The sequence below is a fragment of the Cavia porcellus genome, unplaced genomic scaffold (genome assembly GCF_034190915.1).
Source record: "Cavia porcellus strain 051 isolate PalLab524CR breed Dunkin Hartley unplaced genomic scaffold, mCavPor4.1 scaffold_4, whole genome shotgun sequence".
NCBI lineage: Eukaryota > Metazoa > Chordata > Mammalia > Rodentia > Caviidae > Cavia > Cavia porcellus.
The window spans coordinates 110,749,525-110,821,613 of NW_026947487.1; the positions used below are offsets into that span (position 1 = coordinate 110,749,525).

General features: G+C 39.4%; 1 pseudogene; it reads right to left on the bottom strand.

The window, feature by feature from the left end:
* Positions 1–17,404: 17,404 nt before the first annotated feature.
* On the bottom strand, positions 17,405–22,462 carry LOC134475554 (polyadenylate-binding protein 1-like; annotated as a pseudogene).
* Between the last annotated feature and the right edge of the window lie 49,627 nt (positions 22,463–72,089).

Sequence of the window (72,089 nt, forward strand, 5' to 3'; positions counted from 1 at the left end):
CTGCATGAAAACAATGTTTAAAAATTTTTGAACTCATGTTGTGAGTAATATTGCAGATTATTAAAAAGAAAGTGCAGTGGGTGAAGAAGATATTTTCAGATCTTTTTAAAAATTGTTTTTGAAAAGTTACATGTTTATGAGAGTCCTAATAGCTCATTTTATAGGTGAAGGGTTTCAAATAATGTTTTATTCCTACATTTTTAGAAAAAGACATATCACTTGTATCAAGTGGATCCTACAGCTTGCTGTATCTGTTAACATTTAAAAGTCATGAAGAGTTCATCAGCTGAAAAAGCATAGGTTTACTTGCCCTGCACAGAAATAAGTCAAAATACATAGAGTTGGTTCAATGTGTTAAAGACCATAGGGAATATTCAGTATTATGTTGAGATGCTAAAAGATAAATGATAATCATTCAGTTCTCAAGGAAACAGGTTTCCCCTTTAGGGGTCATAGCGACAAGTGGCATTCTTTAATAGAAATGCCGTGAAAATCATGGAACTAATTGCAGAATCTGACTCATTTTTTTCCATTGGTACTTGAGAAAAAATCAAAGGGCAGAAAGACCAAATAAACATCAAATGCGTTTTATAAATACTTATTACAAAGCAAAGAAAATCTGTGCAAGTTGAGATGACATGTCCACTTAAAAATAAAGACAAATGGGGCTGGGGATTTAGCTCAGCGGCATAAGCGCCTGCCTTGCAAGCAGGCAGTCGTGAGTTTGATCCCCGGTACCGATAAAAACAAAAAAGACCAAAAAAAAAAAAAAAAAAAAAAAAAAATAAAGACAAATCCTATTCTATTGTTATGGATCATTCATCAAATGTCACAAATATTAAACAGCTGGAGATTAATGTATGGTGCTGTTCAAAATGTAGAGCACTAGGATTTTTTAAGCTTTTTTTTTTTTTTTTTTTTTTTTTTGCAAACAAAACCATCTTTTACTTTATTCAGCAGAGTACAATAGCGTGGGCCATGGCATCCTCTGCTTGAAACATGACTGTTAGAAGGATACAGAAATGGGGCTACAAGGAGACTGGAAGTAACATTATGGTGAGGCCCAGTGTGACATCAGCAGGCACAGACGTGTGTTGAGCCCGTTTAAAAATCCTCATCGCAGTAAAATACTAAGAACAATGATAATAAATGACAAAATGAAGTTATATAGGGAACATTTATTCATGAAATCTACTGAACCTCAGCTTTTCTACATCCGAACATTCTCTACTCTCATCCTCCTCTCTTAAAATCCATGGTAGCTTTAGCATTAGCATAGCAACTGACTGCAAAACAGGATCCAGGAGCCAGAATACATTTAGAACTCCTCTAAAGCACCATTCTTGAAGAATTGTCGTCACTTGATGTGACAATTCTACAGAAACATACCAAGTAAGCTTTTTAATTTATTTTCATTAAACCTGATTATCCCACCTACTCAGAACATCTTCCAGAGAGAGACCATGTGTCGGTAGCAATGGTTTATGACTACAATAACGGCCAATGGTAATTGTTATGCCCATAAGTGGCTTTGAAAACCTCTCTCATATATTTGGGACTCTAAAATTCCACATATATGTCTAGGATTTTAAGTGTGTTTGAGAAAAACCTAAGAAGCATCAAGTTGCAACCTTGAAACTCTGCCCCAGCAGGAACTGAAGACTAAACCAGAGATCTCACCCTCCTGACAGTTGCAGGCATTACTTAATGGATAGTCTGTTCTCTCTCTCTCTCTCTCTCTCTCTCTCTCTCTACCCATCCTGCAGCCACAGATTTAACCAAGTCCAGATCAATGATTTTTGATAAAAATGGTCTGTGCCAAGAAGTACAGACTTTTTCCCTGTTGTTTGCCTACACAGTACAATATAACACTATTTGTATAGCACCTACATGTATTGGATATCACAATCAACCCAGAAGTGATGTAAATTCACGGGATAATGTGTACTGTCTATAAATGATGTGTCACTTCATATGAGTGACTTGAACCTCTGATGATCAAGGGATACTTCACAGGTACCAAGGGATGACTGTATCTGCGGAGCCACTCAACAAATGTGAGGGGACTTATTGTTTCCAAAATTCTATGTAATCATCTGACCACTAAGTTAATGCAACAGGAACTCCAGAGGCCATACATAGGAAATAATACAGACCATAGAGAATTAGTCAGGAAAGTCATTAAAAAAACAAATGGCAAAGCAATAACATCAACAAGTCATCTGGAAAGGAAAGACTCAGTTTCAGGACTGTCACATTATTCAAAATGTCCAGATTCTTGAAAATTATGAGACACCAAAGATATAAGAAAGCACCCATGACATATCAAAAGGAATAAAACTCCACTGTCTCTGAAGCTGTGCTGTTGATGAAGAGGAACTGTGCTGTTTATGAAGTGGAATCCAAGGAGCCACAGTCTCAGTCACTAGAGTGAGTGATGACTCTGTTATCCCGGGGCAAGGGGGGTGAGAAAGCCCTGGTCTGGGACCTGCACCTGTAAATCAGTTTGCTCCTCACGGCTCTTGTTGCTGATGGTGCTCAAATCATAACAAATATTCAGAAAAGTCCAGTTCTTCAGCATGAGTTTCAGTAAGTAAACACCCTTGTGTAATCAGAGTTCAGGTTAAGAACTATGTGTTGCCTTAATTTCAGAACCCCTCTTACAGTCCTTTCCAGTGTCCACCACCTGATCTGGAATTTTTTATAGTACAGGTTAACGTTTCATCCTTTAGTTTAAAGCAGTTGGATCATAAAGTCCACATACTTTCATGTCTACCTGTTTGCTCACACCTGTGTCTGAGAGATTCATCCACAATATGCGTTCACTGATAGCTCCTTAATTCTCACCATTGAACAGCACATATTATATATATATCATATATTCTTTCTATTCTTCGTACAAACTTTGAGTTTTTTCCACTTTTTAGCAATTTGAACAAACATACATCCTTCCCTGAACCAACACTGCAGTTTTAAAAAATTAAAGGTAGCTTTCGCATCAGAAACCTCACAGATGAAGGATACTGTCCTGATTCAGAGCTCTCTGTGACTGTGAGTACAGTTTTAGTCTGCATGTTTCTTGCAGGCCTAGGACTACAGAAACACAAACAACACTGACTAGCCATCTCCATTTAAGTCATGTAGATGTTCATTTCACAAAATCCCTGGACACCTAAATCAACTGCCCCTCCAGGCATTCTGAGCTGAGGCCAATTTGCCGTCCTATCCACATGGGTGAGCCACCTATTTGTAAAGCTTTTTTTAATCAGTCAAGTAAAACATATCCCCTAAAATCTATTGTCTAATGAGATGTCAGGGCACTAGAAGTTGTTTTTAGCACAGCACTTGGCAAAGTAACTGAAGAAATGACAGTTGCATGTGCCTTGTTTTGATATTGTATGTTAACAGTTATAAATGAAAGCACTTCCTTCCTGAGAGGGCCTGAGAGGGCAGGCTAGAGGTAAGGAGGTGGACAGGAAGAACTCCTGTACCAGGACTGCACTAAGACTCTTGTCCAAAAGGCCACCTCTATTCTGTCTTCTGCAGGTCCAAAGTGGGCAGTGAAGGGCAGAAAGGGAGGGGCAGGAGGGATCTCAGGGGATCTCTAGGAGCCTCAGAAGATGAGAGACCTTAGGCTCCCAGGAGAGAAGTGACCATGGTGGGCAAACCTTGCTCTCCATGGACCTCAGTGCACCTTCAGTGGAACCAGTGATGCAAAGACTCAGGTATTTGAGTGCTGTCTGGGGAGATCATGTTTCCGCCCAAAATAAAGTTGCCTGCTTGCACTCAGGGGGGTTCTCTCTTGTGTTGGTTACTTTTCCCTTATGGCTGAGAGAGAAAAAAAAACAAAAAAACAAAAACAAAAACAAAAAAAAAATAAACAATGCCCAAAATGAAGGAATATTTATTAGCTCTCAGCTTGTAGAGGATTCAGTCCATAATTAGCCGGCTCCAAGGCAGGTGGCACGGCACAGAGGCAGTTCTTCATGGCAGCAGCAAGTACCAAAGGGGATAAGAGCAAAAAGGGAAGAGCAAGCTTCCTTCCTCCCTTATATTGTATGCTGGTTGTGCAACCTGGGCAGGTGCAGCACTCATACCAGCAACCCCAGTGCTAGATAATGAACCAATTCCAAATTCTAGACTCAGCTGCCTTCCAAAGGTCCACCCACTCCATGATCACGTGAAGCTTTAAGGGGACATCCAAATGCAAACCATAACAGGGCCAGTGGTGATAACATATATCATGGCAGAAGCACATAGTAGAGGACTGTTCACTGCATAGAAGCTAGAAAGATAGAGATAAGAGGTGGGGGTCCAAGTATCCCCATCAAGAATACCCCCCAATCACTTAAACCCATCCCACAGGGTCACACCTCCTAAAGACTCTGCCACCTCCCAATAGCAGCATTGGCAAAGGACCAGACCTCTCAATAGCACATGAACCAGAGAGTAATATTTCAGATCCAAAATACCACCTGCCTAGAAATTTATACATTAATTTTGTTGATCATGTTTTTTTTAAATTAATTTTGTTGGTATATTTTTGATATGCATAATGATCACATTTGTCATAGGGAATTTGTATCTGAATAGAATATATCTTATTCCTGTTTGTTTTTCCCATTCTCCTCCCTCCCTTGAACCTTTCTTCCCCTCCTGGTTTATGAAAGCTTTGCTTCCATGTCTTCTTCTGTCTCTCTTTCTTCTCCTTTCCCTTCCCCCTCACTCTCTCTTACTCACCTTCCCATTTAAACATTTTCTTCCTGCTTCCCAATATCTATCATCCATTTTGGTCCTAATTCACCCTTGCAGTTTCTCACCCAAGAAAAACAGTGTGATATTTAAACGTGTGTCTGATTTTGCCCACCTTTTATTAATTTTCTCTACTGTCTTTAATATCATTGATTTTGGCTCAGATTTTTACATATTTTCTTCTTCTTTCTTTAAGCTTAACTTACTCTTCTTTTGATGGTGTCCTAAGGACACCAAAAATCAGAAAACCGATTGATTTCAAATCTTTACTTTTATTTGATATATGTATTTAAATCTATACATTTATCTTTAAGGTCTGATATTTCTGTATTCCAAAAACCGTGAGTTATATTTTCACTCTTACTAAAAGTTTAAAATAATTGTATTGTCATTTGAGACTTTTGACTCATGAGTTTTACAGAATTATGTTGTTACCTATAAATATTTGGGGATTTAAATTTTGTTTTTTAAAGAGATTAAGACAAAAGAGGACATAACAGCAGACCAGAACAGAACAATTTAAGCAACACAGTATTGCACCACAAGACAATTTCTATGCTGTTTTTTCTCTTTTAATCCCATTGTATCATAGAGTATACTTTGTAGGGCTCCTAAATTGTTGAATTGCTTATGGTGTGTTTCATGGTTTAGAATCTCAGTGAATCTACTTCTTTATCTTTATTTATTGCCCCCCCTTCTTTTTTTTCCCGGCACTGTACTTTGACTAAGTAAAGAAATACTATGTTCTTACAGGTAAATTTGTTAATTGTGAAAATGCTTTACATGTACTAGAGTTAAAAAAGAAATGTAAATGTGTGATGGATGGTGAAGGTGGACTTTTCAGTAGGTGAGTGAAATTACAGATCAATAATATGGAAAAGCTTGGACACCATGGTACCAGAATTGAACCAGAGACATCAGTATAGAAGTCATTCTATGTATGTGTTTATTTATATAATGTATGTGTATTCTATGTATGTATCTATTTATGTATAAGCAGATAGAAAGCTACAGAACTGAGTCCACATGTGCACGGGCTTGTGTTAGTATCCATGCATGTCTGCCTTTCTTTCATGGAATGACCTAGAGTCAATGGTGCTTAATGGCAATGAGCACACCTCTGATCCCAATGTCCCAATATTGACTTCAAAATGCCAGTATCCACTACCAAGAAAAAGTTCCTTGAAGAAGAAACTGATATTAGTAATGAGGCAGAGACACTGCAAAATGAACCCAGAAGACCTCATACTAAGAAGTGATGTTCAAAAAACAAAAGAATGGAAGCATATCAAAGCAATATAGGAGCTAATTTAAAAATGAAATAGTCTGTGCAGCCAAATAAATAACATGATATTGGAATATAACCCAAAACTATAAAATAAATGTATGTCATACAGATATACATCAACAATTACATAAATATGTATGCAAGTATATATGTTCTTATTGATATGTTCCAAAACTGTATGTAAATAAACACCCTTCCAGGAAGTGGAATTTATCTTTCTCATGCTCAACTCCACTAAATGTGCACAAGACTTAATCATTTGTTACCAAAAGACCGAGTAGGGAATGGCAGGAATGATCATGCTAGAGTACAGAAAGTGGCAAACTCTGCCTTTGCCAAGTGGTGGGCATTAAGATCATTAGTAGGCTCAGATGATATCATGTATCTCCTGATATAAAGAGTTCTTTCTGTGATTGTCCTCCTCAAAACTTGAGACCCCAGTTTAATCATTCAAAAGGTGCCACATCAGATTATCTCAGATGAGATGTTTAATAAAACACCTGGCAGTGGTGCTAGAGACTATGGAAGCCATGAAAAACAGAAAACAGAAATCCTCACAGATCAAAGGGGACTGGGGAGACCTATGATTTCCTAGATTAGATCCCAGAGAAGAAATGGGGGAAAAAACCTGGTGTAATCTGAATGCAATCAGAACTTTAGGTAACTGTAATGTTCCATTGTCAGTGACTTAGTTTTGACAAATGTCCCATGGTAACACAAGATTAATAATAATGAGGGAAGCTGAGTGCATAGGAGAACCGTCGGCAATATCTTTGGCACTTTCTATATATCTAATAGAATTTCAGTATTGAGAAGGTCCTTTTTAAAATAAATCCTGTATTTCTAAAATTAGTGGTCTTTTCAGTAGAATATGTATTCAGCATATGATAATCAAACAAATGTGGCTTAACCAGAATGACCCTGTACTTCTGTTCACGTGAACATGAGTAACCAAAAGGTTTCTGACCTTCAAGACTAAGGGAACCATAAAAGGATTCAAGATCTCATTATATTTATATGAACTGGTTTATCAAGCAGAAATTCCTTTATTTAGAGCAGATGATGTTTCATATTTCTTCCTTGAAATTCTTAATTTTGCAAGTAAGTGTGTTCTTCAATTTAATTACGGTAAAAAGCTTAATATGTACTAAGCTCATTAAATATTGGTGGTTTCCCCCTTCCCACTGAATGGAATTAGTGTGCTGTTTTTACCTTGGTAGCTGACTTACTCTGAAGACATTAGAGCTCACAATAAATACAGTCCAAAAGTGCTACATATGTTGATATTTTAGGGTTGATTTGGAGAGGAAGCAGCAAGTGTAAAAATTCATAAAACACCCAACCTCTACTTTGTACTTAAAGACATAAGGCAGTGTATTAATACTAGCAAATGATATTAGAAATGCCTATCTTATCAGTGTAGAAGCATGAATACAACAATACAGTACAGTGACATAAACAAAAGCATGATTTCTATTACAAGGAAAATGTTGATTAACTTCTTTGTATTTTTAGAATCTAAAAAATTAATAAATAATTCTAATGGATAGGTGACAAAGTGTTTAATTTTAATATACTTATACTGTTTAGTAAATCTGTGATGAAATTAGATTATAACATACATTTTTAAAATTGTATAAAAATAATCATTCTATTTGAAAACTAAAGTTTATATTGTAATTTTTTCTCTCTAATACCAATATTCTAGTAGTTAGTCTAGATTGCATTTCAATAACTTAAGTTTAAAATTGAAAGTGAAATCCTCAATAGCAGAAAATCGAAATATACACTTTAGTACTCAATGGAGTCTACTAAGTATTACAGAATCTAGATTTTGAACAGCATAAACTGTGTTTTGTCTTGTGTGCTGCTTAATGTTAAGAAAACATGGAGAAAGACCTGGGAAGGCCCCTCATTTTTTTCCTTTTTTCCTTAGATAAGATAGAACTAGAGAAAACACAGTTCATGATGAGTTTGTGAACAGATAAAACAAAACAAAACAAAACAAAAAAAAAAAAAAAAAAAAAAAAAAACGCAACTCTGCCCTCTTGTATCTAATCCATTCTTGTACTAAAGGGTAAATTTGACATTCTTCCAACTACCATTAAAACTGTCAGAAAATCCTTAAAAATTGCATTTAAAAAATCAATGGTGCCCCTTCACATCTTTTAAATTGGTCAATTTTGATTGCCTGGTGCCCTGAAACACTTTGGAATTCACTTGAGTACAGATGGCCTAAGCCAGTCATTATGAAGCTCATTAAAGACAGACACCAAATGCAGAGAGCAGGATATTGTAGGAACATATTAAAAACATATCTACAGGCACTGCTAATGAAGGGTAATGTGATTTCTTGTGTGGACCAACTCCAGGATCAGGGTCATTTGATGTATCTGAAAATTCACAAGAATGGGTTTTGTTTATATGCTGTTACGAAACAAACTGAGAAAAACAGATGCTACGTCCAGCCAAAGATGGTAGTAACCATATGCCTTTCCCCAGGTGAGGAGCTTTGCAAGGGCTGCTTCTCCTACATCATATGTTCCTGGCCTCCAGATTTAGGATGTCACAGGCCTAGCCAGGTGGTGAGGATTGTCATCCTTGTTTCTTTTGTTTCATAGATGATGAATATCCCCCAAAGGTAACCTGACTTAACAGGATGCTGTCTGTATGGAGTTGATATATGTCTCATTTCTATTACAAGCTAAACTTACTATGAGTTAAATTCTAATTAATTTACTCAAAGGATATTAATGAGCATGACATTTCTAGCATCCACTGCTGTGAAAAACAATTATTTTGTCACATACAGAGGATCATATGTAGGAAACAAACAGTGAGCACAGAAAGATTCTTTAGGAAACATTTTTTATCTTTAAGTGACTCTATATTCATATTTGTGTAAGGAAAAACTTAATAATAGATGTTAGCATAAATAATATATGATATGTATGTAGTCAAAAAGCTCAACTTTATCCTTGCTGTAGGGAATTACTGGCTGTGTGTGCTCTGTGTTCACCCATTACCAAGTTCAAGGAAGACCAAACACCATGTATTTACTGACCCTGTCTCATCCACAGGCTCTGCTGTGTGCTGTGAGCCAGCCTTGGCCAAGGTTGTTAGCCCAGGGTTTTAAATCTCACAGCAGATAGAGGGTGGAGGGTACTGTAGTTCTAGGGAATAAATGTTGCAATCCCCTTGCATGAGAACTTCAGAGATTATTTCCCCCATGAGTGATGTGCCCTGCACTTAAATATTCACCCAGGAAGTTGCACAAAAGCCGGATATCTGTAATGAAAGACAAGGTCTAGACTGCTGACTCTAGCTGGGATCCCCTAGACTCAATAACCTGCACCAATATCTTGGGGTCTAACAGTCTCCTCACTGAGTGCATGCAAGCATTTTTTGGAGAAGGTAGTGCCTGTCCCCTCAGAACTTGTGTACCCCTAGAAGGAGGAGGAAGCCAGAGACACCGCTCTCTTCATCCTATGTCTCTTCCGTGCACTGGGCCTGGAGCTCACCCCAGCATGCGTGCAGATGCCTTTGTTGGCCCAAGTCACCATGAAACAGACCCATGAGAGGGAAAAGAAGATGTTGGGTGTGACCACACCCCAAGGCTCAAATGCTGAAGGATTCATCCATGTAGGTCATCAACAACCTTCCCCCTAGCCATGGCTGGTGGTACGTGCTTGTAATTGGAACACTCAGGAAGTTGAGGTGGGAGGATGGATGTGAGCTCCAGGACAGCCTGGGTTTCACAGTAGGGTCAATGCCAACCTGAACTGCATAGCAAGATCCTGTCTCAAAAAAAAAAAAAAAAAAAAAAAAAAAAGTGTAGTTAGGGGTTTGCAAGGACAATGATTACATACAGGACACATAATTTATAGTATTATTTATAATGGTCACACAAGGAAGTACAGGAAATCTGCCCACATACTGAAGACCTAGGACCTTGAAAATCCAGCCAAGGGCCTGGATGGATGGCACTTAAATATCCTCCATAAGTCCAGCTGAAGACGTAGAGCCCATGAAAATGCAGTCCAAATGGAGGCCTGGAGCCCAATACAAGGACTCATGCACATCTGTCTCATGGATCTGTGCTCAGAAGGCCTAAAATTCATTGGTGGAAGCTAGAAATCTATGCCAGAGGGATGAAGTAGCCGTGACAGTAGGTTGAGAGTTTTGCCCTGGAGGCAAGAAGTGACCCTTAAAATAAGAACCAGGGCTCCCCCCAAATGTACCACAGCCATCCTCAGCGACAATAAGGTCCTGAGCTCCTCTGGTGATAAGAACAGCTGAGTTTGTATCAGAAAGCCGGGATGATGAGCTTCTCCTAGGGACTGAACAGTACACATCTTTCCCTCTGGAGCCAGGAAGTGGTGCTCAAAGTAGAGACTGGAGCTCCCCCAATATGCACCGCAGCCATTCTCAGTGATAACAAGGTCCCGAGCTCCTCTGACATTGAGAACAGCCAAGTTCATATCAAAAAAGAAGCTCAACGAGCTCCTCCAGGAGAACCAACAGCTCCAAACAACAACACTACTCTTTTCCTGTCCACTTCTCCCTTTCATGCTGGCCGCAGTCCTCAGCTGGACCATCCACACTCAGCACCCGCTGACTCAGTTCAGCTGGTGTTCAAGCAGACCTCCGGTTTGTGATCCACCACAGGCCCGAGGGCCAGAGATCGTGGAGTGGAACATCTGAACAGTGAACCCAAATGGTAGCTGTTCCTCATTTGTCGTTGATTATTCAGGCATTTTTGTCACATTAACAGAAAGCTAACACAATGGACTAAACAAAGGAGGGAAAAAAATAAACAGAAAATGGGTGGGAGGAAAGGATGAGAAAGGGAGAGAGAAAAAAGAACAAAAGAGAGATGAAAGATGAGAGGGGAGAGGGGAGATGAGGTAGAGAAGGGAGGGGAAGGGAAAAGAGAAAAGAAACAAAGACACGGACATAAGTTTCCAACACAAATAAAAAAGAGGTTACCACTACAAGTGGTGGACATTAAAAGTATAAAAAGGAACACTATGCACAATTCTATGCCACCAAGTCCATGAACCGATGAAATGAGCCAATTTCTTGAAAACAACAAACTATTAAAATTTATCAAACAGGAAATATAATCTTAATAGGCCTGTATCTATCACATAAGTTGAACCAATGATTAATTACACTGTGAATAGAAAAGTCCCAGATCCAGATGGCTTCACTCTGAATTCTTCCAACATTAAAGGAAAAAATTAAGCCAATTCTTCCATGATAGAAAAGAGAAGCAGAGTCATCACTTTCTTACTGATTCATTAAGGCCAGCATTACCTAAATAACAAAGTCAAGTAAAAATATTACATGAAAGGCAAACTACAGGTCAACATGCTTAATAAATACAGAAGCAACCATGCTCAAGAAAAAGGAACTCTACTCCAACAATATATAAAATGGATTACACAGCTAATCAAGTGAGGTATACGTGGTTTTTCCCAGGTATACGTGGTTTTTCACATTCAAAATCAATGTAATTGACAGCATCAGGAGGCTAAAGAAGGAAACTCCTATGATCCTATCAACTGATGAGCAGATGCTGTAAAATACAATTGCATTTATAGGTGGAGACTACATATTCCCGCAGAATAATTATTGAGCACCAATAATAATCACATTATTGTTATTAAATATTTCAACTAACTCTGACTGGAAGATTTTATTGTAGACATAACGTGAACAAGATGGTTGCTTCCCCAAAGCCAGGTTGGTTACAGATCATTCATTCTGACAGGCAGGATTAAATCTATGTCAGCACATGTAACTTCTGTGAAAAATGTAAGAAACATGACTCTTTCAAGGGGCTCATATTTTAAACATCTGTACAGGTGCAAAGGACTTCATTTTCATCACGTTTGCCACAGGAGCAGGCAGAATCTGGGGGCGCTCAGAGCCTCCTTGCTGTTACCCTGCCCTGCTCCTGAGCTTCCCTGACTCACACCGTCTCGTCTCACCAGAAGGGTCCTGCTCCCTCCAGAGGCCTCACCTCTACATCCTGGTATCTGCGGTGGTGCGGGCTGAGTACAGAGACCAGGGTCTGAGGAAGGCTGGAGGCACTGACATGGAGGGTGAATCTCTGGCAATGAGGATGTCACTGCAAAGGCCTTGGGGGTGGGGTCGACTGTGCCTAGAAATGACGTTTCTTCTTTACTCTGTCACCAACTAGCATCACCTGCCTTTTGTGCCCTCTTCTGGGCCTGGAAGCTTTCTCACTGCACCCCATTGTGTATTTGCATGCCCTAGAACCTGCACTTTTGTTTCTTTATCATCTCTTTCCTGTTTTCTTTCCAGTGGGCATAGTGGACATAGTTTCCTTTAGAGGCCTTCTGCCCCAGTCCACTTGCCTCGCCTAGTCATTTCCTATTAGTTGAACAATGACTATACTGCAAAAATTCCTGAATCTTGAGAATTTTCGTGGGTTTCTGGAGTAGAGACACAAGCTGTTTTGAGCAGGATGGAGGCTGGGGAGGAGATGGAGATCCAGGAGCCTAGAAGGTCCTTCTTCTTCCAGCGCTCTGTGCCCACACTGTTCATCTGGGGTTCAAAAGATGTTGGGCTCAATCCCTGGACTGAGGAAATGCTCAGAATCACTGATGATCCCAATTCCATGGGCTAGAAGGCAAGTGAGGGACAGAAGACCATTGTAGAGTGGCTGATCTCAGTGTGAGCAGGTTCAACCATCAAGGCATGATGGTAGGAGGAAGAGGTACAAGCTCAGGCTTCTTCATCCCACAGACCCAGGAGTCTCTTAGAATGTTCTCCAATTCCTGCTTACTCATCTTCTCTTGTTGAAGGGATGTGGGCAAACAGTAGCTGTTACGAAACAAAGAACATCCACTGACGTGCTGCAAAGAAAGGGCTCTCCTATGAATGATATTAAAGAAAAATTATCATGACTTTTATTAAAATGGTGTCTTAGTTATTTTCTCATTGCTGAGACAAAATACCCAATGCCCAAAATTATTAAGAAGGAGCAGTTTAGTAGCTCACAGATTGTGCAGGTTTTCAGCCCATAATTTCTGGCTCCAAGGCAGAGTGGCACATAACAGAGGAGCAACAGTTCATGAGGGCAAAAGACAGCAAAAGCAGTAAGAGGAGAGAGGCCAAGTCTACTTCTGTCCATTCTAGTGTATGCAGGCTCCCTGCCTTAGGGTGGGTGTGGTGCTCACACCCTTAGTCCTAGTGTTGCACTGTGAAATTAGCCACTTACTCTAGATTCAGCTACCTCCCCAAAAGGCCTGTCCCCATGACTGCATGAGACTTTGAGGGGACACCTAGGCACAAACCAAAACAAATGGTAACAAAAATGTTACTCTAGGCTAGTGAACAAGGGAGAGAAATTGTGTCTAACTGCAAAGACAAGAACTAGTGAGTACTGATAGTGAAGGAACAGAAGGAAGGGAGCAGTGGATACCAAAGTACTGAGAAACAGCAGAAGTGGAGAGATTCTTAACCATGTTCTGCTAAAGCTGACAGCTTCCACATAAAAGGTAGGATGAATAACTTGATCACATATCAAGGATGATCACATAATCCAGGATGATACAGTTTAGGTAAATCAAGGGCAAATTCTAGTCAAAAGAAGGGCTCAGAGTAATGTAAAGAGAGTTTAATCTTGGCAAGGATCCCTGTTGATCATGTTCTTGTGATATAGGGAAAAATAGAACGTCCAATCAGCTAGATGTCAGGTGTGCTGAGTTCCTGTCGCCTGAAATTGAAGAATGACTCCCAAAGGACAAAGGAGGTTAAGATTTATTGAAAGTTAGCTCCTGAGAGACAGGTGGGGTTTCAGAAGTGAGATCCTTTTCCAGGAATAGTTGATGCAGCAAAGTCACAATGTGGATACAACCTGGCCAGACTGACATCTACCTATAGCATTCCAAGTATAGCTGCTTGTCTAATATTGATCTAGTCGGGAAGATGGTCACATAGCAGGGGTACATGGGAAGAACAAAGGCATTCTGGGGAAGGGATGGGTCCAGGTGTTCTGCTCACCCACTTGATTGACTGCTGTTTATCTGGGCTTTACTGGACCAGGTGATGCTAGTTATAGTATAATTCCAAGTTAGCTAATCCCTTAGGGAGGCTTGTAGGTCTGCATTACATGTTTATCCTGAAACCTGGTCTTTAGATGTGCATCCAGTGACAATTTTGATGCCTTTATTTTTTTTCTTCATTTGACAGCCCAGTCCCTCTAACTGCATGTGAATTTCTAATGTGGCTGCCTATGATGCTTGAGCCATGATAGTTAGTTCTCTAATAGGCAGCTCTGTTAGGTTGAAATGTTGTCAGCAGTCAGACAGGGCTGGGCTCTCGAGGGAGTCAGTGGCATAGATGAGAACACATCACATTGTGGCTGGTGGTGCATCTTTTGAAGGCCAGCCGCTCAAGATAAAGATAGAATGACCAGGCCTACATGCTTAGCCAGGAAAAAGACAATAAATTGATGCCTATACTATAACTGAAATTTCCTAGTCCAGTGAAGTCTAGATAGACATCAGTCCCCAGGTGGGTGACCAGGACTTCCTGATCCATCCCTTCCTACAAAGGTCTTTGTTCTTCTTTGCCCTTGTTCTTGTTCTTGTTTTTGCTTTTGTGAGACAGGGTCTCACTACGTGGTACAGTCTGAACTTGAACTTGCGTTGTAGCCCAGGCTGGCCTTGAACTCATAGTGATCCCCTTGCCTTAGCCTCCAGAGTGCTGGGATTACAGGTGTGTGCCCCTAGGCCAGGCAGGGTCTTTGCTCTTTCCCTGCACACTTGCATCATGTCCTGCTTCCTCAGTGGATCAGTATTACCTATGCGACTCTACTTGTAATCTTATTGATTGATCATAGTTTTGACTCATGTGCCCACCTCATGATTTTGTAGCGACCTCATGATTTTTCTCTATAAAACGTCCTTTGAGAAGTGAGGTTTGTGATGATTCACTTTTGGGTCCCCTCTTGTCTCTAAGGAGCTATCTCCCATGAATTTTTCCTATTTTTAACCTCCACTGTTCCTTAGAATTCATTCTTCAATTTCAGAGAACATGAGAGGCTGGTGTATCTGGCATCAAATATTTCTGGAGTTATATTTTTCCCCTGTATCAGGTGTGTGGTCCACTGCACAAACTACTGTCCTTCTGAGGTCAGCTGTGGGCCTGGAGAGGATATCAGATGTGGACCAGCAAATGGGGTAGCCTGCAAAGCATTGTGAAAGGCAGCACAGGATCATGGAAGTGGCCTTGCACACAGCTCACTGAGCAGCTTCCTCATACCCTCACACCCCCTTTGTGTTCCCAAACCCAGAGTCTCCTGCCTCCTTCCAAGGCAGACTCAGGCTGACTGACCAGTGTCTCTAGCAGGTGACTGAGCTCCTCAGGGCTGCTTGGCTGCTGTTTGCCCAGATCTGGCTTCTGTTCAGCTCCCTTCTGTTCTGTAATCCAGGCTGCCAGGAGCCACAGACAATTACATTTTGATTTTGATGGCCCCATTTTATCATGTAAACCACTCTTCTGTTTATCACTTCCCGGGTAACCTAAATGTCAGCTGGTGCATCCCTGCCAGAAAAACACAAAAGCTTGTCTTTTTGAATGTCCAAAATGCTTTTCCAAATCTCTGTTATTTCCTGAGTAGAAATGACTATTGTGGTCACCTCTGGCTCGTCAGTGACACTGTATGTATTGTGATCATTTTAGTGTCCTGAACATACTGGTGTCTGTCCTTCCTGGGATCAGCTCAGAAATATATTTTCACCTTCTATATAATTGCTAAAACACAACAAAGCCTTGCTTACAGCAAGTGTGTGTCTACTAGGTTTGTGCAAAGTTTAGGATTTAGGAGAGAGCCAGTGAGGCACACACTTGAAATTAAACATCGGACACCCACCTTCTTTAAATATTTAGTGACTATCACCAGGGATGTTCCCAGACTATTTCACTATCTGGTTCTTCAGCCTGTAGCCATTTGGATGGTGTCTCTCCATTCATTCGTCTTCCTTTACTTCTTCTCACCTCCTAATTGCCCTTATCACTTTAAATTATTTGCTATGGTTAAATTATTTGCTGTTGCCTTTGTGTTCTCCAGGCAATACAGCAGATCTGTGAGGCAAACTTGTGTCCACATGCCCAGAACCTCTCTGGGGAAGAAAGCAGGACCCTCTGCCTTTGCAAAGAACACAGACGTCTTCTCCATCCTTTATGCTCTCAAACATCGTGTGAAGGAGTGTAGTTCTCAGGGCCCAAGCAAGAAGAAACACTGGAAAGCTTTGGCAATAATAGCTACATTTGTGCAATTGGAGGACAGGATGATTGCTGTGGTTCGGACCTTTTGGTGTCCTTACAAGGATTTTTAAAGTCTTTGAGACTCTAAAAATCTTTTATGTCTAACTCTCTTTGAATTTTTAGAAATGCATACTTATTAAAGATTTTTTAAATAGGCAGTTGAGATAAAAAAAAAAAATTGAGACCGCCTGGAGAAAAGAAATATGGTTATGTGTGTGCTGGGAAGAATTCAGTAAATATCAAGTGAAAGCATCTTTTTGATATATATATATATAAAATACACGCAGAAGCACGCACACGCACTCACACAATATCCATAGGATTTTGTCATCCCCCACAGTATCGCAATGGGGACCATTTTCTGGCCAAAGAAGTCTAAATACCGCATAAAAACACAGCCTTTCTGAAATTGAGGTAGAAGATACCGATGTGGGTAGAATGTGTTACAAATCATAAAAACCCAGGGCTGACCAGTCTGAGAAACATATTTCCTATAAGAGAATATGTAGACAGAACACAGGACCCCAAATACTTTCAGGCTTCCAGCCCCTCCGTGTTGCCCACAGGACCAACCAGAAAGCGATATTACTAATCCTTCATTTGATTCTGAGGCTGTTCTCATGACCAATCAGAAAATACTAGTCTTTTTTTTTTCACTGTTTAAGGAATTTTTATTAATGCAAAAGTTTTAAAATCTAAATTCTGTTTCTTTGCTCACTTACCAAGTTTGTTACTTAAACAGAACTGACATCCTCAACTTCTCTATAGTAAAGAATCACAAAATTAAAGACAGGAATTCTTTAAATTTTGCACTTTGCTGAAAAAGCATTAATTTGTTTTAAGTATTTTACTTTTTTTTGTATGTGTGTATGTGTGCTTTTAAATCAAGTAATCTAAGACTAGTGTTGTTTGCTAGACCTTGCCTTTGCTTGGTCCATAAGATTCAGTTTTCTTTCCTTTTTAAACTTATTTTATATTTTGTGAATTTGGGGTAGTATTTAAAGTTTTTCAGTGTTTAGATATTTTTCTTCAAGTTTCTTTTCATGGTCCCTGGTCAGTTTAAACAGTGGGAGCTCCAGTGGCCTTGCTTTCGGGGCAGCCTCTTCAGCTTGGTGGGCTTGCAGCACAGCTGCGGCTCCATCAGCATTAGAACACAGAGACTCTGGAGACTCGAGCATGTGAAGAAGCTCTGAATCATTGATCTCCAACAACATGCCAGTGATTTTACCAGCCAGAGTAGGGTGCATGGCTTGAATATGCAGAAACAGTCATCTGCCCAACATTTGTCTTTGCTCTTGGGGGAGAGGGGGAGATGCCCACATGGAAACCATCAAAGTTTCCTGACCTGACGCATGAACAGCAGGCTGCTGCATGGGAACCTGGGGCTCTGCACTGAGATGCTGCTGAGGACTGCTGACTCCCACAGTGTGTTATACTGGGGAGCAGCATGGACAGCAGGAGGAGCTGCAGTGGCAGCAGCTGCAGGACGTGGACCCCCTGTCTGTGCTGTATTCACAGCCTGCTGTGTCATCATGACTCATGGAGCCCATGAAGAAGATGGTCTCATGCTGGTCCAGGAGCGGCTGGGCGGATAGCACCAGGCATGTTCTGGAGTGGATGAGTTCTGGCACCCTGAGCAGTCCAGCAAGGACTTGGTTTTAGTTGAGCAGTTTGGCTAGGAGGATAGCACCCAGCATGGAGGGGAGACTGTGGGACAGCTGCTGAGAAGTGACCTGAAGGAGGGGCAGGCTGGTAGGGGTTGATTACAGGGCTGGGCACAGCTCAGACACTCGCCATTCCCTGCATATGCTGGTCAGTGAGGTGAGCTGGTTCTCCTCTTTGCGCTGAACTAAAGCTACATGTAGTGGCTTGGTGGCCACAGTTCTGCCATTCACTTCTGTAACTGCTTTAGTGGCTTGTTCTGGGGAGGAAAAGCATACAAAACCAAATCCTTTGCTGCCACCACCCTCCATCACACCCTTTTCACCAGTGATTGTACCAAAGGGAACAAAGGGTTTCCGGAGATGTTCACCATCAACACCATCAGCAAGATTTTTCACATAAAGTTTAGCACACTGGTTTCTGATGATCTTATTTTGCTTCATCTGGTCAAATGCACACTTAAATTCCATCTGGCATTTCACTTTTTTTTTTTCTGAGTTCAACCAACGTAAATTTGTTTCCCATTGAACTCCTTTCCATTTTTCTCATCCACAGCTTTCTGTGCATCATCAGGCAGCTGCAAACTTTCCAAAGAGATCTTCAAGGCATCCATTGTACTTGACTTCTCCTAAGTTCTTGATGTAAACTTTGGTGAACTCTTTTGTTCCATCTCCAATGTCTGCTTTTCATTCTTTACAAGACTTAAATCATCCAACAAATGCTTTATGATCATTTAGCAGCATCCCATTGTTCAGTAGCTCTTTCAGCAGCTTCCTGTGTCTCAAAATGTACAGATCCATAGCCCTTGGAACCATTTGCATCACAAACCACCCTACATGAAAGGATGTTACCAAGACCAGAAAATGTATCATGCAGTGTTTTATTATGAATAGATTTGTCCCAGGTTTTAATGAATATGTTGCCCGCTCCACTTTTGCAAATAATGAATCATGCTGAAATCACATTATGTGTACTGGCTTACCCTTATAACATCAAAATTCATGGTGTCCAAAGCAAGCTCCGTGTCAGCTGCTGCTGGAAGTTCACACACATGTAGCCCAGGGAGTGGCTGGTGATTGTGTCCCTGCAGGCCCGGATGGAGAAGATGGACCTGGCTGGGTTGACCTGTTCATAGAACATCACCTCTGTCACATGGGGGCTGAGGTCCCCTAGGTAGAGCAAGGCCAGGAGCTGATAATGCTAGTCTTCATTCTTCATTTACATATGGGAATGACAGTCCAAAAGACACTGTTCCTGCTCCTCCATTTACATCTGACAGGAGGCCAAGTGAGCTTTCTTGATTGAACAGATGTTCCAGTGCCGTACTTACACAGGCATCCAAATATTTTGGATATAAAGATGCTTTTCTCATTTTCCTTGCGATCTAGGGATGACTTAAGTCCTCAAAAAGATATAAATAACATAATCCTGCAGGGAAGTCGGTCACAGAGCGAGGGTTCATGGGAAGAACAAAGGCCTTTAGGGGAAGAGATGGGTCCCGGTGCTCTGCTCACCCACCTGAGTGACTGATGTTTCTCTGGGCTTTACTGGACCAGGTGATGCCACTTCCTTGCCGGATCAATACTAGACAAATAGCTGTACTCAGAGTACTGCAGGTTGGTGTCAGTGTGTTGGATTCACATTGTAACTCTGCCTGTATAACTACTTCTGAGAGAGGTTCTCAGTGACCACTTGCTTCTGGGCCCCAGCTGTGTCTCAAGAGCTTAGTCTCAGTAAATGTGAACCCCCTTTTTCCTTTGGATTCATTCTTCAATGTCAGGGGACAGGAACTCGGCACACCTGCCATGTAGCTCATTGCTGTAATATTTCTCCTTTATCGCTGTGACACACATGTGCTGTGGAAACTGTGCAAAAGCAAAGAGAAGGCATGGTTCACAGGAGAAGGGACAGAGTGAGGGCATTCAGTGAGCAGGAGGCCACAATGCTGTGCAAGACCTCACAGTTTCTGGGGTGGCTTAGAATGACTTTTAACAGTTTTAACAGTCCCAACTGACTGAGCTGATCCCACTGGATCTATTTCTTCTTCCACCTAAAAATGTGGAATTTACCAAGTAATAATTACTCCTCTTCAAGTTATAATATTTCACCAATTATTGGAGAAAAGTTCTGTTCATTTTTCTTCCTGTCATTCTCAGGGGATAATGTTCCCTTTAGCCTGAATACCCACTTGAATGTGACCTGGAACGAGTAAAAAAGAATGGCAAGGTTTGCAAAACTCTGTATCTTTAAGTATCTTCGGTGATGGTCTTTTGTTATGGTGCTTTATAATGACATGAAATTCTAAAACAGGGTGGGGGATGGTGAGGGGGTGAGGACTATAGACCCATTTACATAAATTGAATCATAATATTATTCTTTCTACTCATTCAAACAGAATTTGGAAAAATGAGGAGATGAAAGACAGTGGTCATGTACTAAGTCATAACTGGTTGTTAGAGAAAATTAGAATCAAAGAAACGATTACTGCATTTAAGATAAAATGTAAAAATACAAAACTCTATACTTCTTCTAAAAATCACCTAGACTTATAATTCAAGTTATAATATAATATACTTTATATCTCTATAATTTTCTGAAGTATATTATATGCAAATATTAGTAGTCTTCCAACTGCAAACTCAGTGAAAAAAATTAGTGACTAGTTAATCACTTTAAAAATGTTTTGCATTTTTCTAAGTCAACTGATTTGAGATATGATTTATTTTAGTTAATATCAATATTCTACATAAAACATGTTAGAACTCATGCTGTATCTTCAGCTAATAAAGAGCTAGCTTCTAATTTTTTTTTCTTATTTCCTGTCAGATGCTTCTAAATTGTAATATCAGATATATTGACAGTTTTAGGCCAAAATTCATTGGAATGGCTCTGATTTAAGACCAAATGAGATTTTTTGTGGTACAAAAATGTTTTTACTTCCTTTTTTCTGTTTCTAATTCACTATTTGCATTCCATATAATAGGCTGACCATCTTTATTGGACAGTCATAAAAATTCCTGTTTATACTAATTATGATGTAATTGTTGTAACCAGAAATATGACATGTAAGGGAAATCTCCACTGTACTGACAAGTGTTTGCCAATTTTACTACTGTAACTCCAGCTCTGTAAAGGAGCGACATTTTCAGTGTTGTGACTAAACCATTATGTAACTCAGTCAGGAACGTTAAAAGGCTATTTTGTATGAATTTTCATTCAAATTTTTTTTTAATTTTAATAACCATTGTCTCATACTTCTGTGTTTTAACTGTCTCATTCTTGTATTTTTCTCAGACCTTATTTTCTATCAATGCCGATTTAGAATCAAGTGTAAAATAAAGTTGAAGAGAACTCAATTTTGAATATGTTTATAAAAATTGGCAAGTTTAATGGGTAAATGTTATTTTAAAACATATAATAAAAAGTACTGCTTTCTTCTAGTTCTATATCTAAAAATATATGACCCATGCAGTAGCTTCTGATTGAGAGCCTTGAAAACCAGCTGGAGAGGCCAGGAGGCAGGGCAGGCTGTAAATCACCTGACTCAGGCAGAACTGTCGCTTCCTCCCAAAGCACAGCAGAGCTCTGGGCACATGTAGCAGAGATTATTAATAAAATAATGTAGCAGAGATTATTAATAAAATAATTCATTAACGAGAATATTTTAGTTTTCATTTCTCTGGCCAAGTTGTGGCTTTTTCCCTCTTTTGCATCTTCCTTTCCAACTCTGTGGCTTTATATAAAATGAAGGCTTTACTGAAGTCTTTATGAGAAAGGAAAATATAAGAGAGGGGACGTGGTCAAGCAGTTACAGCTAAAGGTGTGGCGTAGATATATGGCTCGTAATACACTTAAGAATGAGATAGTGGTTGAAATATAAAATGGGCAAGATATGGAACTGATATTAGGCATCTAGTAATAAAAGAAATGTTTTAAATGTGAATAGCCAAACACTACAATTTTTAGCATTACTCAGCTGGTCATGAACACTGTATCTGTGATCACAAGATCACGGATGAGCACCCCAGAATGCCCTCAGTAAAATTTACATTTACCCTGACCCAGTGCCTTGGGATGCCTCAGGGGAGGCTCATGCAGGCTGGGTTGTGCCCAGAAAATTCACTGGGATGCCAGTTGTGTGTTCTGACTTGAAAGGTTTTGGACAATTTTTTCTTCCCACTCTGGAAACCCCAACGGACTATCTGAAAATTTCCCCTTTTAAAATCACGATGCAGGGCCTTAGACCTTCAGACGTCATTAGAACTGACACACAAATACTGACTGAATAGATGACGGAGAGGAAGCAGCTTTAGATGAGAAGGAGATGCGATCGAAGTGGATGCCATGGTCTGCGATGGATCCCTGGCCTGTGGAAGAACACAGTGTGTTCATACAGGAGGGCAGCCAGGGGGGACAGGGAGACTGGACCCCGGGCAGGAAACCGCTCCTGTCCATCGTGTCAGGAGGCTTCCAGAAGTACAGACTGGGAATTTCACCATGTCTCACCTAGGTGAAAACAAGTGTTTCCTCTGTGCTGTTTTAAGATGGAATTTTTAAAAAGGAAAAAAAGAAAAAAACCTATGAGATGAGGGGTGTAACTCTAAAAAGTTCTACACCGTTGGGTTGTTAAATGAGTGACCAATCCCTGGGTTTTTAATAAGCGCCTCATGTTGTGTATGATATGTGCTTCTAATTTGGGCGGTTGATGGTAGGCTTAATTAGGAAACACATTTCTTTGCTGTACTAGTAATTGTCAATATCTGTTCTGCAAATATTGATTTTAAATACTGTTAAATGGAGATTTTAGAAATACCTTCAAGGCCAAATTTTACTCAGCAAATACCGAGTATAAACTCTAAAAAAATGCTCAGAGCTTTAAACGCACAGTCATGACCAGTACCTGAGTTACAATGCAGTTTGTGTGACCTCTGCTCCCCACCTACTCCACACCTAGGAAACCTGGGGGTTTCAGGCGGTGTAATGGTGTCATTGTCACTACAGGTAATGCTACAATAATAATAAATCCTTTGTGATTCCCGTTAGCCTATTATATTTCTTTTTATGTATTTTCCATTGAAGTAAAATCTTAATCTTGCAGAACACAAAATGAGCTCTCTTTATTTGCTTGGGCAAAAGAGAGTAACTAGATAATTTTATTTTGGAATGTTTTTCTAGCTGAGGTTTTGGACCTAGATATTGAGAGCCCATAACCTGGCCAAAGGCCAGTTAGGAATGGAAAGAGGAAAATCTCCAACCACTGTTAGAAGCGCTTCTGTGAACTCAGGTCATCTTAATTAATTTGGGATTGAGCAGTCCAGTATTTAGTTGAACTATATTATATGTCATCTTAACTAGGCCTTATTTCGAAGAACCAATTATTGTCTAAAATAATCACAATCCTTGTAACTACAAAAGAAAAAGTATATAGTACACTTCTATAGTTCTGAAATATATGTGTACCTTTAAAATATTTTTATTTTAAAATTGTAACTCTCTTAGGAAGCTACATATATACTTTCCAAGTCTCTGTCACCCAATTACCCTCCATGGCAATGTGTAACCATAATGTACCGTTAAAGCCAAGTGTCTGAGGATGCTGTACTTACTCAAGTAAAAACTTTACAGTAATCATTTTTCATGCAAGCATTCAATTTCAGTTGCCAAAATAGTTTTGGCCCCAAAATATTAAGTGGAAAATTCCAGAAATAATTCCCCCTTTTTGAATTTCATGTTATTCTCAGTAGAGTAGTGAAATTTAACTACTGTTCTGCACAAGACATGAATCATTCCTTAGTCCAGTGGATTCACAGTGTATGTACTACCAGCCCGTTAGTTAATTAGTAGCCTCCAGTTATCAGATCAGCTATTGTCAGTGTTTGTGTTCAAGTAACCCTTATTTTAGTTATTATACAAGGGTCTCAAATGCGAGAATAGTGATGTCAGCAATTTGTGCCAGAAAAGGAGTAAAATGCTTTATTTAGATGAAAATATCAAAGTCCTCAACCCAAATATAGTGTTCTGTAGTATCTATAGTTTTAAGGCTCCACTAGTGGTCTTGGAAGTATCCTCTATGAATAAATGAAACTACTGTAATTAGATTTCACCAGCTTTCATGTGCTCCTTTTCTGTGTATGGTGGTGGGATAACTTTTAAGGAAGGAGTTTATTGAGGAAGTTTTCAAAGAAGACAGCAGCTGTATGCAAGCTAATTAGACATCCACCACTAACAATCTTGACCTCAATTAGGTGAGGGATTCCTAATTAAATCCTTACAGGCTTTTGTGTTAAATGGTAATTGGATGCCTAAAAGTTCTTCACAATTATGTCATATTAACAAGAATGTATTTATATTTTTAATGCTTTATTGATTTCCAATTCATTATGGGGCTGCTGATGTTATTTTACCATGTCACCTAAAGCTTTACAAATTGTTCTTTAGGTTCACAGGTTTGGGGAACAGGTTAAAAAAGCAACAGCGTTTGTGACCCACTCTGGGGTTTTACAGCCTGGTGTATTCTAGGTACTTCTTTCCATGGCTGTCCCCATTTCTATAAATATTTATAGACAGGTGAGAAGACAGAGGAGTTGATGAAGCAGGAGACAGAATCTAGCCCACTCTCCTTTCCTTTTTCTGAAGTTGTTACCACTGTAGAGTGTATTTTCTTTGAGTTCAAGCCTGTTTTTCAGGGACCTCGGTTAGTTACTTTGGCTAATTAGGTTGCACATTCAAAATCTGTAGGTTTGATATAATTCAAATTTATTTGCACAAATATGTAGTCAATAAAAATCTGTGCCCACTAAGGGATATATAAGGTATGTCCTTGAATGTCATCGATCCCTTAGTTTTCTGTGAACAATCCTTGTTTTTTACCTGGAATTCATCTCGTATACCAGTGTTTCTCAACACACTTAAAAACAAAAACAAAACAAAAAATGTGGCAAAAATGTGGTACAAGTTAAATGTTTCTTGTACTCACGCTCATTTATTTTAAAGTCAAGCAAGAGCCTAAATTAATCCTTGGAACTTTAATTTTAATTAGTAATTATAAATGATGAAATTAATTTTAGGTTCAGGTATGGTGCCACATGTTTTAATCCCAGCATTTGGGAAGCTGAGGCACGAGGATTGTCATAAGTTCGAGGCCAGCCGAGGCTACCTAGTTAAAAACAGCCTGAATTAAAAAGTGAGACACTGTCTCAAAAAAGTAAAATAAAAATAAAGAAAGAAAGAAAAAATTAATTTTAGACTGTCTAGATGGATTGCTGCAACCCATGCAGCTCTTGAGGTTCTGGGTTGAAGAATCGCGAGAGGACGGGAAAATAAAGAGACAAAGCTGGGGTCAGGGGAGCCCGGACTCTTCTGATGGTAGAAACGGAACTGCTCAACGGCTGTAGCACATTTATTTATGTACTCAGAAGGATGGAATCAATTTCATCCTGCTGCCTAGCAACCCATTGCTTGGATTGTCTAGGGGCATAACATTTTTCCAGGCTGAAGCAACTTCTTTACGTGGTTTGCCTCTGGTGCTCTTTGTTCTTGGGGCGGCAGTGACCTGGCCACGCCACAGCCCTGCACCTGTGGTCAATTTCCAGCTTCAAAAGCTCCCAGCAGTGAATGTGGATAAATTGGGAGGAAGATATGTGTTATGGTTTGTGTTTAGATGCCACCACAGAGTCTCATGTGGTCGTAGGGCTTTCTCAGAGTTGGCTGAACCTAAAGAATGTGATTTGGGGATGTAATTAGTAGAGCCATCCACTGATAGGCTTGGCTGGGATGGAGAGTGTGAGGGCTACAGCTGCCCGGGTGGGTATTCTGCATACATCATGAGGGACAGAGAGAGCATGATCTCCCTTTGTTGCTTTTTCTGTCTTCCCCAGCCATGAAGGTTCCTTCTCTGACAGGTACAATCCTACCTTAGAGCCAGCTGGTTATACGCGAAACCTCTACAAACTGTAAGCTAAATAAAACTCTCCTCCTTTAATTTTGGTAATTGGGTATTTTGAACACTGAGAAAAGTAGGGATGGCTAAGCATACTAAGAATGTGTACCAGTCACTGTCTTGGTTGATTTTGTGAAACAGTTATCAGTAGCAAGTTTTCAGTTTCTAAATATGAAAAATAAACGGGAAAAAATATCTTCCAAATGTATGTCCTCTGAAAGCAAACCAAAAATCAAAACAACAACAAACAATCTGCTATTCCACATCATGACCCTTCTTTCATGCTTGGTTACACATCTCTTCTAGATTCAAGGTCATTTTACCTCAACTTTTAAGAAAAGTTTTTTGTGGATTATTCATTTTAGAGCTGTCCTGACTATTACTTGATGTGCATCATTCACCCATGTATCAGGCTCATAATCTATTATAAGTCTGTAAGTCAGAGTTCAATCATATACCCATATACCAGAATTCAAATATAAATAATACGTAAATAAAAGAGTATTCTTAATCTTTTTCCATTAATGTCGCCTACCAATATTCCAGATGATGAAGGCCACAATAAGACAACCAAATATCCTTTTGAAAAATAATATTCTTACAAATATGTCATGGAGAAGACATATTTACTTGAAATCACCAATTGTTATTGACACAATTAACTTGCCTCAACACACACCTTAAGAATCAGAACTTTTTTTGTTTTTGGGTATTTTGGGGGAGGGTACCGGAGATCAAACTCAGGACCTCGTGCTTGCCAGGCAAACACTTATGCCACTGAGCTAAATCCCTGGCCCTACCTTAAGAATCAAATATAAAGATAATGCTAGATTTTCTACAGTCAACCATACACTATTAGGGTAAAAATGATGTAATACCTAATTCAAGGTTTGCCCCAAATTACGTATTTTTGGATTCTGGTATACTTCTAGGTAACATGGAAATTTTTCCAAGTATTCTTATGTAAATAGATATGCACAATTACTTAGATATAATTATAACTGCACAGTAATTAAAGCATTCTATGGCAAATGGTGCACAGCAGCCAGCGCAGGCACAGGTCAATCTTCCTTGTTTTTTCCTATGCAAAAAAGACTGTCAACTATTTCGAGGAGAGCAGGAGACATTGTGGTAGCCACTGTTAATTTCCTGTTGTCTTTTTTTGAAGTCCTGTGTGCTTGCATGGTTCAGGTCTGCTTTGCTTTCCTTTGTTTTATTCTCTTAAAAGAGAAAGAAAACAGACTGATTTGGAAAATTTTTGTTGAAAATATCACACATTTTGTTTCATTTTTTCATAGTACCAGTCACTCTAACATTGCTAATACAATCCACCTACTTAAAAATACTTTAATATTGAAAGTAAATACATGTTCAGTCTGTTGCCTTCTTGGATTATTTTGGCCCTTTTTTTAATGTTATAACAAAACATACATAAAAAGGAAGTTTGATTACTTGCACAGATTAACTATATGATATGTTTTATATGCAGCCCAAGACAACTTTTCTTTGCAGAAAGAAAAGAAAGCAAACAGTGAACGTGTTCCCTGATCTAGTCCTTGTGACACTTAGTAAATCTTCATGGAATTCGTACTGTGCTGTGCGCAGTCTAGATATTTAGGAGTCCTCTGTTTCGGCCATCTGTTTCCTGATCACAGGATGGGAGGACTGAATTGCTTTAGATGTATACAGTTGAATCCACAGTGACACCAAACTACAAGTGCTAATTATTTTACCATAATGACATGGAGTTATATGTGTATTCTACTCAGGATCCTTTCACTGAATACATGATCATACATGAATGCCTGTAAGTTTCACATGAGGATTTCCAGCTGACTAATTTTATCTCTGGTCTTCCTGGACCTTTCCTCACCACAGTGGACCAGGCTCTGCTCATCAGCCTCCTCAGATCTTTCCAACTGAAGCAGCTGTGTCCTTTTTTCCTTGTTTTATAAGGCACAAGGGCCCCAGGAACTACTTGTTCTGTTCTTGTAGTCTAAGATAGCAGCACAACCTAAACCACAGGTTGTGTTTATCTTCCCCAGAGGCAAAGTCTGGAATCTTCCACAGTCTTTGCCTGTTTGATGTCTCTTTTATGTTTTCCAGGTCCCCAAATTTCTATGCTGCAGCTGCAAATTATTTCAGATTTGTTATCACAGTATTTAAATTTTTCACCTAGGCATGGTCTTTTCATTTTTTCCCCACTCATCTATTTAGGTTTTTATGTGCAGTGATACATTTTTCCATGTTTTTTTATTTCCTAAAAGTTTTTTTTTTCAAACATGCTTTATTTTAAAAAGTTTTTTTTTACAGTTGTTGCCCTAAAGGTGGTTGCCCTTGTTTGTAATATACACATACCACTAACCTAAGCACCCTCCTGACCCTGTACTGCTTTCTAGGTAAAGTAGATGCCTTACAAAATTATTCTCAATTCCTTTCCCTCGTTCCCCTACACCATTATTGTCAATTAGCTACTTATCTACATGGATCTATTACATTGTTTAGGAATAAGACAGAACCTCATTTAACCATTATTTATTCTTTTCTCCAGTGTTCTTCTTTGAATGTAGGCTTCTCCTTGGTGTCAGGTGGATCTGTTAGCAACAGGCCTTACTTTCAGGTAAGTATTTATTTCCTTTTTTGATCCTGAGTAATCTCACTGGATACAGGATTTTAGGGTGAGGGGTTTTGCAGTTGCTTTTCTTTTAATATCCAACATACCGCACTTCTTGCTTGTGGAGTTTCTGATGAAGAGCCCGCTGTAATTCTGTCTGTATTCCTCCCAAGTTAAGAAAATAAGATGAATTTCTTCCAGTTCCCAACATCTTTTAAAAATTTGTCTTTGGTTTCTGTGGTTTCAATGTGTTATACTCGGGTTTAGATTATTGTATTGTCAGCTTTTAAAAAACCACATAACTATTTTGTTGTCGTAAATACATTAGGGACAATATGTAATTTATTTTCATATAAAATCCATAATCATAAAACCCAAATCCACGCCAGCCTATCTTTTATAATACTTTATTTCTTTCTCATGTTTTGATCTATTTTCAATTTTTTAAAATAATTACAAATATTTTGCCTCCAACAATTCCATAGCCTTGACTCCTTATTTTCTCTGGAAAAGCTTGCTAGTATTTTTCCCTTCCCTTCTCTCCTATCTTGCAGTTCTACATGATGAGATCAGTTTGTGTGGCTCTATCTGGAAAAAAAAAATCAATCTCTTGCATTGATGGGCTGCTTTTGTTTGGTAAATATATTATTAACTTCTGCATGATAGCAGGTGCAATATCAACAGTGGGTAGTTTTAAATTTATTTCTCAATTACAGAGATATTCTAAATTCAAAGCCCTAAACCATATGAAGTTACCCTTGTGCTTATAAATATTTAGGGGGTTGTTTTCCTCTCTGTAGTCCCAGCTGGAACAGGCAAAGTCCCTTGGTTACTCCTACATTAAAAGGATAATAACTAGACATTTCTGCTAGGATATTTCCAAGCATTTCAGATTCAACATATCTAAATACAAACATTTTTGTCTTTCCCTCAGGCCAGCTTGTACTGTACATTTGTCATTGATTATTAATGTTATACGATTTCAGAAGAGAAAGACAAAATATTTGGAGAAAATTTTATTGAGGCTATGGGGCCGAAGTTTGAAGGTAAGGGAACAGATCCAGGGATCCAAATGGGAAAAGATTAGTTAGAGAGTGGATTGGTGGTTGATGCTACAGAAACCTGCAAGGTGAAATCACGTGGGGTATTGAGGCCAGGGAAGCTCAACTCTAACAGACAGTGGTAAAAGAAGATAGGTGGAAGCTATTTTAGCAGAGGGAAGCCCACTGTCTGAACATATATGATCAGAGTCGTGGGATTTAAAAGTAAACCTGTCAATGGAGTCACTGAAAAGGTAGGGATTAAAGAAATACAGACAATTTAATTAAATTTACTCAAAATAGCAACTACGTGGAGGATAGAGGAGAGGCCAGTGTGCACTCACCATAATAACTGAGAAGGATCAATGTAGTGAGACGCTCAGCGAGCACCAGGTGAGTACAGCAAACCCACACAGTACACTGACATCATGTTAGACACATTCATTTAAAACCATCTAACTGGATTTTTCTCTGGCCCTGTTCTGGCTTTCTAAGCCAACTCTAAAATAAGACTTGAAATTAATTACCAGAAAATATCATTTCCAAAGTGTTTCAGCACAGTATAACTCAAGATCTCAACCTAGAATCTTCTGAGCATAATTTGTGGCTCATGAGTTTCTGAGCAATGTAAGTTTGTTTTATATTGTTTTGTTTTGCCATGTTGAAATAGTTTCGGCCTTGATGTAAAATGACTTTTCCACAGTAGGTCTTGGTTTCTCTAAAGTAACCATTCTCTCTTGATGTCCTCCCTGTGCAGACCTGCTCATCCAAGCCTGCCCTTCCTCCTGGCTCTCCTCTCTCAAGAACAGCAGCTCACCTCTCAGGGGAACCCAGACTGACCCCTGAGAGTCCACCTTCCCTCCCACCTCTTGGACAGATCCCATCTTTCCTCTGGCAAATCCTGAAATCTCTGCCTTCAAAATATACTTGGTGGTGGGCATGGTGACGTAAACCTGTCCTCCTAGCACTCTGGGAGGCTGAGGGAGAGGGATGGTAAATTCAAACCCAGCCTGGGCAGTCTAGCATTTTAGCAAGTCCCTGTCTCAAGATAAAAAGAAGGGTGGGGGGATATAGTTTAGTTGCAAAAAGCAAAACAAACACACACCCAGAACCCAAAGTCCTGGTTCCTGCTGCTTTGCAGTAGACTTCTGATGAGCCACACACTCTCACCCTTTGTCTAACAAAGTCTCTGCTCCAGAAACAGGCAGACCGAGCCTTTCCTACTTATTCTTTTTTTTTTTTTTTAAATTTTATTTAAAAGGAAAAAGAGAAAAACACAAAACAAAACAAAGCGGTGTAAGGGTACACGTAATACAGAACTACAAAAAAAAAAAAAAAAAAAAAAAAAAAAAACCAGTAAGAAATCACCTGTTAATAGATTACATATTATCATCTTAGAAATAGTTGCTCAAATCACAGTATCAAAGAATACAAAGTGGACATTCAAACAGAGAGACTGCAAACAGCTGTGTTCAATGATCCAAAAACATTAATATAGTCAGCTATTTAACACCCCTAAACACACTTGCTGTTATATCCGTTAGAGCTCTTTTTTTTTCCCCCTCTCTTTTTTACAACAAAATTTACACATTTTGGATTTTATTACTCCTTAGTTCTTATTACTTTTTTTGGGGGTGGGGGAGAATAAAGTCAAATATGGCAAAACAAAGCTGTCAGTCAAAACCAAGGAGAGACATAGCACATGATGTAAAACAGAGTACAAGGTTATCAACAATGGTTATCAACGATGTCTCGTTTCCTTAAAAAGAATTGTCTATCTCATTAGATATTATAAAGTTGGACAAAACAGTAGAGAACAAGACCAATAAAACTTAGGCATTGTAAACATTACAGGACTTCCAAAGGAGACAATAGTCAAACCAGACACTGCTCACGTCAAGACTACTTTTGTGTGTGTGTGTGACGATGTCTTAACTGTGACACCCTGCAGGACTGTCCTAGTGAAAAACTTTGTGTCCTCTAGGAGCTTTATTTTCCCTTAGTTATGCTGCTAAGGAGTGATTTACTCCTGACTGTCTGCTACACAATGTAAGAGAAACTTTTCTAAAGAATGTTTTTAATAGTGATTCTTGATGGCAAATAATTTAAAGTTTAAAATATGCAATAAATAATAGGTAAATAATAAAGTCATAGATCTTCTTGAGGTAGCTCTGTATAAGAAGCCCTACAGATTGTTTTTGTTACCAATAACCAGAATTTTAAATTAGGAATACAATATTAACCACTGAAATATTACAGTTAATAAGAAATTAAAGATGGCTCCACATTTAATTTTAATTGATGCTACCTGAGTGTTACCTCTATGTATCAAGGAGAAAAAAATTTCAGTGGAACACTGTATGTTATTAAGTATTGTTAGCAGTAGGTTTGACTATAATATTTGACTCAGCAATATCCTCAAATATAAAAATATTTATCCATCAGGTAACAATTGGGTTTGAAATATGAAATGTTAAATTATTACTTAGTCGCTTTGATTTAACAAAACCCAAATGAATAATTACGCATATTTTCAGTTTTTATATTAATGACTGCTACTCAAGAAAAACAATCACATTTGCAAATAATATGTCATTACCAGAAACTAAATGCAGTATGCTAATTTGGTATTTGCATTCAGAGAAAACAACATTTGATCTAATTAAGGAGGAAATAGAACCCAGAACTGTGCAGCTAACCCTTCTCCATCAGTATAAGGAATTTCTGTCTTATCAAGTGATTCCGATGGCTCGCATGAAAGAAAAGTTCCAAGAAACTCCCTTCGATGTGGATTTAACCTGAACTACTTAAAGTTGGAAAAGCACAAAAGAAGCTCTCTTTGGGGGATTTCGAGGAAGTCACCTACTGTCCCAGCATGATTGCATAATCAGAATTGAAATGGAAATCAATTAGAAGAAATTATCTAAAAATAGATTTGTTATTCTTGAATAGATACACTAAAAAGATAATAAGCCTAAATGAAATGAGATTATAATCTTTGTGCTCAGATAAGATTTATCTTGATTTTCTACATAAAACAGCCATCCTACAATTACTAGGAAACATGGAATAACCATTTCACTAGTATACACAACTTGTTTATGAGAAAAACTCTTCAGAGATTTTTTTAGTTCTGCAGCCAGACATGGTGGTTCACTCCTGTAATCCCAGCACTCTGGCAGGCTGAGGCAGAAGGATCTCAAGTTTGAAGCCAGTGTGGGTCTATAGTAAGTTTGATACCAATCTGGAACATAGCAAGAACCTTTTTTTTTTAAAAAAAAGAATTCCAGTGGGCTGTCCTATATACACAAATTACTGCAGACATCCATGTACATATGTTTGTATAAACATCTTTTTCCGCTTTCCTTGAATAATGATCACAGCGCTGAATTGCTAGATCAAAGGAAAAGTAATGTTTACCATTTAAGAAACTCTAGAACCATTTTCCCAAATAACTGAACAGTTTTACAGCTCATTTAGCAGCACAGAAGAAGGAGTTCCACTTATGACATAAACTTCCCATCCTTTGACATTGTCGGGAGCACTGGTATTTCTTTTATTTTTCATCTTATTAAAAAAAAAAAAAGAACAGAAAAAGTCAGGAAGCAAACAAACAATTTAAAAAACAATAAGAGCAAAATAACAATACAACAACAACAACAATGGTGATACAGGGTTTCAAAACAAGATGGTAGCAATTTAACAATGGTTGTTCTGTTACATATTGTTATCCTCAAAGTAACTGCTCAGGCTTCCAGATAGGGGTATGTAAGATTGATCAACTAATAAAAATTCCCTTCGAGCAGTGTCTTTCCCTTTTACTACATCTATTGTAACTTTTGGATCTTATCTACTGCAAGTTCATTGTGGCATTAATTTACATATCCCGGATGACCAGTGGGGTCGCACATCTTTTCATGAGCTTAATTACCACCTATACGTTTTGTTTTATAAACTTAAAATATTTGGTTAATTTCTTTTTAAAGCAAATACTTTAGAAAGACTTAGATTTATAGAAAAGATGTGAGTACCGTAGAGTTCCCCCAATCCTGAATCGTTTCCCCATTAGCATCTTACATTAATGTAGTGCACTAGTTAATACGCTTATTGAACCAGTAGTGATAGATGTGTCACTGTTGAGTCCATTCTATTTAGATTTCTTTGCTTTTCTATCATAGGTACCTTTTCCTGTTCCAGGATCCCATCACTCGGTGCTGCCTTTTATTTAGTGGTCCTGAGTCCTGAGGCTACTTTGACTGTGACAGTTTCTCAGACTTTCCTTGGTTTTGATCACCTTGACAGTCTAGATTAATATCAACAAGGGATTTTTTTTTTTTTTTTTTTTAGAATGTCACTAGTTTTGGATTTTCCTAATGTGTTTCTAATGATTAGTCTGGGATTATGAGTTTGGGGGAGGAAGAACACAAGGTTAAAATGTCTTTTTTGTCAAATCCTATCAGTGGGGCTCATCTCTGTTGGTGTAAACCGTGATTACCTGGCAGAGGCAGCATTCATTAGGTAAAACTGTTTACTGTAAAGCTGTTTTATGTTCTGCCCCATGTCCACACCCTGTACTGTGGAAGGAACTCACCATGTGCAGCCCCCAGACCGTGAGTGAATGTCTCCTTTCCACGGGGGTAGAGTGTTTAGAAGTCTTCTCCAGAGTAGATTTATCTCCTTCCCCCATACACCTACTCGGTTACTTATTAACATCAGTATAGAAAACGGACATTTATTTTATATGTTGTGTTAAAATCTAGTGCTATTTAATTTTATTCTACACATTGGGAGACTTTCAGTTGACTCCTGTGTCTCACTGGCTCACTCACTAAACATAGGTGGATTTTTTCTTGTAGTGTTTTTCTTTTTTTCAAATTCTTTAATGAAATTTATATTTTTTTGCTTGTTTGTTTTGTACTGGGGATCGAACTCATGACCTTGCAATTGCTAGGTAGACACTTGTGCCACTGAGCCATATCCCCAGGCCTTCTTCTAGCATTTTCTACACCTCAAGGTATATGAGGCTGGAGAATATATATGTATTCTCAATCCTACATTCAGCATTTCTCCAAAGATTCTGGGATTCTTGAATGGAAGAATAGTGTTATATATCAAGGTCTGGATTCTAGACACAGAGGAACTCGGGTTTTTCCTTCCTTTTTTGCTTTCAGACCTTCAGAGCAGACAGAACAAGAGCACAAGTGTATGCACATTAAACCATTCACATGTTCACATCTGTGTGTATTTCCTTATGTATTCGTCTGTGTTGACATTGACTGAAATATTTGTTACTGGTATCTCCAACTCGAGTTACTACACAGGTCATTCCAGCCTTTCTCCCTTGATTTCCAAAATCTCTCACTCATACAGTGAGGAATCTGCTAATAATTACCATTGCTGAGCCATTTCCAGAGCTTGGACACTTCTCACAGAAAGGAATCAAATGTCTCCTTCCGAACTTGGAAATTAACCAGGCAGACTTTGAATCAGACTATGTTCCTTCAGAGAACAACCCACCCAGATGGAATAGAAAATAAAATCCTTGCTTCAGGCATTGGAGAGCAGATGGCCCGCGTCTGTGTGGCTGAGAGGTGGAGGGAAAGAGCGCACCTTCGCTGTTTTCTAATTGTTAGGCCCAGCGGAAATCTGTGACCCGGCCCTGGTTACACTGTCACTCGGCTTAGAGACACAAGGCCTAGAGATGAGGACCGGTGCTCATCTGATGTGGGCGCGACTTCTCCTGGAAGAGTGAAGCTGATGGAAATGACACAAGTATCGCCTAAAACATCAAGAAAAAACCCTAAAACACCGCAGCCAAGGCTCTAGGTACTTTCTACATGCAAAACAGTCTACATCTATTTTACTTTTAGTTAGGGAAGGTTCCAATCTGCAATGTGTATTTAATGAGATTAACAAAGTTAACAAGAGATTTTAAATACATGGCAACATGATTTCTGGGTTACTTCACTGCGAGGGCAACTACATGAAATAGAGACGCTTTGGGGAAAGAGTTCTCCTTGCAAAGCTGCAAGAGAACAAAGTTTTTCATGATAATTTTGTAAAGTGGAGCAATCTAAATAATTCCTCGGTGTGAAATATATGTATATATTAAATGTTTAAGTGCTACATAAAAATTGCGTGTATTTAGGGGTAGAATATGTATTCAGTGTTTAGTGCTCAAGTTAGGGCAATTAACATGTCCGTCTCCTCCAACATTTATTGTTTCTTTGGGGTGAGAACACTCAGTCTTCTCCTTCAGCTGTGCTGAAATCAGTGGCAAATACCTGGTAGCCCGTGTGCCCTGCTCTGTGTAGAGCGTCAGCCCTCGCCCATCCCCTGTAACTGTCCTCTTATCCCCATGGACCGGCCTTTGTGTGCTTCAGGCCCCTTCCCAGCTTCTGGCTTCCATGAGATCAACTTTCTTTCTGAGACAAACTTTCACCTCTCACTCATACATGGAAATCACTGCTTTATATTTCAAGGTAGATTTTGAAAGTTAGGTAATGACCTTCGTCAAACTGTACAGAAAGGATTGTAACTTATAGATGGCTTAAATATTTTAAGAAGTCTGTCAGAAGAAGAATTTATGACAGAGGTAAAAATGTAATGAAGTGGCTTTTTTCTAGCTGTTGCTTCTGACTATTGGGAGCAAACGACATATTGGGGACATGCTGTATGGGTGCTTTACTTCCATCAGATATCCAGGGACACTGCAGTCTGGCTGGGGAGACAACAGTGCTACATTTTAAAGGACGGTGGGTTTGGGGGTTCACCATCACTAAGCTTGGAGTAGAACAGAAAGAATGGTGTGAGCTGAGGCCCCTGGGAGGGAATGATGAAGGGATGTGAGCAAGGAATCCAGGTGACACAGAATATTTAGTGGCTGGACTTAGTAGCAAAGCCAAGCTGTTATCTGTATCCTAACTGGTGACTCTGTATCTTTTATGTCACATGACAGCAATGAGGACAATCTGAGCACTTCCCATTAAATTGATAAATTATTTTTTTAAAGAGCTGACAGCTGATAATTGGGGTGGAGTACAATAAAAATGTCAAGATGGGCATTGTCTCATTTAGGGTAAAACCCAGAGGCAATTTTAAGTCCAAATTACTTTCAGGGGTAAAATTCCTCATAGGTTAGCAGTCTTCTTACTAATGACCTGTATCTAGGGGTGATCCGGGACTGCTGGCTGGAGACTAGGATGGCTTTTAGATGTTCCCAGCTGTAAAGAGCTCTGGTTAGGTATTCCGTTTGAGTTACTATTGCTGGTCCCAGCAGTTGTGTGAAATCTCCACTGCAATCAGAGAGCAGCATGTAGAAGGATCTACCCAGCGTGGCAAACAACATTCACTACCAACCACTGTTCATCACTTTCGTTGACAAATTCAGCTCATGATTAGAGACTGAAATAACATTCCCCATCATGTTGAGATATGAATCCACAAAAATAGCTGCCATTGATAAACATTTTAAGTAGGAAGCAGCCAGCCACCTACTTCCAGGCCAAAGGAAAACATGCAGAGTAAAAGAGTGTTAATACAAGATTATCACTTTATGAAATTAGATTTTATATCGAGACAGCAAAGACAGATTCATATGGTAGAAAGGAGGAGATGTGAAAAAATTGATTTTATCCTTGTTCTTTTCTATGAAAATAATACCAAATTAATAATTTAGAAATGTAGCTTGACTGTGCTAACGACCATTAGAGCTTAAATGCTAAAACTTTTCTTGCTCAGTGAGAATCTTGTCTTGATGAATGTTGCATTATTTGTCAAAATAATTTTTCACCTTTCATAACCATGTCATGCTCCCCACATGGATTTTTTTTTTTTAATTCTTTCTGCTAGGCTGGTAATTGCTGATTGGAGGATATGATAGCTGGCCATGTACTGAAAAATAAAGCAAATATTAGGGAAAAGTACCTTAAAGGCAATTAAAATTCTAACAGATGATTTGCTAGGCTGGTGAGGAGGGACAGAAAGAACTCTTTTCAGCAGGTCATAAAGCCAGGATCACAGGCTTTCCCCCTAACGCAGTGCAGGAACTGGAACAGCTCCTGTTATCTGTCAGAGTTTCAGACCTCATGTAAAGTGGGTAGATGGAAAGGCTCATCTGTCAGATTTCTTCCAGACACAATAACTGATACTTATTTTAACAGGAACACTGTTGCCAGGGGAAATCCTTCAGACAGCAACAGACTGTCTGCTGGTAAAGGAAGTAAACAGAAAGAGGAAACAAACAAAATAGCCCAGAATGCTAGACTTCAACACAGAATTCTTAAGTCTTGTGTTTTTAAATCAATCTATAATAAACATAGGATGTTTGTGCCTTAAAGCTTTACTTTTATAATACAAATGAGGTAACAGAGGCTCAGGTGCATAAAATGCCCAGTCTAAATTCATTGAGTAGAAACACTGTAGGACTGAAAAAAATCTCGGGCCTCCTCTCCCGCTAGGGAAGATGTTTCCAGGCTGCCAGATGCCCAGACTCCCAGGCACGGTTCTTTATGGTGGTCACAGTTTTGATGACACGGCACACTCTTGCTCTTCCTTTCTCTTGCTGTGGGAGATTAGATGTTGTGATCTAGTCATCTTTTTGGCATATATGTATTTTTTGAGCACATACGAGGCACTATCCTGGGCAAGAAACACTTTTCTGGAGGATGAGGTTGTGTTTTGCCATGAAAAGCACCTACAGCACGCATTGTACGGAAATAGTGCAGCCACCGGTAACATCCAGGCTTCTCCAGGGCTTCTGTACTGTGAGAAAATAAGGTCCAGCAGCTCTGGCTGTCTGCTTCGTACCTGCAAACAAAATCCGAATGTGGACATTAATACTTCCATGATTTAAACATTGTCTTTCAAATAGCTAAGTTTGAAGCAGAATCAGCAAGGCAAATTCTTCTCTGTCTCTTAAAAATATTCAGAATATTTATGAATCTTAAAATTGTCATAAGTGCTTACAAGGTAAAACTAATTTGCTGGGACATCAATTCATCATTTGCACAAACATAGATTTAGTGTCAAGGGAAACCAAAGACACGTGTATTTTTGGAAAGTGTTGCAAATATTCTCAAGTCACTTGCTTAAACATTTTACTAGGATCATATTCATTTACATTTTTTAAAGTTTAAGGTTGCTAATCTGGGAGTAAAGATTCCCCATGCAAATCACTTCTCTACTATGGTGTTGCATAACCTATGGAAAGAACATCTAGAAGTAGCTAGATGGGTACAAATAGTTAAAACACTAACAGAGCGGTGTTGGAACTTTATATCCAGGGTTATTTCTTCCCCTCAGTTAGACTAACTAGACTGATAGTCTTATACTTTTGGAGGAGTGTCAGTCTACCTTTTGTATATTTAATGGCTCTAATTATACATGAATTAAGTTTGCATTTTCTTTAAAATTCCTCTAGCAGCTGGGGATGGTGGCTAACACCTGTAATCTCAGGACTCTGATCGCCTGAGGCAGGAGGACTGCAAATTCAAGTTCAGTCTGGGCATATTTTTGAATTAGGTAGATCTTGTCTCATAATAAAATATAATTTAAAAAATGAGCCTAGGCTATAGCTCAGTGTACAGGCCCAGGGTTTGATCCCCAGCACTGCAAAACAAATGAACAAAGAAACAAACAAGCAAACAACATTCCTCTAGAACCAGATAAGGATAACGGGTAGTTGGGGGTAGTTAGAATAATCTTACACCAAATCAAATGAAGAACTGCTGGGGAAAATATATTTAAATGTCCAATTCATGGCACTTAGTAAATAAACAAAATACCAACAAACAAACAACCAAAAATACTATGTAATCAAACTTATTAAACAATAAGTAAACTTCACATTGAGTAAACTGATAGAACCTGTTAAAATGTGTTTCAAAGTTACAGTAGAAAGAATGACAAATGTACATGAAGTGAAACAGCATGTAAAATAAATATGGCTGTTTTATGGATGATTATCAGAGAATTCAAGTGTAAAATGCAATGACTTCTTAGATATCTTGGTTGGCAAGTGGAGGATGAAATGCTGACATGAAGCCAGAGGCAGCCGAGAGGATCATTAGAGGTCCCTCGCAAAGCCTCTCAGCAGTGCGGAACCCTGAGAATCCACCCCTGTGATCTGGTTTTCACTGAGAAGTGATTCATGCACCCCAACTCCTCCCCATCCTGCTCTTCCTTACCATACTCACCACAGACATGGGAAGGGACATCTTTATTCTCCAACTGGAAAATGTGTCTCCACTCACCCACTGGTAATCATCTGGCAATTGTTATTAACAGTTAACAGCCAGGATCATTAAAGCTAATAAGCTCAGCACAGAGGTAAGAGCAGAGCAGTGCAGTGGGGTGTGCGGCAGAGGAGGCTGCCTCACAGGGTCGCCTCTGCACTGAGAGCTGAAAGGAGGGGAAGTGAGCAGGTCCTGACCGCTTCCCTGCATGGTCAGAGCTGCCATGGTCATGGTCATGGTCATGGTCATGGTCATGGTCATGGTCATGGTCATGGTCATGTAGGAGGCCACTGGGCTGGACCCTGGGGAAGAAATCAGGTCAAACCATCATTTCTCCCCTCAGTCAACAACTTTCTGTGTTAATTAACTAAACATAGGAGTAAATATTCTACAGAAAGTCAATATTGACCACAAAAAGTCCCTCCTCTTGAATGATCAAATCAACGCATTCTATGTTCATAAGTAATTTTTACAGTCCCTAGGGGTAAATACACCTAGACCATAAAGTGTGGTGATACAGAATGATTGTAATGATTCCTTTTTACGCTTTCCATGAGATAATTGGGATGGAAAAACTACCACAGCTGTCAATTTATATGCCAAATACAGAAATGATCAGCTTTTGTTATTACTCATGTTTTTAGCATTACATACAGTACATTAAGTACGCCTCTTATTTAAATTGTCCCAAATAATCCAAAGTGATAAAATTAAACCATTATCCCAGGGCTGCATGTGTGCCTACACTTTACTGTAATGAAGTGGTAAAAATAGCAAACCTTCTAGTATTTTAGGAACACAAGGAAGCAAAGCACCACCTAGGTCCCGTCAGTCAGAGCGGCTGCTTGTTAAATCTGTGGTTTCCTCTACAGACTGCAGTCTCAGTGCTCCAGCTTCTCACCCTCTGCTTTCCGAGTTGAAATCACATCAATGATAGAATAGTGTATCATACTCTGAACTTTTTACAGAATAACAGTAGACAGTTTCTCCTAAAAAACTGTGGTATCCAGCAATATCAAGCCAGAGGCTTCTGTTTGTCTTAAAAAAAACTTGGAATGTAGAGACCAAAGGATTATCAGAAAATGCTCTATTTCTAGCAGTTGCTTGAAAATTTAAAAAAGTCATTCTTTTTAGGACAAAAGCTTTAAGCCTAAAGTTGACACAAACATAATCATGCCAGTTTCCACACCTAACCCCGCAGGTTTAAGTTCCTTTACTACAGAAACTAGGTCATATTATATACACTGGTATCTTTTTACCAGATTCTGAAAATGCCATGCCTGCTAACTTAGCTTATTAGTTCTCATCCTGGATGTATAGATTGGAATTTCTTGGACAGATTTTTAGAACTATCACCATGATGCTCTCTCAGATATTTTGGTCTAATTCATGCGAGGTGAGACCATCGATGTGTGTTACATGATTTCTGGTAAATCTCTTACTCGGCTCAACTGGAGACCTAATGCTAACTACGCATTGATTATTACTTTGATTAAATTTCAATTAATGTTTAAACAACATTAATTTGTTTCTGGGTGTACTGACACGTTTTTGAATCCATATTTCGCTCACTTATTGTCTTGTGGATATGGATCATCTGTAATTATGATGGTTATTAGGTTACATGAGCTCAGCTATCACATGACAAGGACGTAAGGCATGTATCATAAGATCTGCTTTGCATACAAATCACTTCAACTGACCATATTTTAAGAGCATAACTGGCAGCCTGGGAAAAGTCAGCTAAGCAGTACCAATACAGTGTCTTCATGTCATACTTCCTCTCTGGTTTGGAAAATCTGAATAAATGTGTCGGCCTTTGGGATTGTCCAAATTGGATAATGACATATATTATTATTCAGCACTTTGCTGAGTTACCATATTAATTAAATGTCACCATTAAAGGACATCTTATGCAAATTAACATAACCTTATGATGTGAATTTTAACTTTCCATCTGGAGAAGTGGTGGCAAACCTATGACATGCATGCTGTATCAGGAGGTTTGTATCATTGGATGCACTAAAAGGTCATTACACTGATCTAGGTCAGACCCAAGAAATGATCTTTGTTGATTTCCATACATGTCACTAATATTATATTTTCCATCAAATAGAAGGTGAGTCCATAATTGCACACAGGTACACTGATGATTAGTTCAACACTTATATTGAGCTGCATTATTGTGGGACACTGTGAATATGTATTTGTGATTCACTGGTTGAAAGATGAACAATACTTATATGTGACACCAAGAGAGAGAAAAATTTGACTATAGTGCTGTTACCATTGCTAAAAAATGGTGAAAAGTAGGTTGGAGCAGAGTAAATTGTATTAAATTCTTACACTGCAGTGTAAGTTGTGCCAAACCCTAAACCTTACAATGATCACACATATCATTGTAATTCCCAGTCTACAGAGAGGGGAAATTAAGTTCAGAGAAGTTACTTCATTCCCCTTAGGTCACATAACAGGAAGTTCCTAGGATTCAGGATGCATCTTTTTAGCACAGTGCTCTGCTACGTAGAGTCTATTGGAGGAAGAACAAATCTTATTTTCAAAATAACCAATACTTCAAGTTTTCTATAGGGCTCCATGGTGCCTAAAAGGAAGGTCACTTTGCTTAAACTGTATTTATTGAACACCTTCTGGACCTGGTGGATATGAGTTTTAAACTTAAAAAAACAAGTTTAGCCTAAACACAGCGCTAAACACAGAAAAACACTCCTGGTAATTTGCATAGGTAGCTAAATTATATAAAGAATCTAAGATTTTAGGATGAGAAGAATATCACAAATCATTTAGCCTCACTTCTGACATCAGGAACTTGAAACCCAAGGAGGTCAATGTACTTATTGAAGGTCAGATAGCAATTCCTGGCAGCAATAGTATACTGCTGATATTTCAGGACATGTATTCTATGGTGTTGTTATGCACAGTGCAAGTTATAAATTCTTTGGACATAGGAAATTGAAAGGTATTTAAACCAGATAGAGACACCACTAGGATTTTTATTCAGGAAAGATTTTGTCATGGGCACTGTGACAGATACTGGGAAGAGGAAGATAAATATCAGATTATTATTTCAGCCTACTGATTCTCAGAGGAGCAGTTGTGACACCCAGGACACTTGGCAAAGTCTTGAGACATTTCTGACTATCAAGATTGTGGGGAAGATAATAATAGTATCTAGTGGTTAGAATCCAGGGACATTGTTAAATATCCTGTAGTGAATGAAATGACCCCTTAACACACATGCACACCCACACATGTGCACACACAAAGCAAATAATTGTCTGGCCTGATTCTCAGCAGTTTTAGGTTGGAAACTCCTTCTGCACTCCAATACAACATCGTTAAGATAGGAACTAGTACGTTTGAAGGGGGCTTGATTAAGTTTCATTCATTCATTAAATATCCATTGTGGATCTAGTCTTGCATCAATGACTGTATGATCCACCCAGATAAAAGGAGGATGCTCCAGAGACTGCAGCCCTGCCTCTGCACAGCTCATAGCCTGGTGGAGGTTACTGATGTCTACTGCACAAACTAAAAGACGATTTTGGTGACAGAAACACATGCGGTGGTGGGAGTCCACGGAGAGTGAGCTTCCGTTCTGTCTGTGGCAGAGGCAAGGAACTTTGCGTTATTTAATGCAAGTAGAGATACCTGAGAGAGGAGATGCCTCCTGCATGCTCAGTGCTACAAGGGCAGGCAGTGACCTGCACATAACTCATTGTCTTGTCTAATACTTTATCGGGGGAGTAGCATTTACTCTATAATTTTAAGACAAATACAGAACAGGAAAAAGGAGTCTAATTTGATGGAAGACCCTGAAGCAAAATATTGAGTCAGAGTCTAGAGAAGTTGTGGACGGGCAAGAGGAGGATGGAGAAGGCCATGAGAACAAGGTCATCCCAGAATACCAGACCAAGCACAGTTTTTAATCCAGCAAAAAGAATAAACCCCCTAAAAGTATGGATGAATAGAACAACACCAAGTGATTCTAATGGAAATGGCTGTTTACATCAACACCCAATGCTTTCTGAATGGTTTGTGAACCATACAGAGATATGTCATACCATCACAAACAATAAAATCATACAACCCAGAATAAAACCATTCCAGTTAATGAATGAAAACATTATAAGGCTTCAAACAATATAATGGGGAATCATGATTACCACATACTTTTTTGTATTCTTACCATTTCTTACACTAGGAAAACTATTCGGTAATTATACATCTGAGTTTGATTTATTTCACTCCTCTTTGTAGGTAAGGACTTCGCTTACGAGTATGGTCTCAAGCTGCATCCATTTATTTATAAACATCTCAATGTGATCATTCTTTATAGTTGAGTAGTACTACATTGTATAAAAATACCACAACTTTTTTATCCATTCATCAGTTGATGGACACTTAGGTTGTTTCTGAGATCTGGCTGCTATAAACATGGGTGCACATATATCACTGTGGTATGATGTTTCCAGTTCTTCTGGGGATATGCCTAGAAGTGAAATACCTGGGTCAAATGGAACTTCCAATCCCAGCTTTTTGAGGAATATCTAGACTGACCTCCATAATGGTTGCATCAGTCTACACTCCCCCCAACAGTGCATGAGAGTTCCTTTTTCCCCACAGCCTCTCCAGCATTTGTTGTTGGTAGTTTTCTTGATCCTGACAATTCTTTCTGGAGTGAGATGGAATCTCAGTGTGGTTTTAATTTGCATTTCTTTAATGAGTAATTATGATGAACATTTTCTCATGTATTTATTTGCCATTTGTATTTCTTCATCTGAGAATTGTATATTCATCTCAGATGTTCTTTTTTGGATTGGATTCTTAAATTATGGGGGTCTGATTTTTTTTTAATTCCTTATATGCTTTAGACAGAAGTCCTTTGTCTGAGGGACAGTTCACTAAGATTGTTTCCCAGTTTGTAAGTTTACTTTTCACTATGCTGGAGATTTCTTTTGATGTGCAGAAACTTTTTAATAAGACATGATCCCAGTTGTTGATTCTGGGAAGTATTTCCCATGCGGTTTGATTTCTGTTCATGAACTCTTCACATACATGTCACCAAGGGTTTTACCAACTTGTCTTCCAATAGATTTAGTGTTTCTCTTTTAATATTCAGATCTTTGATCCATTTAGATTTAATTTATTACATGGCATTTAATCCAGCAATCAGAATATATCCCCTGAACGTATGGATAAATAGAACAATATTGACTTATTCTAGTGGAAATGGCTGATTATGTAAACACTCAATGGTTTCTGAACGATACAGAGATGTGTAAGAGTTTTGTGTCTATTTATCTCTTCCAGGACATGACTCCCCATTTACATATTCAAGTATATGATTTATTTATGTCTAATACATGTTTAGAGAAACTATTGCAGTGGCTATAAATCAGCTTATTAAAAGTCACCAGAATAAAGAAATAAAACATCTCCAAATGTGCCATTTTAGTGAAACGTTGCCTTTTGGAAGGACATTTTAAATTGCAAATGATGCTTTGTAGCTGTATAAAGTTGTTTTTTTAAAAAATGATTACACCAACTGAAAACAGGAGGTGAAGTTTTTGGGCCATCATGTTTTGTTCTAAGTGAAAATTTGTTTGAGCGAGCAATGGCACCCCTTGAGGTTTTGTGGCCTTTATATGAAACATTATGGCTTTCCCAGGGGTGGTCATTAAATGACTGGAGAAAGATTAGGATGCTAGGGAGTTGGTGATACGGAAAGGAGGTACTTTTTCCCTCTCAAATGCATTTGTGAAGTTTGATGTGGCCACTGTGGAAAACAGTGAGGCTCTGCGGTGTGTAAACTCCTGACTGTGCAGCTTCCTGTGACGGGACTACGCTGAACAAGGAATGAACAGTGCGCACACACAGGTGAGAGGGCAAAGAGAAAGCAGGGAGAGGACGGACTCAGCAACCTGGTTTACACCTTGGTCTGGTCTCTCACCTGCCCTACGGCCATTAGGGTTAGAGGAGAGTTAGATTTAATAGCTGTCAGGTCCAGTACCAGTACTTGAAAATTGAATATTACTATAGAAATAACCTAGCAAAATGTAGAAATCCAGACCCTACATAACACTTGTGTCCAAAAGATACTGCCAGAAGAGGGTATTGCCTTCTCCCAGGTGATGTTCTTATTGGGGTTTTCTGTTATCAAAATAATGGTAATGCCACTCAAGGTGACTGTGAGTCAGAACCGTTTCTTAATTTCCCTTTGTCTCCAGGTGCTTGTTGGGCTCATGACCATCCAGCTTCCCTGTGGTACCTTCTCTTCGTGGCTAAGGGAGGTGTCCTAAAGCTTTTAGATTCTCAAAGAAACTTAGGGACATTCTAGTTTCATATGACATAGAAACTGAGGCTCAGGTAGGTGAAGTAGCTTGCAGGGGACCGCAAGTCGTTATTTACTGCTGTTATTATTTACTGTCATCATTTATTATTAAATGGTGCAGCCGAGCCTGCTGGCTGCAACCCAGAGCCCCAGAACACACTGGCGCTCCTTATTGGAGAGGGCCCACAATTGGATTTGGTCGTCCTTGCACTCAGAAAATGCAGCTCTCCCTGGTCACAGTCTCCTGTCTGTAGGGGCTGACAGGTGTGCTCCACAGCTGCAGGTAATTACTCTTGCTTGAGTGTCTATAAATGGGGTGCAGCACCCCAGTCCGGGACTTGTGCTCCGTAAGTTACCGAGAGCAGAGAGGAGGATACTCACTTTGTGAGTTTGGAGGAAGGGAAGGAAAAGAATCTAGTTTCTGTTGTGTTCTAGAGGGTTAAAGGTGATTTGATTTATATTTTCAAAGAAGCAAACTTTACTGCAGAGGGAGAAGTGCTTCCAGTAGAAAACTCCCTGGTTTTATTGGAGTTTGGTGGAAGTAGATGCTGTTGAGGTAGGAGGTTAATGTCTGTCACAGTCTGGATGTTCCACAATGACTTCCTTTGCAGCGTGTTCATTTTAAGAATAAAAAGATTTTTATGTTTAGTGGAAATTTAATGAGAATCACAATGGCCCAGATGCTTACAGCAGCCATTTAAATAACACAGAACCTCTGTGTTTGCCATGAGGGGGAACCCGCCAACTTTTAGGTATTTTAAACATTCTTTTGAAAAACTTTACAGTTTTCACAAGCTTTTTCCATATGTTTTCCATTTATGGTATGCAATTTATAATACTTTTTGGTGTTTTTGAGACACAGTCTTGCTATATAGTGCAGGCTTGAACTGACTTTTGTAACCCATGCAGGCCATGAATTCACAGGGGTCCTCCTGCTTCAGCCTCCTGCATGCTGAGATTACAGGCATGCACCCCCACTGTTGGCTGCGATTTTTAAATTACAGAGTATGTGTTGGGGTGGAAACAACCCCCGGTGTGTGTGTTACTCAATCATATGAAAGATAAGCCTTGGGAACACACCTTTCCACCACAGAACTCGCTGTGCTGTTGTTTCTCAAATATTCTCTTTTTCTATCATCCCCTAAGCTCTAAGAAACCTCAAATAGGTGCTGGTAAGAAGCAAAGGAGAAGTTAAGTAAAAGCTCCAGCCTTTCTGCAAAGTAAATCCAGAGAGCCTAAAACACAGCATGTGAAGGAAATATAAGTGATACCCTTGCAGCTAATATGTCATTAGACTACATTGTTCTGTACAATCAGTAATCACTTTCCTGTATCTCACACATTTAGCTATATAGTTATTTTACTTTTTTTCTGCCTTTAGTGTTGTTTTTCTGCTAAGAACAAGTTTTAGTGTATGTTTTAGTGAAAGACTGAAGTGAGAGAGGGTCTCATACTTTGTTTTATTTCAATATATTTTTGCTTCCGTTGTTTTTGAAGGATACATTTATTGGGTACTGAGCTCTGTGCTGACTATAATTTTCTTTTAGTACATTTGAATAATGAGAGATAGTTGCAGTCTGGCTTTCGTTACTTCATTTTCAGAAGCTAGCTAGCATTCTCACTGTGTTTTCTGTGAAGGTAATATAGATATTTTTTTCTGGCTCAGTTTTGAGGTTTTTCTGTAGCAGTATTTATGTGTGATCTAGTAATCATCCTGTTTGGGGTTCATAGCACTTCTTAAATTTGCAGTTTAAAACTTGTGATTAAATTGGAAACTTATCTATGTTTTTTTTTTCTAATGTTTCTTGTCCTTGTCATTTACTAATATCTTTAATAATAATTATGTTTCTCTTATTGTCTAGGAATGTAGTTAACATAAGTCAAAATTATGCCCATGATTTGTATCTATTTAAAATTCTTTCTAACCTTTAACATACTTGTTTATACCCTCTTCTTGTTCTTTGTATTTTATTCTTTTGTGGCGGGATATTGTAAATTGAATTCAGGGCCTAACACTTGCCAGGCACACACTGCACAGTTGAGCTATATCCCTGGCCTTTGCATTTTTTTCTTGTATATACTGGTAGATGGTTTCTCCACCTATGTGTAAATTGCCTTTATACTTACCCATACAGCCACTGGTTTCAGTTTTGAATACTTTTATTTGTTAAACTTTTACATTTTGTAAACACTTTTAAGTTTTTTGTCAAATTCTGCCTTGTCTTTTAACACTTTGAACATTTCATTATTACGATTTCTAGATGCATATCTGACATTTTCATTCCTTCTCTTTTGTGTCTGTTTTTATTAGATGGTTTTCTCCTTGTGTCTTAGTTTTTTCTTTTATGTCAAGTTATATTTTGTTGACTCTAGACATTTTACTAAAGTGTAACTTAAGAATTTATTTCTGTTTTGGGCAGACAACTACATGTAATTAGAAGGACTAGATCAGTTTAATTCAATTGAGAACCAGGGTGATTTTAAGTGAATTGCTTCAGAACTGGTGAATGCACAGTTGCATGGAGAGGTCATGGTCCCCATGTAAAGCTGGATGGTGTGCAGGGCACTTCCTCCTGAGTAAACATGCACTCCATTTTTGTTTTTTCCTCCATCCCTTGCTCTTCTCTGTCTCTCAGAAACTACTTTCAAGAAAGGCCATGACCTTGAGTGGAGAATGGGACCCAATGCCAGAACCCTGTGTCTCCTGATTTTTCTCTTTTTCCAGATTTTAGCTCCATAAAGACTCACTGCCTGGAAGAGAGCTCCCCAGTGCCTTCAAACAGCTTTTCTTTCTTTTCTTTATGTGTGTGCATTTAGTTTAGTAGTTCCTTAAATGGAAGTTGACTTGACGCAAACTTGTTGGGGTCTGTACTTAGACCCCCCACCCCCCAAACTGGTGCACTGTGAAGGGGCAAAGGAATGAGCCCAACTGTCTGGGCTTAAGGTTGCAGGAGGAGTGAGATCCTCAGCAGAGCTCACAACTCTGCTGGCTGACTGATGCTAGGCAGAACAAGCAAGGGGTTGAGTGGACAATGGAAGAAACCTGAGCAGGATCTTGGGAGGGGCTCAAGGATCCCTCAGAGCAACAGACAATGCTAACTAAGAAAAACCACCCAGAAAGTCTCTAGGTGGCCTCAGCTGTGGCCTATCTTGTCCCCTGAGGTGTCTCCTGGCTTTCAGTTCAACCAAGCCTGGACCACACCACAGCCCTGCATGTGTATTCAGCTTCAATGCTCTCCAACACAAGCTGGTCTGCTGTTACCCAGAGTTAACTCCTGTCCTCAGGTATGAAGGCTAAAAGAGATCTACCAGGGAAGAGCCCCCTTGCTGCTCTCACCAGTTTCTGAATCTCACTCCCTTTCCCTAGGCAGAGCTGGAGCTGCAGAACTCATCTGACCCTCGCGTTCTGCCTAAAATGCACCCGGATATTAACCCACAGAGCAGCATGGTGATAATATCTTTCATTTTGCTGGTATTGTTTCCTGACAATTAAAGTATTATTTCTGTAGAGTTAAAATGTTTTTTCTTTCAAATGTGGATACCAACGATAATAAACACTATAATAAAAATCAGTAAAGCTGCAAAGCAAAAGGCCAGATAAAGCGTGATGAGATTGTTGGGAAGATCTGAGTGAATGAGCACATGTAGCAACAGCTATATTTTCAAAGTGTTTATTAACTGCCCTGTGGGAAGAAACAGCACTATTACATAGACAAAGGGCATGCTAGCCCTCATAAGTAAACCGAAAAATAAATATAAGAACAAAGCAAAAGCCCCTGGGCATAATGTGGACATAAGTTTTAGCTTAGGTTGACTTTGCTGATAAGGGATGATGGATCTCGGACCATTAAAACGCTAAAAAGCCACAATTGGAATGTGAGGAAAGTGTTGTCCTTGTTAAAGTCATGGTGGGAGTGACAGAGCATCCCTGTGCTCACACTCGTCCTCCTGGACAGATCGCTCCCAGCTCTTCACAGCAGATGAATAATAAAATGGGCGGATGTAGGGTGAATGGCAGGGAGAAAGCTTCAGAGGCGATGGCGTCATTCAAGGAATCGGAGGAACAGATGTCAGCATCTGTCTCCTGTCACATCCAGAAGCCCAGTTCATGTCTTCATTCTCTCATCCAACAATGAAAAGATTGCTCCAGTGCATGAGAAATTATGACAGAGAACCCTCCAATGTGCTCCGTTCAGAAAGTTAGCGTTATCCAGCAGTCTTACTCTGTGAACGCTGAGAAAGAGATGAAGCACTTAGAAGGCAAACGCTCTTCAGTGCAAAGACAAGCTATGAAAACCAGGATAGTCTGGTTAATAACAAATTATTAATCACTATAAAAGGAAAGCGTGAGGGGCTTTCAAGTTCCCCTTTTTAGGTATTAGGAACATGCACATATCACAGGTGTGCAGGCTGATGGGATAAAATGAACACAGTCATGTAACTATTTTTGTTAAGAAATAGAACATTACCATTATCACAGAAAACCTTGCTTATCTCCTCCTGCTCAAAGCTTCCATCCCAATGTAACCATTATCCAGACTTCTAATCCCGTTGATTGCTTGCTACAGATTTAAAAGGAAAGCTTTTATAATGCAGCTCCATTATAAGTTTGTGAGTTTATCCCTTGTTATTCCTGGAATCATAAGTTAAACTATTTCTATTTTTGTATGTTATTTCACTGTGTAAATATGTCATCAAATATTTGTCCACTGTGGTACTTACTTAGAGTTTGTATTATTACAGATATTGCTGTTATAAAAGTATGGTACATCTTTTCGTATATGTCATACATACCTATGCATTCCGTTGATCACATGTCTGGTAGTTGAATTACTTGCCCATAGAAGATACATAGATTCACACTTAGCAGACAAGACCAAAGAATGACCCAGAGTCCTAATAGCCATCTCCTTTCCATTAGCAGGACACCAGTTACATCGCTCCACATCTAACGTGTTTGCATCCTCTCGATCTTGCCCACTCTAACTGTCCTGCAATACAGACTTTAGGATGGTTAAGGAGATCTTCACTAAGTGGCTTAGCCAGTGCTCTCATTTGTGAGGTATGATTTGTGACTCTTGATTTTTTCTGGATATGAATTCTTGGTTATATACTGTAAATAACTTCTCTCACGTTTACCTTGATTTTCTATTCTCTTAGTTCTTTTTAATGAAAACATATTGTTAATATTCCTGAAATTCTATTTCTCAAACTTCTCCTGTGGGGTACTATATTTTGCCTCTAGATTAAGAATGTTTTACCCACTTTAAAATTGTGAAAAAATGCTTTGTGAAGATTACCATTCTCTGTAGAATTCCAGGCTCTTATTTATTCTTCTAATGTTAGTTTTAAAATTTTATGCTACCTCCAAAATATAGGTGATTACTGTTTATGCTATTCTTGTTGCTTTCTGGAACCTATTTCTTTCACTGCATCTTTTTTTTTTTCTTTTTTTCTGAAATTCTGTCCATCTTGCATGAAAAATATTACAGGTTCTAGATGCTCTTTCTGGGAAACCAATTTTGAGTTGTACATAGTTTAGAGCGTCATCTTATGCAATCAGGGAACATATAGATCCAAGAGTAGGTTCAGGGTTTTATAAGGCCTGATCTATTTTCTGTTTACTCTGTTTACAGCTCATGCATGAGGCTCCTCTGCTTCCCTTCAGAACTAGATGCTAGTTTTTCACTTTCTCGTGCCACAAACCTGCAAAAGTCTCTGATTCTATCCTCAGATTTTTTGAAGGCAATATTATCTTCACTTCTCACTTTAAGACCTTTTCCCACAGAGGAACAACTTTGAGCTGAACACTAAAATACTTAGCTGTTTCCCTTTATTGCAGAATTTGGCCCCTCAATCCCAGCTACTGTAAAAGATCTGGTCGCCAGTCCCTGGCTCTTCCCCTGGAGAGATTGTCAGATACACTGGCTAACTGCCACTTTCTGCTTGGTTTTTCTGTCTCCTGCCTCATGCTGTTTAGTTGTCTGCAAATGCCTTGACCAAAAATGTTGAATGCCAGGCTCTGCTCCAGTGTGTTTTCCTTCTCTATAGCATAGAGCTCTGATACCTCCATAGCTTGCCGACCCCTTCACAGGGGTGTTGTCTATTGTCTGCCTTTTCTAGTGTTCTTGGCATGTACTTGGATCAGCTGCCAACGAATCCATCAAAGCCAGAAGCAGAAACCTTCAGTTACTACACTCTGGAGAACAAAAACAAAGTCCTAAAACTAAAAGAACATGATTAACAGAATGAAATTACTTCCAATCAGAAATATTTCAGTGCATGGATAGCATTTGGCAAGTAAGAATTATGTGCTGATGTGATAATTCAAATCACTTATAGAGTTACATTTATCTGGGCCATTGAGATTCTAACATGTAAGATGTAATTTAGAAAATGTTAGTATATGTTTAATACAATTGAATGTATCACATATTTATTTTACTTAAATCTAAGAAATAGCATTTTTGTTGCAGAGAGTACTTTCATGATTAACTCTAGCAATAGCTAGTGTTTATTATACATAAATACTTTAATCCACATTCTCATTAAATACAGAAAAGGATTACTGTTATTTTAATGTTTTTTGAGATGAGGAAACCAAAAAAGAGAGAAAAGAAACTTGTTTAAAGATATACCACTAACTAGAGAAGCCAAAATTCCAAAGTATATTTGATTCCAAAGCCTACAGATATATATACATCTGTATATATTACATAGACTAGTCAATAAATTTAGCTTGAATTAAATTTGGAACAAACATAGTGGGTGTGTACATAAATGTAAATATAAATTAAATGGTTTTATGATTCAACGAAATACTAGCATTCCTGATACAGTGTGAGAACCAACACAAAAGTGCAAACAAAAGGAATGCTTTCACCTGGACTCATCAGACTCACCTAATCTGTTTCAAGCCCTAAGAGCCTGAAGTCCCCACTGGGAAAGGCAGAGCTGATCACTTGAGCATCAGGAGGACCCCAGCTGTGCCTACATCCTGCTCCTTAGCTCAGTAATGCGGTAGTGGATTGGGAGGCTGTGGGGCCCAGGATGGTAGCACTCTTGGCCTTGAGGATGTTATTGTCAGTTTGCAATACAAATGGACTGTCTCCAGGAGGAGAATCACACTGTCATCTCACCCCATCAATGGAGGAATTCAAATATGCTAAGGTGGGAGGCCCAGATGGAGACATTAGGAGCTCCGCCCTTAGCCTGCTAAGTGCCTGGCAGCCACTGAGTGCAAGGTCAAAATGTATGCTTTCAGGGCTGTTATATTATCATTTTCTGCCTTTTTCATGATTATGGGAAAACTAGAAACTGCATTCCATGTATGGAGAAAGAATCTCTGAGTGGAGACTCATGGAACGTTCTCTGGAGACTGTGAATCGAACAGAGATAGGAGTCAAAATTGGTACTTGCACAATGGATTGACTACTGGAAAATATTTTGGGTATTTCTTCACAATCTATTGTAAGGTTTTTAATTCTCTCACCCAGCTATTCAATGTATTAACTCTTAAAGTACTTGATAAACCCTGATTCCCAGTGTCTGGTAGGTTATTGAAATCTTAACTAAAATAAGAGTCCAGCATTTTGGAAATAGGTATACAAAGAGAATACAGGAACTTCAATATGTAGCGTTCTCTCTCTCTCTCTCTCTCTCTCTCTCTCTCTCTCTCTCTCTCTCTTTCTCTCTCTCTCTCTCTCTCTCATAAAATTTGACCAGGATGCAATCTCTGGTATGAAATGAATTGTGCATTTAACTGAATGTTTTTTCTTGTCCAGTGTGATGGTTTTGTGGCTTTATAGTTTCAGGAAAGCATTTTTAGTGGATCTTAAAATTATGTTTTCACTTCACCTAAGACTCAGTTTTCTTCACTTTGGTGACAAAGTTTAAAAGTTACCAAGAAAATATTGCATTTAAAGCAATTAGAATTAATCTTTTAGAAAAGATCTCACTCCAAATTCTGTTTGTTCCTTGGAGATCTATTATTATTTTGTAACATCCACAAGTGGTTGACAGTAAATGGGAAGAAGGTCCAGACCTTTCAGTAGAATATGCGTGGTGCATGTCATTTGTGAGCAGTGGATTCCATTTAGGAACATGCAGTCATGACGCACAGATCCAGTGCCGTAGTGACACCCAGGTGCTGGTTTTCCCACTTTCCAGTGCCAGTCTTCTTAGCAGGCAGTGTAATCCCCAAACTAAAGGATGACTTCCAAGATCCAGATGTAGCATTTTATCAGTGATGCTCTTCACGTGTTCTCATCCTCTAAAATACACCTACTATGGTTAATCTAAGGTGGGTTTGTATTCAAAGGGGAAGAGCAATGAACTCAAAACGCTCTCCAGACTTGGTTATTTATGGGTAAGATTTTTGGATGTTTCACATAAGCTGAATCCAGGCTTATAGTAGTTGAATACTAATAAATTCCAAGTTTGCTTTTTTTTTTTTTTTTTTGCTATGAAAATAGAATGATAATATGTACACCATGGTTCTAATAGTAGTGATGCATTTGATTGCTTGTTTGATCACACTAAACAGAATGGAATTTAACACAGGCAATTTTGAATGCACAAGTTCAGCAGAGGGGCTGTAGGCACCAGCTCTAATGTGCATCTCCATAATGAGCCCTGGAACAGTGTACAGTGACCCTGTAAGCCAGGGCAATATTCAAACTCAGCCTCCCTTTGAAACACCTGATAGGCCTATTAAGACACAGATTGCTGGGGGACCACGGGTTAGGGCACGGTGTAGAACGGGCTACTCTAACGGGTTCCCACCTGATGCTGAGAGACCAGGTCCAGAGAGCACCTCGGAGGGTCACTGCTCCGGCAGCTACCACTGCTGAGCTCCACTAGACCCTGCTGGAAATTAGAGCCGCTGCCCCTGTTGCTATCACCATCTCCCACACACAGACAAGCGGAGAACTGACAAGGACACTGCCTTGAAGAGGAGGCAGATCAGGAAGGCCCTGCTGCCCCAGCCGCGGCCTTTCAACCACAGGGGCCACCAGGAGGTTTGGCAAGGTCACCCCACATTTCCATGGCCCTGCTCAGGCCTTCTGTCAATCTGCGAGGCAGACTGAGGCCGAGTGTGCTGCTGTGTGGCTTTCAGCTTCATTAACTGGGGGGAGGACACAGTGGAGGCTGCATCTGAGTGACTTATTTCAGAATGACTAGGGAAGTTATTACTTTTAAAGCGCAAAAATTCCTGTTCTGAGTCGTGCAGCTTGATGGATTCTGGAATGAGCTGTTTGCTTATTTGAAATGGCTACCTGGTCCCATTTCTGTTCTTTTTCATTGCCTTTTGTAATTTTACCTAATGCTTTCATTTTGAGGCAAAAAATTCAGACCTGCAAAAAATCTCCTGAATGTTACTCTGTCTCCCGTAGTTTAGATCAACTATTATTAACTCCTGGTCACGTTTCCCTCCACTGTTTCAGCTGCTCAGAATTGTTTTACTGAACATTTGAGAGTAAGTAGCAGAACCGTGACCTCTGACCACTGAATAACTGAGCACCTTTTGCCAAAGAACAGGGGCAATTCCTTGCATAACCAGAGTGATAGTGTCAAATTTAGAAAATACATTCTTAATTCCACGGTGTCATCAGCGTGCTCCCACAATCCCGTCTCCTCACGTGGCAACTTTCCCCCAGTGCCAGGTCCCGGCAGCTCATGTGTTACTGTCAGAAGCTGAGTCTTTCTCATGTGCTTTAATGTGGAGCAACCTTCAGACATCGTCTTCACAGTCCTGACTGTTTTGAGGAGGGAAACTGGCTGTGTTGCCATCTCTGAGTTTGGCTGTGTCTTTACTCAAGTTTCAGTTCAAATTCGATCATTTTGGCAAAAGACGATGTGCATTCTGTCCTTTTCAGCGGCTGTATCAGCACATACCTGCTACACTCGACCCATTAAGGAAGATGCTAACTTTGCTCAATGGTTAACATGCTGTGCACTCAGATACCCTACTAACAGGGATTTTTGTCCTTTTTATCATTCATACATGTTTGGTTGTGAGAAATTTTGAAGCTGTATAAATATCCTGTTCTGAAATGAACTTACACCAGGCAGTTTTAACTTCCACTGATGCCTTTCCCGAGTCAGGAGCTTATTTCTATCCAAGTTTCAAAGTGGTGGGCTTCCTATGCTCTTTCTTAGAGACATAGAATTTGTACCATATTAAAATTACAACTTTCCCTCACATTTGCTTGTCTGTTGGCTGATGCTGTATAATGTATGAAAGACGATTTTGTACAAAGGGGCCAATAGTATTCTGATGGATCTTTAAAATAGGAACCATGGGCACTGTTGAATTTGATGTCAATTCTTAGGAAAATCTGTCACAAGAATCTGTGCCAGGAACAACACAAGTGACTTGGAGACTTTTGATACGAACCTTCGCAGATCCTAATATACCATTCTGAGGCACAGAGAAGTTTTCAGTGAATGACAGATTTTGAGACATTTCTGTGGTTGGTAAGAAGGTGTCAGAAGTGTAGAGATGAAAAAGAAAAATCCTGGTGTGAACCCCAATGTTTAGAGGCAGCTTTCTGTCTCTGGGTCAGCATGTGGCTACTCATAAAAGATGGCATCTTTGTCTTCCTCAACCAACATATTTCTCTTTCCAGTTTTGACTAGCTGATCCAATAATTAAATATACACATGCAAATCTCGATATGTTAATTAAATATATTTGAAATGTATGTAGTTTTTTTGATATTTTGGCTTACACTGTCTTGTAAAATTTTCTAAGCTTATAAAAGTTTTGATTGTGATAACTAAATTACTATACAAGCCATAATGAAGAGTTAAATGTCGTATGTTGTGCATGGATTTAGTTGCCTCATTAATGCGTATTTTGTCGGAGGCCATATAATTAGATAGGGCATCTGGATTTTACCTACAGCCAAACCAGAGTTTAACCTCAATAACTGAGCTTTGGCTAGTTGCAAAAGGTTGTGTAGTCAGTTAAGCTGTAAACACCTAAATAGTGAAGCCTTGAGTAGTTGACTGTCTATGGACTGATATGCACCACATTATCTCAGTTGAGTTTTGTGTCTTACCTCTGTCTTTCTTATAAATGCCGTATCATGTTGGTGATTGGATTCTTAGAACCTGCTCTAGGTTTAGGGGAGACTCAGCTCACAAATCATTTTGTATTGCTTTATTCAGGTAAACTACTAAATTCAGTTGGTCTAAGGAATTTTCTTTTAATGCTCTCAAAGTCTAGATGTTGCATGTAAAGATATTGCCTCATATTATTAAACTTACTTGAACAACTATTTGTAAGAGGACAATAAATAATTTTCAATTAGTGATTTCTTACTGTTTATTTTTTCTTTGAAATTATGTATCATTTCTACCGTTTTCTGTTTTGTTTATTTTTTCTTTAAATAAAATAAAAAATATGAAGTGCTGTATCTTCAGTTTTGCTTCTAGAAATATTGTCTTTCAGAAAAGCAAGATGGGTTTTAGAAATAGTACTTTTGACTGGAAAATAACCTACTCTTTCAATGCAAAAGCTTATTTTTTCATGTATCTTGTAAATAAACACATTCAATTTATTCCTTTTGATTTTGTCTATAGAGGCCCCTGATGACATTTTCTGAAGTCAGCAGGATAGATGTTAAGTTCCATTTTTTTGGCAGGAGAATTAATTTCTTTTTTGCTTCTACTGAGTCTTTCCTATTTTTTTCCCAAAGATGATATGTCTGTCCTCTAGAACTGTGCTACATAACAGACATCTTTATTTAGCTTTGAAATGTCAGTAAGACAAACTGCCCATGTGGAGCCTAAAAGTGAGGATTTAGAACAAGAACCAGCTGAATGAAAGAGCAAGCAATGAACTGCGTCCTGTTATGAAGAACAGAGACATTGACGACTTATGTTAGGGACACAGACTTCTCACTGGCCTTTGACTGGACAGTCTGTGCTTGAAGTGAGCTGTTACCTAAAAAGATAGCCTCGACATAGTAAGAAGGAAGGACAACATCATATAGTGACTTGTTTTGGCAATATTTGTCTTTTCAAATTACTCGCCTGTGTTAAATTCCTTACAGAATACAGCTCAACAGAAAGGATAGAGAAAGGTCAAATTTTAGAGGCGTGCAATGGGCGTGTTTGAACTATTACGTAAATGAAATGAAAATGGGAAGATTATCTAGTGTGGTTAAGTGTTTTAAGGGGTGTGAACTACCATCCCATCAAGGCAGGTTCATCACAGCAGCGAGTGGAAAAGTGAACAGATCATTTACCCCGGCTGCTCTGGTCACCCGCAGGAAGCCAGCCGTCTATGCTACTGTGTGTAAATGCAGATCTGATCACAACATGTGTGTCCGCCACTCACAGAAAGTGATCTGTCCTTGTAGTTTCCAGACATACATTATTTGTAGTTCCAAAGAACCCCTTGCCAAATGAAAAGGCAGATTAGTTTTGTGCTCCTAATATAATATTGTGAAGCAGTGTTCTTCAAAATATTGATTGCCGGGGCTGGGGATTTAGCTCAGTGGCATAAGCACCGGTCTTGGAAGCAGGCAGTCGTGAGTTCAATCCCCGGTACCGATAAAAAGACAAAAAAAAAAAAAAAAAAAAAAAAAAAAACAACCAACCAACCAAACAAACAAACAAAATATTGATTGCCAAAGAGCATTTGAGTCCATAGTAATCTTCTTCCAACAATTCTTTGAATTAGGCTGTTTTGCAAATGAGGAAATCGAAGTTTAAGTTGTTCAGGTAGCATACACAAGGTCCCTTAGAAACACTAAATTTTCATATATGTAAGCTGTGAGGTCAGTGATAGACATGTGAAATTAATACATAGTTGTTTCATGATTTTCTCAAAAGTATGTATTTAAGATTTCAACAGCTAGTTATTTTTGAGTTGCATACAGTGTAGAAAATATGAACACAGGTTTGCTTTTAACTTTTGTTCAATAAGGTGATGGTGGTCAAAAGTAATCATTTCTGTTGGCAAAGAAATATCCTGGTGTTCAATCCCTAGTATTGAAAAAAACTGGTATAAACAAATATTAATCTGTAACAATAGCTGCAGAGCTTATTCTAGCTATGATTTTTTTTTTCGCATAAACCAGACTCCAGACTGCACTGTGGCATTCACTTGAAGGGGATTTTGTTGTTGTTCTTTCTTTATTCTGTTATGTTCTTAAAGTTCATTTATATTAGAGACTGTACACATTATTTTCGAAGATTTCCTTTCTTTTTCTTTACTTTTGTTCTCTCTCTCTCTATTTCTGGTGACATTCTTAATTCATATATAAGAGTAAATATGTGGAAAATATGCATAGCAAAGCACACAAATGTAAATGAAAAGTAAATAGATACTTCTCAAGGAAAGACAGAAAATGTGTTTTGCTGTGTCGCACAAAGCTTTCTAGGTATTATGCTGATTTATTTCCTCATGAACGAATGCTTGTAGAATGAATATGTTTCTGTGTGTATATACACACACACATATATATATATATATTCTTATATCTAAGTATTATTCACAGAGGCTGGTTTAATTTGTGTGCATCTGCTGGCCTTGTTTTAATCAAGAACTTTCTTTGGGCTATTACGTTGATGCTTCCTCTGATCTTTATTAATCATTTACCTATAATCCTAGCATCAAATTCTCTAAAGTCAGCCACCTCTAAAAAACCCTAATACCATGTGGGGCTTTGGGGAGACCTCTAGACACAAACCATAACAACCATTAAGTAGCCAAGAATCACACACTCACTTTTTTTTTTGTACAGGGATTGAACTCATGACCTCGTGCTTTCCAGGCAGAGGCTTATGCCACTGAGCTAAATCCCCGGCCCTACACACTTACATTTTTATGTTACTTTGGTGACTATGACAGTATAGGTCTGAATATTTTTATTATCAGACCTGCCTTCCTTAGAGGGAGCATTCCTATTGATTCTGTGGTCCTACCTCTTTCCCCTATGGTTATTGTTGATTCCTTGTGTCAACCTGAGAAGTTAAGAAGTTTAACTAAGAGACTCAGCAGGGAGCCAGGATCCCTACTTTGTAAATATCCTCATCCTGTGCAAGAAGAGGGCACAGAGATTTTGTGAGTGCTGCATCTGTCCTGGGGGCAGTGGGTGGCCTGCATACAATGTAAGGGAGGAGAAGAGACTTGGGTCCCCCTGCTCCAGTTTTGCTCTGGCTGTTTTTGCTGGCTGTTGCCTTGAAGTGTTCCCCCAGTGAATGCCACCCTGCCTTGAAGCCAGCTGATTATGGACTGAAACCTCCACGAACAGTGAACTAAATAAACTTTTCCTTTTTTCATTTTGACTGTTGGGTATTTTGTCCGAATAATGAGAGAAAAGTAACCAAGACACCTATCCTGAGCATGGATGAGCACATGGAGAAGGCTGCCTAGTGAGTGTAACCACTCTGTCCTTTCTTTGTTCTGTGAACTGGTGCAGGAGGAGACGGCCAGCACAGTGACAGCACCTATGAGAAGCAGCATACATGCCTGGAAGCAGAGCAGGGAGTGAAGCTGCCGGCATCTCTGATACGGTCGCTCTCTGTGAACAAACCACGTGAGGCCAGGTAGGTCTTGGATTCCATAGGTGCTCCATAGCTTAAGGATTTTGTTCATTGTAAGGGATGTGGGTAGAAGAGAAGTAATACTTTTGCTAGAACTAAAATTACAGCATCATAAATATAATCATTTTATATTCAGTGGACAAATGTTGTCAGTTAAGTGAAATCTCAGGTTCATTAATGTAGTCATTAAATACATTTTTATGAGTAGCTCATATATTCTAGGCATCAGCTAAGGGTCTGGTATAGAACAATAAACAAAACAGACAAATATATTCATTCTCATGAGGCTTGCACTCCAGTGAAGGAGATGGGATGTAAATGACAAAATAAGTGAAGGATGTGAGTGATATTTTCTGACAAAAAAGTTAGTATAAGGGAGAAGACAGGAAAAACAGGTGAGCTTTGCAATGTCTCATGTGTCCAGGAGAAATTTTTTTCTTTGGCACAATCACACAGAAGAGGGTGGGGAGCAAGCCCAGAGGACAGCCAGGGACAGAGAACTAAATGACGGAGGAACACAAAGCGGGGAGGACTGTAGGGGATACAAACCTAGCAGGTAGAGAAAACAGCCCAAGGAGGACTGAGATCTGCCTGAGGAAGGCAGCGGATCCAGACAGCAGAGGAAACTGTGGACAGGATTTGTAAAGTGGTTTCCAGTTCTCTTAATGAAAAGGAACAACTCATTGGTTGCAAGAGACAAGAGTTTATGCACAGACTGGGATCATGGCTGCATCCTCAGAGGTGACATGTGTTGTTTCTTGCTCATATATATTGGCAAAAGCACAGGAAATTAAAAAAAAACAGATTTCAATCCTACTATTTACAGTGTGTAAAAATGAGATAATTATTAAACTAGGTTTCAGTTTCTTCATTAAAATCAATGATATGGGTTTGCATGAAATATCAAGGATTCCTGACTGACTTATCTCAGGTTGCATTAATAAGAATCCTCAGGCTATACTGAGGAAGTTGCATTCCGTTAGCAATACCCTGAAAATCCAACAACACAACAAAGCTCCTTAGAGACCTGAGATGTAATAGGAGAGCGGTAAAGAGAGCATGAGACCAATCAGGGCTGAGGACAGGAGAGCAGGGACAGAACCCGGGTGGTCAGCCTCTGTGGCTCCCCTCCAGCCTCTGAAGCTGACTTTCTTCTCTGCCTTAGATTTTCCGTGAGAGGGATGCTTGCTTTTGGTTGCTTCCTGAAGACATTTCCTTAGCATTGTACCTTCCTTTCAGTGCTCTTTGGAAAAGCCCCGCCTGCCTCATCTGTTCTCTCTGTGGTACTATGAAAGCCACATCATGGGAGAGGGGCCAGTGAGTGGCAGCTTCGCCACCCTCCTGAGATTTGTTATTTTCTGTATTTTTTGTAACAGCCTTTCTGACATGTGTGATATCTTCTTGTGGTATTGATTTGCAATTCTCTGAGGATTAATGATGTTAGTATCTTTTCCAGTAACTGTTTGCTATGTTTATGTCATTTTTAGAGAAACATCTATTCAAGACCTTAGCTTGCCTGTTTTAATCAGGTTATTATGACTTTGTAACCACATTGTTGGAGTTCCTTAGTTATCTATAAACATTTTCCCTTGTCACATTTCTCATTTGCAAATGTTGTCTTCTTCTCTGTAGATTGTCTTTTCATTCTCTTAATAGTTATCATTGCAAAAGCTTTTTGCTTTGATGTAGTTTTACTTGTGTAATTCTGCTTATTTTCTTTTGTCATCATTGCTAAGAAATCATTTGCAAGCTTCTGTGCACTGCTGCTGGGAATGCATAACGGTAGAGCTACTCTAGAGAACAGTGCAGCAGTTCCTCAAAAGTTAAACCCAGCATCACCACAGGGCCCCGGCGCTCTACCACGGAATGCAGAGCCTGGAGACTTCAAATCAAGATCTTGAAGTGATCCCTGCACTTTTATAGTTACTGTAGTATTCACAGCAGCTCAAATATGGAGACCATCTAAATGATGAATGAATAGAGAAAATATGTTACATACAGCACTACAGTATTCTGCCTTAAAAAGGAAATTCTGTCATGTATTTAAACACAGATTAACCTAGAGGACATTATGCCAAGTCAAGTAAATCAGCTGCAGAAGGACAAATACTGCATGATTCCACTTACATGAGATATTGAAAATAGTCAGATTCATAGAGTGAATAGTCATTGTCAAGGGCAGAGAGTGGAAGAGGGAGCCCCTCTGCAGTGGCTGTGAAGTTTCACTTTGCCAGGAATAACTTCTAGCGGTCTGCAGGACAACACTGAGCCTGGAGTTGATGCAACTCTGCTGTACTTAAAAATGTGTTAACAAAGTAGGCCTCATGATAAATGCTTTTAGATGCAAAAAAAGTGGGATGAAGAAAGGAAGTCTGTCCCTCTACACTGATGGGCAGCTGGTTCTCATCAGTAGAGAGGATTCGTGAGCATGTGGAATCCTATGTATCCAGCAGATGGGCTGTCACTGTGGAAGATAAAGTTTTAGGTGATTGTGTAACTTTTTATGGAGAAAATATCCTTTATCAAAGGATATTGAGACTAGTGGGTTATGTTTTACTAATGCAAAGGACACAGAAAAGTAAAACACATGGTTTCAAAAATCCACATACCTTCCTGAAGTACAATCTGGAATTTCCAAACCACGCACTTCCCCAGCAGGCGTGGATGGGCAAGCACAGTCTCCGCCTGGGAAGGGCAGTGGGGGCTCCTGGGTAACTGCCTCTGCATGGACCTTCACTCTTTCTGAGGTGCTTGGTCTTTGTGCTGTTTGGTCCTTTTCGCAAATCTGTGAGGTTACCACTGAGTCACCTGGAGAAGAGGAACCTGAAACTTGAAATGGTTTTCCTGTTTATGGAAAGAAAACTATTTAGGTGGTGAGTACAGAGGCGTTACGTTTTGTTTGTTTGTTGTGGCATCTGGTGAATTTTATACAGAATAACTTTCACAAGTATTATACATATAGTTCCATGAATTTTGACAAACCCGTATAGGCACCCACCACCACCACAATCAGGAAATATACTCTGTAGAGCTGGGAAGAAAATCTGGGGGTGAAAGAAAGCAAGATGTGTTTTGGAAATTGAAATTTTGACCAGCAGTAACCTACTTTTTCAATGCAAAAGCTTATTTTTTTATGTATCTTGCAAATAAACATACTCGATATGTTCCGTTTGATTTTATCTACAGAGGCCCATGATGACATTTTCTGAAGTCAGCAGGATACATGATTAGTTGTCTTTTTTTGGCAGGAGGAGAATTAATTTCTTTCTTGCTTCTATTGAGTCCTTCTTATTTTTTTCCAAAGATGATATCTCTACCCTCTAGAACTATGCTACATAATGGTCTTCTTTATTTAGCTTAGAAACATCAGTAAAGACATATTGCCTATGTGGAGCCTAAAAGTGAGGATTTAGGGCAAGAACCAGCTGAATGAAAGAGCAAGCAATCAACCAAGTCCTGTTATGAAGAACGAAGACATTGATGACTTATGTTAGGGACACGGACTGCTCACTGGCCTTTGCTCTGTGTTTGAAGTGAGCTGTTCCCTAAGTCAGAAGATAGCCTCGAAATAGTAAGAAGGAGGGACAAGGTCATATATCGACTCGTTTTGGCAATGTTTGTCTTTTCAAACTACTCACCTGTGTTAAATTCCTTACAGAATACAGCACAATGGGAGGCAGAGAGAAAGGTCAAATTTTAGAGGTGTGCAATGGGCGTGTTTGAACTATTATGTAAATGAAATGGAACATGGGAAAATTATCTAGGATGGTTAAATGTTTTAAGCAACGTGAACTACCATCCCATCAAGGCAGCTTTATCACAGCAGTGAGAGGAAAAGTGAACAGATCATTTGCCTCAATGCTCTGGTCTCCGGCAAGAAGCCAGTCATCTATGCCACTGTGTGTAAATGCAGATCTGGTCACAATGTGTGTGTCCGCCACTCACAGAAAGTGATCTGTCGTTGTAGTTTCCAGATATGTATTATTTGTAATTCCAAACAACTCCTTGCCAAATGAAAAGGCAGATTAATTTTGTGCTCCTAATATAATATTGTGAAGCAGTGTTCTTCAAAATATTGATTGCCAGAGAGCATTTGAGTCCTTAGTAATCTCTTGATGCTGGAGTGATCACGGTCATAACAACAGCAAATATTATTGACCATTTTACCAGGCAGCAGGCTCTGTGCTAAGATTTCTATGAACAGAAATGTAGAAATTTCTTCCAACAATTCTTTGAATTAGGTTGTATTTTGCAAATGAGTAAATTGAAGTGGTCCCTTAGAAACACTAAATTTCCATATATGTAAGCTCTGAGGTAAGTGATAAACATGTGAAATTAATACACAGTTGTTTCATCATTTTTTCAAAAAAATATCAACTTATTTAAGATTTCAACATCTAGTTATTTTGAGTTTCATACAATGTAGAAAATATAAACACGATTGCTTTCAACTTTTGTTCAGTAAGGTGATGGTGGTCAAAAATAATCATTTCAGATGGCAAAGAAATGTCCTGGTGTTCAATCTCCAGGACTGAAAAAAACTGGTGTAAAGAATTACTAAATTGTAACAATAGCTGTGGAGCTTATTCTAGCTATGACTTTTTTCAGACAAATCAAACTCCAGACTGCACTGTGACATTCACTTGAAGGAATATTTTTTGTTGTTGTTTTTATTTATTCTGTCATGTTCTTAAAGTTCATTTGTATTAGGGGCTATACACATTATTTTAGCAGATTTCCTTTCTTTTTCTTTACTTTTGTTCTCTCTCTCTCTCTCTCTCTCTCTGTTTCTGGTTACTTTCTTAATTTGTACATGGGAGTAAAATGTGTGAAATTATGCATAGCAAAGCACACAAATGTAAATGGAAAATAAATAGATACTTCTCAAGGAAAGACAGAAAATGTGTTCTGCTCTGTTGCACAAAGCTCTCTAGATATTATGCTGGTTTATTTCCTCATGAAAGAATGCTTGTACTATATTTTTGTGTACACACACACACACACACACACACACACACACACACACATATATATCTAACTCTTCTTCACAGAGTCTTGTTTAGTTTGTGTGAAGCTGCTGGCCTTGCCTTAATCAAGAACTCTCTTTGGGCTGGTATGTTGATGCTTTTCCTGATCTTTTAATTCAAATAAGAAATCAAAATTCTTGTCAGTTACAGTAGAATGAAATGCCTTTCAAAGACAAGTACTTGGGAGATGGTAAGAAAGAATACTGATAACATTTTACTCCAAAACAAATACCCTTTAAAAGGTAGGCTTATTGCTGGATTTATTAATGAAACCAAGACCCTAGAATGTGTCACAGCTGTCTATACTCGGGACTGTGAGGCCACTGACATTCAGAGTATCTCTGGGTTTGAATGTCCTCTTCCATAAAGTGTAAAAGGGGCAATATTTATCATGTGTTGAGATCTCTTCCAATGCCAGTGTCTTAGTTACTTTTCTCTCATTGCTGAAACAAAATACCCAATACCCAAAGTTAAAGGAAGAAAGGTTTATTTAGCTCTCAGTTTGTAGAGGTTTCAGTCTGTAATTGGCTGGCTCCAAGGCAAGGTGGCCTGATAGGTTGCTGATAAAACAGAAATTTCAACATCAGCCTTTTGACTTTGAGTAAAATAAGTGAGATAATAAATTTAAAGTGCTTCTAAATTTATAGAATTATATAAGAAGCCTTTTGCATGTCATGTGTGTTTTCTATGTCAGTTTCAGTGATAATGGATTATAGGTTACCAAATGTGCAGCTGGTTGGATCACCAGAGGTGCCATATGGACTATTGGTGCTGATTTCATTTAATTTGCTGTGTTAGTGGCAGAATATTATTTGTTAAATGAGTATTAACATCAGCAGAGTTTGCAAAATCGAAGTTTTAAAAGTCCAGACATGAGAAAATTCACAGTGGGTGTAACTGGGCCTGTGCCTGCCTTAGAATAAAGTATCAGGACGAAGCTGGATGCAGGACCCCGATCTTCAGTGCTCTGCACTTAGAAAAGAATAAACTGACTGCAGCCTGGTGGTCTTCACACTCTCCCCCACAGCCACTTCCCAAAGGGCCTCTCTTCACAGCGCACCGGGAGCATTGCCTTGGCGGGAAATCCTGACCTCGTCTCCTTCTGGTCACAGATGTGCCCCAAGAAAGCCTGCTTCTCCACACTGAGGAACTACTTCTGCCCCGCCTGAATCTTCAGGAGAGAATAATTGGTGGCCTTTGCCCCCTGCAGATCCGTGGATAGGCAGGAGCTTTTTCTGAAATGTCCTGTTAACAGAAGTCCTTTCCTGAGAAGTAGAGGGTGCGAGGCTCAGAATATTAAACTGGTCCCTGAGGAGCGAGTGGCCGCCCGTCTCCTTTCATCCCACTGGGGAACGTCTGTGTGTGGCCTCCAGGAGTCTCCCATTATCAGAGCTCTCACTTCCTCCTTTCACCTCCAGGTTTTGTCTTTTATTCCATTACAGTAATGTCCTCTTCTATCTCAGTGAGAATAAATTATACCCATTTCCTAAAACAGGCTTGTGTTTTCTATGAGAAGATCATGTTTACTAATGATCTATTACCACCGAGACGAAAGATGATACTGAAAAATGTTTTTATTTGTTTCATTCGGTTTTCATTGAAAATACTGCGAGATTATTTTAAAAATATTAGCACACATTTTATTAGTGTCCTACTGTTTAATATGTGTTTTATGGCATTGAGGGAATACTATTTACACATGGTGTGTAAACTGTGAAGAATTTCAAAGTCTTTTTGTCCCGGCCTGCAGGTAAGTCCATGGAGACCCTAGAGGGGGAGTGGGGATGAAAAGGAAACAGGAGACTCAAAGAAAGGAGACTTCTTTTATTCAAGGAAGGAGTAGCAAATATACAGGGTATTGGGGGAGGAGGGAGTTGGGTTCTGAGACTTCAGCAGGTAACTTAGCAACAGTGGCAAGACAGAGGGTCATAGGTGAATTCAAATTTTCAAATTTCCCGTGTGTGGGCTCATAAGGTGGGCTGATTAGCATAATTCCTGAATAGGCCACACAAGCTAAGCATGGTGCTGCTTAACTACCAAACTTAACCCCTAGAGGGGGTTAAGGTGGTGCGGCCTGCAGATATAAGTTGGCAGCCAATTACAGGGCTTCCCACAGCTTTTTCCATTGCCTTCTTTGCAAATAAACCAACCAGTCTTTGAAACAAGTGACCTTGTTTGTAGTAGAATTTACCAGAGTTTTGGGTCTATGTCACGTGTCAAGGAGGAAAATAGACCCCATTTTACATTAGCCATTGGTTTCTAGTTTGCTTTTCAGACTTTCCTCCATCCAACCTGTGGATATTTTTTTTTTTTTTTTTTTTTTTTTTTTTTTTTTGTCGTTTTCCTTTTTATCGGTACCGGGGATAGAACTCACGACTGCCTGCTTGTAAGGCAGGTGCTTATGCCACTGAGCTAAACCTCCAGCCCCAACCTGCGGATATTTCTTAGTGACTTTGAACCTGACTCAGCTCTTCAATTTTTTTTTTTTTTTTTTTTTTACTATAGAAATTAAGTTTCCAACTCTGTTTTTACTATTCTCACTCAAGAAGGGGGAAGTCAGAGACTTTCTCCACAGTAATAACGAATTTCACTCAAGGGGGGAACTCAAAAGCTGACTTAAGTAACAGTCTCCACTAGCAGGGGTGCCAGGTGCTCAGCTGGAATCCCACCCTCCTAGCTCTGCTCCATGGAGAAGGGTAACTAACCTCTCTGTGGCTAGTTTTGCAATTTTGAAACGTGGGTGTGTACAAGTGTGCCCAGGGCATGGGGTATTTGAGGACTGAGTGGCTCCTGGTTCCCACACCCACACTGCATTCCTGGCACCTGGTCACTGCCCTCCCCTGCCAGCAACCGCTTACTGTCCCGTGTCCATGTAGCGTGTTTTAATCCTTTCTTCGTGCACGTTTAGTGTTGCTGACATCCAGGGCCCTGGCTTCTCCTCTATGCCAGACAGCGTGTTAAATAGTTTATAAACACAGAAGCCTTCCTTCCAAAGAGAAATTCTGATGTTATATCATCAGAATATGCTTATCACACACTCTTGGATCCATAACTTTGTCAACACAAACCAAAACAAATGGCTGGGGAAATGGATCAGGAAAGCTGTGTTGTAATTGCACACTTCATTGTTGTTTATGCTACTAACATCTGTGGCAATTGTAGGCGGAGCCAATCCTTTGTGGGAGCTAGCAATTAAGATCCAGGTAGCAGAATAAATACAGTCATGTGTTGCTTATGGACAACAATATGTCATGAGAAATGGATCCATACGCTACGGTATCATTGTGCAAACACTATAGAGTGGGCTCACACGAGCTCCATCGGCCGTGACATCACTGTTCTTGAAATCTTATGCCAGTGCTATCACATGTGGTGTCTACTCTTGACCAAAATGTCACTTTGCAGTGTGTGACAGTAAGTACAGATGTCATCTCACTTCTGGAACTACCAGACTATATTATGGGATTTCTGCAAGTCAGTGCACTGCGGTCATTAGTAGATTAGAGTCATCCCAGCATCACTATGGACTCACACATGGGGAGGCAGCAGAAGGATGAGTTTTGGTATCAGACTGTCCTGGCTCTGAGCTTAGTCCTTTAGTTGCTAGACGGGCAAACGTTAGGAAGCAACGCAGCCTTTTGGAATTTTCAGTCACTTCTCGGGGTGACAGTACTGTGTGAACTGTAATTATGAAGATTAAATGAGCAGGACATTAAAATCCACAGCAAGACATCTCATGTGCACGTGGTAGGCCTTATTAAGTACTGTCAATTTCTTAGTTCTTATACAGAAAAGTGGCAACAATATTATTCTTTAGCATCATACTGATTAAATAATTAAATTTCTCAATCAGTAATTCATTCCCATAGAGACTCACAGATGTGATTGATCCCAGGTCCAGGTCCAAGTCTTGGAAACACTCCAAAAATGATAAGGATCAGAAGACCTGAGAGGCCAGGGTGGAGAACACACATCAGCAACCCCAGCTCACTGGGGTAACGTTTGCTGCATTAAGGAAATGACCTCCAGAATTCAGAGGTAGATAGTAATAACTACATATTGTCCCAGGTCTTGCAGGTCAGCTGGGGTTTGGTTGACCAGCCCTGCTTCCAGCTGCAGCAGATGGGATGGCTCTACTCCACATGTCTCCATGCTTCTTAGATGATGATAACCATGGGCTGTACCCTTCTGGCAGAGGCAGATGCAGGGAAGGACAGGTAGAAATGCACAGGACTCTTAAAGAGTGGGCTTGAATTTGCACAATCTCCCTTCTACCCGCATGTCATAAACCACAGCAGGCATTTGGCTCAACTGTTACCCAAAGCTGTGAGTGTCTGTTGCATTCATTCCCAAGACCCCAGCTGTTCCGATAGTGCTCATTTGAAGTATCCAGTAAGGCTCAGTAAAATGGCCAGAAAACAATATTGAAAAGATATCATCTTTGGGGCTGGGGGTTTAGCTCAGCGGCATAAGCACCTGCCTTGCAAGCAGGCGGTCGTGAGTTCGATCCCCGGTACCAATAAAAAATGAAAAAGACAAAAAAAAAAAAAAAAAGATATCATCTTTACTCGGTGTCCAAATTCTTATTCCATGGTCAAACTGTGCACATTTCAACTGTCACTTCATCATTTCATTCTCTTCATCGATGTCAGAAATGTTAAGAATGTCCAAAGACCTGGAACCTTCTGCCCAATCAGTGGTCCTTCGAGCACTGTGCTCATCAAATCAATAGAAGTAATAAAGAATCTTCTCAGGGCTGCATTTGGTATGAATTTCAAGAAAAAAGTTTTGTGATCTGGAGCTCAAGCACCTTATAATGTGGCTCAGCAATATGAATTTATGTTTGCAGAAAGGGTTTCCAACATATCAAGTATTTGTAGTCAGAAAAGTGGCCTGTTTTCAAAAATTCAGTTTCTGTACTGGCTCTGGGTTTTCGTTCTAGTCATTGGTGTTAAAACGGTGTCTCATAGAACCCACAGTCTACAGATGGAAATATAATACAACCTCGTGAAACTTATCAGGGCTCATTGAACTCCAAGTAAGTGGCCTTTCTCCTTTTGGTATTTTAACAAATTCATTATCAGCCATTCTCCTAAAATGTCTTCTCTATGTTAATTCATGGGTGCCTATTCACCTCTGCTTTTCATCTGTAGCTTTTTTGGTTCACAAGATCCCTTGTAGATATAATTGACCCTCTTCTATGGTCCAGTGTACCCATCTCTGAAATGCTCTGGGCTTTGGTCACTAGTGTCTCAGCTATGATCATGCTCACTCTAGAAATTGTCTGTGTTTCATAGGAGCCATCCATCCATCATGTTATCTATCCTGCTCCTTATCACAATCACATCTTATGGCATCTATGGACATTATGTGGAACATTCTTTGGTCCATTGTATTTACGACATGCTGATCTGTGGAGCAAAAGTGAATACCCTGGATGTATTTTCCAGGCTCAGTTGTAACCTTAATTGGCAGTTATTGCAACCAATGAGTGATCAAGCTTGGTAACCAAGGATTCAGTTTGCACAAGATTAAGGACTTGAGTCGATGGGCCCGTCTTAATGCCTAGACCTGTCAATGTGCTTGAGTGAGAAGGGACTCCAAATGTGAAGTGGGTGAGGAGAATGAAGGGACTCAGTGACAACACTGGAATCAACAGCAGCAAATAGGAGCTCCTGTTTGTCATACTCGCCCTCTATACATTTCTATAGTACAGAAGCTACATTGTAAGATCTATAACATAGCACTGTGGCCATCTAGCACTTTGGAGAAACTGTACCTAAGGAGAGAAAATTTCATGTGAGAGACAAGGAGGTCCCATAAAGCAACTCTCCCCAACTCCATTATTGCCTTTGAAGCCTCTCCTCGTAAGTGTTGGCTTCTAACTATGTGAAGCAGCTCCCTTCTTTAGAGCATTGTCCTCCAGATTGGGTGCCATCTTGCCAGAAATGTTGTATCTTCCAGTGAGCTAACAGCTGATAACTGCCTACTTGATATGGGATGTATAGAAGGCCAGGTCACTTGCACCCCGTGGGTACTGCTGTGGGAGGGTGACCTCTGCCCCAAAGCCTCTCCCTGGGATTAGGCCCTCAATGTTGCTTGGCTCCCTGCTGCCACTTCACTCTCTGCTAAGTTTTGTCTCCAAGGATCTCGAAAATAAGGTGTTATTATGAGTTTTCTTAACAAACATCTAGTCTTTGTAATATGAAGCTATGTTATAAGATCTTTTCATTGTGGAGGAATTTTACTTACAGAAATGTTACAAATGTAGCAGTTTCATATAACCTCTCCACAAATTCCTGCTAGCACAAGA